A 61746-nucleotide genomic window follows, 5' to 3' on the forward strand; every position below is an offset into this window, starting at 1 on the left:
CAACTTGTATTTGTGTGGTATACACAGATGGCTCCTTACGTGACAAGCACAATGAATTTAGAGAACAATGTTACATTTTTTTCTTTTTTCCATGAAACAAGTCAAACTGTTACAGACATTTCTTGTTTTACATTCAGTGATTTGTCCACAAACAGTTGGAGTATAGAGCCAACATGTCTTTAAGTTAGACACCGTCAGTCCTGCGGATACTCAGCTCCATTATTTTTTTAAAAAGCAGATCGCAGTCCCCCCCTCCCCCCCGTGGTGCGTTTTCCTTAGCAGGATGAGGTATTTGCCAGAAGAGATGCTTTTATTCATCACTCTTCCCCCAGTCTGATGAGACAAGTGATGGTGCAGTTTAGCAGTGCAAGATCTTAATGAATGCCTTTCTGAACTCGACATTGAAGGTGGTGTATATGATGGGATTTACAGCACTATTCACGTAGCCCAGCCAAGTGAAAGCATTATACATCTCAGCAGGAACCTTGCATTTTGTGCAGTGGGTGTTCAAGATATGTGTAATGAAAAACGGCAGCCAACATATGATGAATACACCTGAGGAAATATGAGAGAGAAAAAAAGAGGAAGAAATATTAGAAAAAGACAGGGAAAGAAGGAAAGTGATGAAGAAGGAAGCTATTACAGACACCCAAATCTGGGTGACATGTGGAGGAGTCGGACTCTAAAATACTTAAAGTATCAAAATGATTTCATTTCATTGCATCACATCCCGACTTGTTTTAAAGTTCTGTTTTAGGTTTAAAAAAAATTGAGATGGAAATAAAAATACACCAGGAGACAGTCAAGGACCTGAGATGGCTGGAAGCTTGTGCAAAGGAAAAATGTTTTTCTAAATTGTATAACAGAATTAGCTTGTGGTAAATTGTAATACAGGCGCATATTTGGTCTTAATCAGTTTGAACAGGGTGATGGCTTCATGTGTTGCACACAGCAGCATGCTGTTCTACAAATGCAAAGTTGATAACAAAAATGCAGTTATTTGGTTTGGGAAATGTTTGATTCCACATTGTTAGTTCCACTTTGATGTGTGTACTCACATAAAACAGCATTTAATATAACTTGTCTTCAGCACAAGTGATCAGATAGAAGATGGATTAAAAAAGAAAAAGACTTACCAAGAACAATGGCTAACATCTGAGTGGCCTTCTTCTCCTTCTGCTGGGAGATCTTCCTCTTGCTCATGGTCTTGACAGAGGTCTGAGTCTTGCCATTAGGTAAGGCCTGCGTCTGAAAGGCTTTGGTCACTACAGGTGCTGGATCCCCAAGGGCCTCCTTGGTAGGATCCCCGTTCTTTTCTGCTTTCTGGGCCTCCTCGGGGGGAGTGGGAGGACTGGAGGTGGGGCTAGCGTTAGCCTTGTTGGGCATCAGTAGCTGGTGGCTGGTGGCTGGAGTGTCTCCAAGAGCACACTGTGGCTGCTGCTTCTGTTTCTGGCTGCTGCCGCTGTTGTTCAACTCATCCAGCTCCAGATCTTCCCCCTCATTGACTCCATCTTTGATGAAAATCTGAGCAATTTGATGCAGATGATACTTTTATATTATTGCAACATTGGTGACATTCAAAAATAATATATAGATTAGAAATTATCCCATTTTCAGTCTTTAATTTAGATTAGTCTAGCAGAACGGGGGCCTTCAAGCTATAATATCTCTGAGAAATGGAGGAAAACTCCAAGGTGACACCTTACTAAAACTATAACAAATAAGTTTCCAACAATTAAACTTTATAGAAAATAACAGCTGTACACACACAAAAAAACAAAGAAAAAGAAGCACACACCACTTTCTTCTTGTTGACAGGAAAACTCCCATTAGATTTAACAATCATGGTGCACAACCTCACATCCTCTGGATGAGTGCACTTATCCTGAAAGGAAAGCAGTCGTGTCAGGCAAGGAGAGGGTACAAAGTCAAAGCACAACTGACAAAAGGGCTGTCGAGGCACAGGTCCTACTGCCCACTGGGTAAATGAGGCTACATCAAGCTCTGGTTCAGAAAGGCCATTTAGCAAGAATCTGACCTGCAGCTTCAATAAACCTGACAGCGAAAAAAAATAATGGGCTGAGGTTATTTCAGATGAAAGAAGCACGTTCAGCAATTAAAAGTATATGTGATACTTGTTGACAGACAATATACTGCGGCTGATAATGACTTCACAGATCATTAGTAATGTGAAGATTCTGTAACACATTGACACACATGCACACACACACATACAGTACACACGCCACATACTGTAGTAAAGTCATGCATGAACGTGAGTAATGTAGTGCACTGGATTAAAGGCATTACTTGGCTTCCTGTGCAGAGCCCATTGAGTTTCACTGTGTCAGAAAAATCAATAACCAGAAAAGCATAAGGTCATGTGAGGGCCGCCGTAGGTGGTGTTGCGTTGTGGCTTTTGACACCGAGTACCAGTAAATGTAACATTAAGATGATACATGTTCTCCAGGATGGAACCAGTTGTGGTGCATTTCATTCACATATTAAGGGGATAAATGATTAAAATGCTGTAGGTTTAACTTAGCCTTGCCCTTTTAGCCCCTTGCCTTAAATGTTATCCATTGCTCTTTTTTTTTTTTTTTTTCAGAAAATCAATCCTCGACTCGTCTTGTCTGTGTATGTTGTTACGTAATACAATGCCTGTCCGTAAGTGTGTCGGGGTTGAGCAATTATTGATTCCATTTTCATAAAGAGGAGATTTGCTCTTGTTTTTGAAATTGGTTGAAAAGCACAAATTCATAAAAACACACTGTTCGTAAAAGGAATAATGAGATCTAAAGTTTAATTGAGGTGTAAATCAATTTTTATTGTGGAAGCAATGAAAGCATTGGGTGACATTTTGGTAACAGGGGGCGTTTTCCTAGGGCAGCTCACCTTCAGTGAAGTGGCTACATCAGGGTTGGCAGCCTGACAGACTCGCTGCTTTGGTTTTGTGTTTACACGTTTCCTGCGCTTCCTCAGGACCACGTAGATTTGCACATAAACCAGGAGGGTGATGATGAAGGGAACATAGAAGGACACGATAGAAGAGTAAACCACAAAGGCCGGGTTGGCGATCACACAGAGAGACTCATCACGAGTCGCTGTGGAGATAAGCACAGGGTGAGTTTAGGCTTCAGAGAGGGTGTTATAATGTTCCATCCAAAAATGTATACTGTACGTGTAGAGCAATTTGGATTTGTTTCTGTCACTGTGACCCTCGGGACTTTCAAAATAGGAAGCTTAGTTGGGCTTGAACCTGCAGTTAAAAACTAAGGGTTTGTGCTTTGATTTTAATCTCCTAAAAATTCATCCACAAACATAACCACTCCTAGACTTCCCCCCCCCCTGGAGGTCAATCACACAATTCCTTTTTCCCCTCCTCCCATCCACTTGGACCATTGCAAGCCTTTTTACTCCTGCCTACCTCTCTCTGAGCTTATCTGCTGCCACGGGGCCTCTATCCGGTGCCAAATGTAGAGATCATATCACCCCAATTTTAGACTCTGCACTAGAACGCTTGTTAATTTTAGATTTTACTGATTTACTTTTAAAGCCGGCCAAATTTGCCCAAAGTTACATTAGAGACTTTTTAACTCTCTGCTCTCTCTGGTGTGGTGACAGGTCTCAGAGCTGTCCGGTCTGTCCACTTTCTGGACTCAAAAAAAAAAAAAAAAACGACCAAATAAACTTCGGACCCTGAAGGCAGTTTCTGACCAGACAGCAGCTGTTGCCAAACAGGCTCAGATAACGGCGCTGAATTAGGGTCATCATCACGGTAAATCCACGAGACGTGATGGATTTACTCTAAGTGCCACAGTCATTGTGAAGTTCATGTTAACAACTTTTTTATCTTCACACCTCAGGGTGGCTGCGGCTCAGGAGCTGGGGTGTGGTCCAATAGGGGGCCACCATGACTTTGAAAATCAGTTTACTTGGCAGAAGAAGAACAATTTCTAGTAAATTCTGAATACAAGCCCTGTGTTACAGACTGTATAGGCCCTGATGTGCTTGTGCTCTATGAAAAACATGGATTAAATTATTTAAAACTTGACCCAAACTCGAGCCTAAAAGTCAGCACATCTCAGCCTCTGCTGGTCCATTAGCTCTCAGATCTGTCCCGTTCCCTGTCCTCATGCATTTAGATTAGGCCTAAATTGTTGCACAGATTTAAATTCCTGTCAATATATTGCACTTTCCTCGAACAACACTGTCCTCCTCTAAAACACAACGCCTTAGGTCGTCTCTGCAAACAGCGTTATAGGACTCATAGTTACGTTTTATGGCTAAGTGACCTCTTGCAGCCGTAGATATTATGTCAGGAACAGAAAACAAATATGTGAGGTGCTTTGGTGTAAATTATGGGGTCAGCAAAAAATAGAATATCGATGTGAGAGACAAGTATTTCCGACCAAGCAATCTGATTGTTCAACAAGAAATTTAGAACAATCAGCATAACAGCACTCCCCCACGTCATGTTGCTGTATCCATCTCTATGGTAACCATCCATGGATTTTTATTTTTTAGAAACATTATTTTAGTCATGAAATCAATCTCCTGTGGAGTGTTCCTGTCAGCTGCCAAAGTCACATTTTTGGAACAATTAAATCAACATTTTTTGCTATCAATGCTGTAAACTGCCCCGTTTTCGCCAAAAGGGTGTTCCCTAGGCCTATATGTAAATAGTCGGAAAGACACTAGTTGTGACCACGGTGAAAATGTTTTTAAAAAACAGGGCCTGTAGCTAAATATTTACATAAAAGTCCAGTTGCTTTCGATTTAACCTCCTTTGAAATACTATGACCTGGGCAAATGAGAATATGCACCGGCTTAAAACATAAATGATTACTTCTAGTTTTTCTGTCTCTCTGTTTTGCAACTTTTGGGCTTTTCAATAATCTGGGGTACCTAATCGAAAAGTTTGACTTTCCCCAAAGCACACCCTCTCAGGTAATATTGTTTAATTACAAACTGACAATAGGTTTTCTTTCTTTTGTCTGTGACCATCACATCACAACCATAACCACATCTTTATTAGAACAACCCTGGATACGAAGGTCCTGTAATGTTAACAAGGTCCTTATTTGAACCAAATTAAATGTCTTCCTCTCAACAAACCAAACCGTGACTGTTCCACAACCTGAACAACGTGTTAATTGTTGTAACTATGACGACCAAACTCTGGCCTGACTGCTGGTGGGACATTACTATTGATCACATTAGACTTGTTGTCTTTGACTCATCACTGGACCCGTATTCAGATGGCACACACTCACAGTTGCGTGCACAAAAATCTGTCCTGTAGCTGTGTCTGAAATCCTCCACTCATTTACAACTTCCCACTGACTATCCATGAAGTTAAAGGAAGAGGACTATAAGAGAGCTAAAACACTTTCATACTCTATTCTGGTCATTTGCTCTGCACCATTTGCTGTCTATCACTACGGAGTGCAATGAATTATGATATACTATATATTAGGGGTGGGAGAAAAAATCGATTCACATAAATATGGCAATATCTTTTTTGACGATTTTTAAATCTATTTTTTTTTTCAAAAAAAAATAAATAAAAAAAAAATATATATATATATATTTTTTTTAAAAATCTTTTTAAATATTGTGCAGTGTGCATTTGTTAGCCTTTTTTACATACAGAGAGTACAGGTTTTGAAAAGGGTTTAAGTTCACTTTATAATGGAGTATGTTAATTTATAGGCTCCTACATTAAAGCAGAAGTAAGTGGTCCGGTCGTTTTCGCTAATGCTGCGTTCCAGGCAGGCTTTTGAAATCGTAAATTACAGCTTCAAGTCACAACTTACGGCTTTGTAGCGTTCCAGGCAACCCACTCGTGTTTTTCCGACCTGTTTTACCGGTGAAAGTCACTATAACGGCCACTCGTAACTTCCGACCGGTGAACTCGTACCAGATCGAACTGGTACGACTTCACGGTCGGAAAAATACGAGTTTCCTTGAACGCACCATAACAGTCCTCGTCCCTACGTCGCCACATTCACGGCGTCCCTTGGCTGCACACACAGCCCTGCATGCCGTTCTCTCTCCTCATTGGATAAAAACTGTAGGATACGATAAATGTTTTCTCTTCGGCTCAGAGCAGAGCAGAGGGACTGAGAGACCCGTGTTTCAGTCCAAACACTCTATGTAAGTGATTGCTGTCGGAAGATATAACTATTTAAGACTTATATTAACACAAATATATCACTTACTTCTGCTTTAATTGTGTGCAGATAAATGTTAAAAATGCTAAAGACTAAAAATCAAGAGAATCGGCAATATCGTAGAATCGCAATTTAAATCGAATCGCCATCCCAAAAATCGTAGAAGAATCGAATCGGGAGAAAAGCATATCGTCCCAGCCCGACTATATATTTCTCAATGTTTTTCATATTCCACTGTAGGATACTTTTTGTCCACGTTATGGACAAAAACAATTGTCACTATGATACAGACAGCACAACAATCTCACTATATACAGTAGTGTAGTAAATAAGGAGTAGTGAGTGGTTTTTGTTAGAGAATAATTTCACTTGGACACAGGATATGTGTGTGTAGATGAATAAGAGGCATATTAAATAATGTCTAGAGTAATGGGTATAAGAAGTATACTGCATTTCTTTAATCGCCCAAATCAGTGGTTCTCCTGGTCCGTGCTTGAGACCATCACCAGCATCATCAGCTCTGACAGACCTCACAGTTTCTACACGACAAGCTTTCAATCAACACTTATAATGAGCTGCTGTGGCCTGAAAACAAATCTTAATTGCTCAGCAGCAGCAACCACTGCATATTGGTGACTGCAGTGGTTACCTCTGCTGAGACATCTGCAGTAGCAAAAACAAATTTGAACGACTTGTTGTTGGTCACTGCTGCTGATGTATCTGCTTTCATGCTTCCTGCAGCTTTATACTAGCCGGATCTGCAGCTGCATGAAAGCGGTAGAGGGACACACAAATCCAAACGTCTGCTGAATCCCAGTAGAATTGACATTACATCAAGGCACTCAAAGGGATGACTGGAGCTTCACAGTGCCAGGATGCAAGGCACGGGACGGGAGGTGGTCAGCAGCAAATTGGAGCCTCCAAAAGCTCTTAATCAAACCCCAGTGTAACTGTAATCCTCCATTAAAGCGCCTGCTGCTCATTAAATTTAGATACATGTCAGGGTAAACTGCAAGTCTGTAAAACTGGACAACATGTGGTAGCTTGTATTTCCTTATGTAAAGTAGTGCAACATAAATGTATAAAGAAAGCACCTGTTAAGTATTCTCAGTGTATCTGCAATGTACATCGTGCACTATCCTGTGGATGTACCAATGAATAAATCAATACAACACAAATACCTGCACCACCGATTCAAAGTCACGTACTGTACCATGAAGAGCCATTTCTGTATCAAACACAGAACAGCAGATGTACAGTCTACTATGCTCTCTCTTACCTGTGTTATTTAGGCCAAACAAGAGGGGGCATGATATGGCAAAAGACAGCACCCACACCACAGAGATCATCACCGTGACCCGTCTCCTGGAACTGTAGCGTGTGTTGTACAGCATTGGCATTGCAACCGCTGTGTAACTGTGAGGAGGGAAAGAAAGAAATGGATGCTTTAGTTCAAGGGTATGACAATGTGACAACTTTCCACAAGAACAAATATGTTCGCTATGAATTTCTCTACATTCATCAGTAAACAGGCGTTTTAGCTGAATGGACAATCGAGAAGATGGAGGTTTGTTAAACAAGAAGTGTTACCGGTCACCTTGCATCAGATCCTGTTTGATGTTGGACTGGCCCTTTGGAAACAGCTAATTTGTTTGTCTCACATGAAAGACCTTATTTAACCTTGCTACAGTGGTTGATCTTATTAGCGAGTCACCAGAAAATCCACATCTTATTACAGCGCTGGCAACATCACAGCATCTCGTGGTTCTGAGAAGTTTTGGTTAATTGTTAAGCTGCCAGACCAGACCACAACTTCAACATTTTGGTCCAATTTTACTCTTCACATTTTGAGCATAGTGGCAAACTAAAGAGACACATAGCCTATCTCCCCAGGTGAAGGTGGAGACCAAAAACTGAGCAAGATTATGTATGTATAATGGGTAGCTCCAAATAAAATGAAATTTGATCCATAACTGCTGGATGTGTAAAGTAAGTAAGTTTTTGCTACCAAAGTTGCAGAATCATATTGCCCCAAAGTTGCAAAAAAAAAAAAAAAAAAAAAAAGGTTGTATCTGCTCAGATTTCCAAGTTAAATTGCTAAAAAATTGTCTAGTCCATAATTTCTTGAAGTACAGTAAGGAACAGCAGGGAATAACACAATCATATTTTATGTCAGGACCTGTAGTTTTTGTAATTAGGTATATAACCACAAGTTTATTTCACAGTAGGGAATAGGCCTATAGTATAATATATGGAAATACATTCTACAATACTATGAATAACTGAAGCAACAGAAAAAATGTTGCCTTTTAACCTAAGTTGAAGCAAAACTAGTCTAAACTACTTTTAGTCTTGTAAAAACATTAAATGCACATCATAAATACCTGAGACCATTGTGATAGGGATGTATCTTCCAACTTCACTCTGTAACTGTCTGCCTTTTGGCAACACAAGTTCTATTAAATCAGATTTGGCGTGTATATTCATATCACCTCCCACGTGAATGCAGTTTTGTCTTAGGTCCATTTGTCGATTTGTTCTGCTTCTAATGAAGAAGTGTAGCTGATTTGTTGGAGGGCTCCACCTGTTTCTAATGTAATCATCCTTTGGATAACAGGAAATCTAACTAACTCATTTAGCACGAAATACCAAAAGAAAATTGTCAGCACTGACTGTTGTGTGTATATTCCTTTAGTTCTGTGTTCGGGATTTGCACACAGATTTTACAAAAATAGAGCCTGTTATGTGATCACTTTCCAATTCGCTCCACATTGTTGAATTAGAGCTACTTTAGGCAGAGAAAGAAACCATCCTTTGATGTATAAATTATGATGCTGCCTAGCGCTGCTGGACCTATAAAGGGAAACTAATTTGTTTGTGACTCCATTCTCAACTTTTTGAAATAAACATCAACATGGGTGGAGCAGCCTGATGGACTCAGACCAGATCCTTGATACTGTCACACTCACTGACCACTGACTCAGTAATCAGTAATCAGTACTCAGAAACACAGAGCACGATGGGACAAGCTGTATGAATAACATTCTATACATAAAATTGGATGCCATTTCACATCCACACAGACATGAAAAATGATTTACCACGAAATTATTCAAGACCAATGCCTCACATACGAGAGACATTTGTATCCTAATTCAATCATTTGAATAAGAGCTGCAATTGTATCCATGTGTCATGTATGTGTGAATATTGATTTTGCATTTGGGTTTAAGATGAAAACGCAGCCAAGCAGAAAATCACGTCAAATTTAAAATGACAGAATTCTGTAAGATGAAAATATGAGAAATGTTGTGACTGTGATATTCTTTTAGACCTATCCATATAAGTGCTTCATGCAGAATAAACCGAGCCCTCGCACTCTGAATGCATATTCTGGCTGACAGCCTTACATGATTACTTGTTACAGTTTTAATATTGAATGCTCAGGCTTTACATGCCCTTCAGATGAACAACGTTCCTGTGCAATTCAGATTTTTTTTCAGCTGTTGTGTGCATTGTGTCATTAATCACTGAGTCATAACCAAATAATTGAATTTATTTTTGGTTGACGCATTAATGAACCCAGGAGGCTGACAGCTTGTATCAAGACATAAGGTACTGTCATGCACTGGTATTTTATTTGGGTATTTATTTATAACTTCTTTGAAATATACAAAAAATCTAATGACTATGTGCATGTGCAAGTCACTTGTATTGACAAACCCACAGAGACGTTCAGCTCTTTTTTTCCCCACAGCATTATTGTTGGACTCTATTACTACTCTCATAGGATAAGTGTCAGTTTTTGGCTGAAGTATGCAGCAGTGTCTATCAGCAAATTAGATATTTAAAAAAAAAACCTACTTGATGCTCCAGCAGAAAGGAAAAACATGTCATATTTGAGTTGCTCCAGTCTGATTTTACAGCCATTCATAGCACTGAATCTGGATGTTTAAAAGCTTTTAATTGTATTTTCTTAGCTACTGACTGAGTGCTCTGTTCAGTTTAGTCTTGGTAATAATAAGAGTTGCAAAGGATGCTGGGGGGAAGGCATTGTCAGGTACTCCATACATTTCAAGTGCTGAGGAGATAAAAGAGCACGAAAGAAAATAACACTCCTTCACATCTGGAAAAGAGCAAACATCTATGGATAAAAACATCACTGCCCTTCCATATTAATGCCTCGTTTAGAGCATAGCAGGGAAGAAAAGGTTTTTGCATGTTGGTCAACTATTATTTTCTTTATAAATTAATTTGACTTCACTTCACTTCTGTTATTCAGACGCCAAAGATTTCCATTAAGAATCGATGCAGGAAGCATGACAGACAGGGCTAAACAATCTTGGCGGTGACAAACTCACCGATCGATGCTGATGGCACAGAGGTTGAGGATGCTGGCTGTACACATCATCACATCCAGAGTGACAAAGATGTCGCAGTGGATCTTGCTAAAGCGCCACTCTCCTACTACCTGGAAGATAAAAGAAAAACAAATGGCAGTTTACAGCAACAGTCGACACAAAGCGTCTTGGCACAGAGAAGGCAACAACAGCACCTTGGCAAAAATGTTTTTCTTCTGCAACAGAAAGCAATCCTCGCTTGTCAAGCCCTCTTGTATGTTTTTTTCATATTAGTTCCACACCAATAACAGGGAGAAAGCCGACACAAGGGGCAAAGAAGGTGGGGGGTGATGTTAAAAGGAATCAGCTTGAAAGAAAATCTCAGGCTGCTCAGAGAGGAGGCAAGCAGCAGTTGTAAGAAGGATCTAATAGAAGAAGTATTGAACGGGTCTGGGGTGTAAAACAGATGACACATGTATTTTACAGTATCTTCAAAAAAACAGTTAATCTGTCACTTTCATGTAATCAAAAGAATGTTACACCTGACACGAGACAGATTATCTAAATTGATTGCTTGTCACAGTGGGGATTAAACGCTATAGATTTTTAAAAAAAAACTAAAAAAAAACTAAAAAAACCCTATACACACCCACAGTGTTAGTGAGATCATTATTCTTTTAGCATGCATCCTGATCCACAGCACTGGAAGGCTCTCAATCAAAGACATGATCGAAAACCCATTTGTATTCATACCTCTGTTTCTCTCTGTAACATGGCCAAACCCCATGATGAAACTAACATCATCAGCGATGCTGTCACTGATTTGATGCCACCCATTTCGCCTGACACTACGGCCCACCTGCTTCCTCCCACAGCTCTGAAAAGGGTAAGGGAGATGTATATGTCAAAGGGGCAACTCCTACCTCTCTGTGACTGATTAATCTTTGTCCCTTGGCCGCGTCTTTATAAAATTAAGTGCCTTCCTAAAGAGCCTTCTGTTGTTGCCTGTGTCTACAACACTAGCAGTGATTGCAGGATGATCTGACAGCCTAATGAGCGCCCTTCTTCGTGTTGCAGCCTCCCTTTTCTTCTCTTCTCATTTTATTGTTATTTCTTTTTGCGTTTTTCCAACCTTTTGCTCCTGACATTTGTCTTCTCTGTATCTCTCATTCAAGTCTAATATTTCTCCCCTTCACTACCGTCGCTCAATTTCTTGTTCCTGATATTCATATGTCATTCTATCGGCTTCTACATCTTGCATAGGATGCATAATTCACAAAGTATCAGTGCTCTGATTTCATTTGCACAGGTAGGGCAATGGGAAACTGAAAATGAATTATTAGGGGTTCTGGCAAGAAAGTGCAATTTAAAATCAGGGTGAAATATAATACATGCACCCTGCTCCTCCATCTAAAATGACACTGTCTTCATGGCAAAACAGTGATAAGCACAAAAATCCTATTTAATACCATTCACTGTAAAGTTGCAAAAGAACATGCAAAGAAATAACTTAAAAAGTAATAATAATATAGCACAAGTGCTCTACAGAAACCATATCACATGTCACGACAGCAAGTGGGATGGAGCGGGATTCAAACCTCCTGAGCCACTGTTGCATACACAACTCAAACAGCTATAAAAGCACACATAACAAAATCAATTCGTCCATAAATGTACACAAAATGATAAATACTCAACATTTGTCTCCGACACATTATTGGAAAGACTTTTCTAATGACAGCAGAGAGTAGGTAATCATACCACAATATCCATTTACAAACCTTACATTGCACAGGAAGCATAAACTGTTTACAGGCACTATTTTAATATCATCACCTGTCACCGATGTGTTACTCTATACGCAGGTATACAGCATTTGTGGTTGGTTGATTATAAATGTCCCTTCTGAGCTCTCTCATCATCTGATTAATGCTAATGTACATGTACATTATTTGTGGTATTATTGATGTTCAAATTTTATGAACTACAGCATTTGCTAGTCTTAAAAACCTTTGTTTTCTCAAAGGAGAATGCAGTATGTTTGTAATTTATAGACTGTGTGCTGAAGCTGTTGGACAGGAACAGGAACAGGACTGTCTGTTTAACAAATTTTCTTCCTCTATCTGTAATGAGGGCTTTTATTTCATTCACCTTTATTTTAAAAAAGTCAAGCATCACGTCCCCTCCATAATGCTCTTTGAATGAGTCATGCTTGGAAGAAAGAAAACAAACTGTGGAAATTAATGCTAATTTAGCATTTAATAATAAAGGTCAAGTTGAATGCCCTGCCTGCACTCTGTGACTATGTTCTCACTTTATTTCATGTGGATACATTATTAACACGAGAGACCGAGTCACGACAAGAGTCTGTGAGAACCAAGTAAAAAAAAAAGAGAAATGTCTACACAGAGATAAAGGGGAGGAAAAAGACTTGCTCTGTCTCGTGAAGAAAACACAAACAAAATTGTCACCTAACACAACGATCCGTTCTATTTATTTGAAGGCAAACATATTTTCAGATTGTCTGAAGACGTATGTTTGGACACAGTAAAATGAATACGTGAAAATATCTTTCACAACAGAAATACAGAGATCATTCTAGACTGACTCGTATTTGCTTCAGACTGATGTGAACTGTCTCTTTCTGCAGAATCAGAAATATCAGCATAACCACTTCTAAGCAAATCGTTTCTTATTTGCCTGGATTTATACGACTCTCTACGAGCTAAATCAGATGAGCACCCCATACCAAACACATGCTGGGTAATCCATTCTGACTTTGTCAAACATATTAACTCTGATCATATCAATCTGTGGGGGATTTGACCCAAATTGTTATTTTTAGCCTGCGTAAGGATAAAATGTCTATACTGTAAGTAAGTCAATGGAAACTGCTTGAGCAGCATCATGCTGAATGTAATAACAACCAAGCCAATGAGCTTCTGATCTAGATTAGATAGATCCCAGTGGAATCCCTGCGGAACCGCTTTTTTTGTGATCTAGGTGTTTTCATCTTTGTAATAAGTTAAGTAGATATAAGTCGAAAAAAAACATGTGCTTTATGGCATACACCGTACATACAGATCCGTTTTTTAATCACAAGGAATTCACACTCGACAGCTGTAATGTATTCTACACAAAGCTCTCGAAATTCTGAGAAAATACCCCACCGATGTCACAGGGATGTCACCTAGGTTACCTTGGGCTAAAAATATTCAGCAAATGCAGTAAAGAGGCAGGTAGTAGGGTCAAGTGGAATAGCGTTATTGAGCCCCATTACGGGAAATGTAGGATTGTCAGGGGGGTTGGTGATTTCTCTCTCTCTCTTTCTCTCTGTTTTAAAATCAGACTTCTTGAAGGCCCCAAACTTTTAGACGGTGAAATAAACAGTTTTTGATGCTCCTCGTTGTGTAGACAGGGTTGTTGTGTGACACTAATGGGTTTCTCCGAAGAAAGCAAGTAAAAAACACCTGCACTATTAAAGTACTTTTTGTCAGTCAGGTCCTTTTTTTCTGCTATTCTGCACCACTAAATTTAATGTGTAATTGACAAAGATTTATGCTTTTATTTAGAGCTTTGACAGGTGGCTTATCACGATTCATCTCATACTCCACAATTCTCAGTTGAGGCTCTTTTACCGTGTGCCCAGCTGCCCAACCAATAATGAGAGCAAGTAAACAGCAGTTTGCATAAACTTTAGTCTGATGTTTGCTAGCAATTATCACAAATTAGTTTGTTTTTATACATTTCAACAACTGTGGCATAGTAATTCATATTGTGTTGCTAAAACTGTAAATATTACTGTAAGACTAGCGAGTGACACTTTTCCATTCACCACGGTGTTGTATGTACAAACAAGCAGAGAGAAACAGGCTGACATCATGACATCCTGTGGATTTATAAACTGTAATCTGATAAGCGTGATAATCATCATGACTCACAGAGAAACACAGGAGGATTAGAGCCCCTGTAGTCTTAGATTGCCTTTCTCTACATCAGACAGCGTGACCTAAAGCCTGATGGTCAGAAATAACCCCAGGACCAAGAAGGCTAACAGAAGAAATGAGCAACGAGACACAGTAGAGATATATTTTTTTTCTGAGAGATAGCCCACATCCTGCTTGCTATTGATTTGGTAGACTGAAGATGATTTTATGCTCGACCTGAGTCTCTGTTCTCTGTTCGGCTGCGAGGGTTAACAAGAATCTCTGCTTCATCCCACACAGCGGGTGAATACAAAAATTATGTTTCCCAGAGTTAGGAGGAATTATTCATTAACGTGCCCTTTGACTTAATAGACTTCTTTGACAGCACAACATAATGAAGCTCTGGTATTACCGTACTGGTACTGGTTTTCACTGGATTTCACATAAATATCTGTCATTTGAATAATATGCTTTGCTACTTTTGTACTCTTTGATCTGAATTCTGTCTTTTAAATTGATCATTTTCTTTGCAAAAGTAAAGCAGCAGTGACTGAACCTACGCTCTCATAGTATTTAGTTACAGCTGTTATGGTGCAATGAGTCTGCAATTCACAATTTGTTTCTTGCTACTAGTGCTACTACTACTACAACCACTACTACTGCTACTACTAATAATTATAATCATAATACATTTGATTCATAATCACCTTGCAAAGACAATGAAAATAAAATAAAATAAAATAAAAGCAACATACAACGCTGTAACCACTGTTGTAAACCGCTCCTTACCGTACTAGAGGAACTGAATACAGAAACTAATGAAAAGAAGTTGGGCACAAGTGGAGCTGAAAAAATGTGTCGGGGGAGTAGGGGTCTTAGAGAGAGCATAGGTATAGTGAGCTGCAAAGCTGAAAAAAGACATATGGACAAGACCGTAAAACATAACGCAGAGACTAATTGGGTGTCAGTGCAGTTGCTGAAGAGTGGGCGTGATGTGCTCCAGGGAGAGGATCAAGGGAGAACTCTTGCCGCTGAGTGGTGGACATACGGTTCTCATTTTAGGCTCCGGTCTGGTAAACCATGGAGCAGAGCATGACAGTAATGGAGGAGTGCAGTCTGACGATGTTCTTCAGGTGTAGGAATGCATTTTTTTTTTGTGTGTGGCTCTCAATGTACGCATCAAAACAGCGGGTTGAATCAAAAATGACACTAAAATATTGCAAGAAGGAGGTATGTATATAGGGCATATGACATGTCACTTTAAGTACACTGCAAAAACTCAATATCTTACCAAGAATATTTGTCTTATTTCTAGTCAAAATGTAATTTCTAGTCAAAACAAATCTCATTATACCTAAAATATGTATATTTATACATGTACATACATAGTTATACATAAAAAAGTAGCTTGTTTTTAGACACTTTTGACTTATTTCAAGTCTATTTTCATTTGAAATAAGTAGAAAAATCTGACAGTGGAGCAAGTTTTTCATTCTTATTACGAGCACAAAAAACTTGCTTTCACTGGCAGATTTTTCTACTTATTTCAAGTGAAAATTTGTTTGAAACAAGTGAAAATTATCTAAAAACAAGTTCATTTTTAGGTGATGAGTCTTATTTTAAGTGGAAAGAGTTTAGTTCTGACTAGAAATGAGACATTTTGACAAGAAATAAGACAAATATTCTTGGAAAGATTTTGAGTTTTTGCAGTGTATGTGCAGGGAGTATAGCCTACCTGTATAGTAGTGTGTGTGTGCAAGTGAGAGTATACCTTACCTCCAAGTACACGACCCAGGGCATAACCAGCGTGGCCACCAGGAGGTCAGCAACAGCCAGGCTGACGATCAGGTAGTTGGTGGTGGTCTGCAGAGCCTTCTCTCTGGACACAGCCATGCACACCAGCACGTTGCCAAAGACGATGACGAAGATGAGCAGGGTGAGCAACATGGCATAGTAGTTGTAAGGGTGCTTCTGCTCTTGATCTGTTTGGTTGAAGCCCCATGTTCCATTGTCATAGAAACTGTCATTGTAGGCATACTGGGTAAAGACATCCATTAGCTGTGAGTGACGAAGGCCAAGAATGGGCCCTGCAAAGCAATTTGGACAAAGAGAGAAAACAGCATATGAATATGTAAATGTGTTCACGTGAATGTTTGCAGTTTGTGGTGGAGTAATTCATGCAGGAGCCTTTATTTCTGAAAACCTACTGCACTAATGGCCCCATCTTTATTAGTAAAAAAGAAAAAAGCTTACGCACATCCAAAATCTGAGTCTGAGAGAGTCAAACAAGGCTAAAAGGAGAACTATTCTCCCGAAATAGAAAATATATTTATTCTACATATTAAAAGAGACAAAGTTTCGAGCGACTGGCTCTTTGTCAGGTCAATGATTTGAACAATTACATTCAGGTGCTTCTCATATAGTTGAAACTATCTATAAACTATATGCGAAGCACCTGAATGTAATTGTTCAAATCACTGACCTGACGAAGAGCCAGTCGCTCGAAACGTAGTCTCTTTTAATATGTAGCTCTTGAATAAATATATTTTCTATTTCGGGAGAAGACAGTGTTGCCAGTTCTCTTTTTTGCCTCCATCTTTATTAGGGCCACAGGGAAAATGCACTGAGGCACTATTTATCCAGTGGATTTCTTCTTATTATTGTTTATCTTCCATGTCAAATTTCAGTTTGCTAGCCTACTTTTTCTCCAGCTTTGAGAGGACCCGGGCGAATGATCAAAATGTGCAGCTCAATCAGAATCAGTGTGCTATTTCTTTTCTCTACCAAATATGAAAATTGTGAAAAAACATTTCCTATAGAGAATGAATGGGAGTAGGCAAAGAAAACCGTAAGATTATTGGACTTTTTCAAACATCTACTGCTCCGACATACTATCACCTAGAGACTCAATTTAAACTTTAAAATGTAGACACAAGTGTCTTCTATTGGTGTAGTATTCTACTTTTTAATTGAGAGTTGCCTGAATTGTCTGATTTTTTTCTCTTTACATGCTGCTCCTGGCCACAAATTACACTCTACACACACATTCATTTTTACAGACCCACTTGTCCTCTCTCTCTCACAATATCCTCAAAAAAGCAGAGAGACGTACAGAATATAAACTGTGATCCTCTGACTGTGGCCTGATCCCTTCCTGCTCCCCATTGAGTCCAATTCAAAGATTTTCTGAGAAAGGAGAAGGGACTTCTGTATTTAAAGCAGAAGTAAGCGATCCGGTCATTTTGGCTAACTTCCTGTCAGCCGATGGAGTTAGCAGTCCCCGCCCTCGTCCCTACGTCACCACATTCACGCGCATCCCTTGGCTGCACACACAGAGAGGACCGCCCCTTTATGCCGTTCTCTCTCCTCATTGGATAAAGGTTGTAGGATACAAGGAAAGTTTTCTCCTCGGCTTACAGCAGAGCAGAGTGACTGACAGACCCGTATTTCAGACCAAACACACTATATAAGTGATTGCTGTCGGAAGATATAACTATTTAAGACTTATATTAACACAAACATTCCGCTTACTTCTGCTTTAACTTGCAAGAGTTTCCAAAATATTTTCCCTACAAACACCAAAACCATATCAACGCCTTCAGGAAGTCCTCTGGATACTCACGGTCTGCTTCTTTTTCGGACAGTAGCTACCGTTTTGTCACAGTAAGCCAAAATGTGAGACCAGCGCTGAGGCAGGAAATCGCCAATTTTCCCAAGGTTTCTGTCTGCCTCAGCCTGGCAACCCTCTCAAATTGCCACGGCAACCTCTGAGCCTCAGGCCAGAGCCACAGCTGAGACCAATTCATTAATCAGGAACTCCTCTGATATCTCTGCTGTTAATCTACTTCTCCCATACATTTACCATGTTGACCCAAACATAAGACGGTATTTTATCCTGAGAAAAAAGTCTGAAAAAGTTGGGTCGTCTTATATTCGGGGACTAGACATGTATACATACTGTAGGAAGCCAACGGCTGACACCAAATGACTTCTCCCCAAGAAAGCCAGAGCTTTTCTTCCTCTCACACATACCAGTGACCTGGAGAGAAGCAGACGTGGCCTGCGACGCACATGCTCAACCACACACACGCACACTTTGGAGATCAGATTCATTTTCTACTGCTGTACCTTCTATCTCTTCTCTTACATGTAGATTACAGTGTAGGGCTTCATTAGTATGATCAATTTGGGAATACAAAGAAAAAAAATCCTAGGGTGTACATGACTGCTGCTTATATAATTTGCCACAAGGCACAACACACAAACAAAACAAAGGAGCTTCCTGTTTACAGGTCTCTCCCTTGGGCCATAATCTCTCCATACTGTATGTCTCTGCCTGATGTAAGTGACATGCACCACCTCAGGTAGCTGTCAACAGTCAACCCTGACAGAGGTTCAGATATGGTACAGTCCACCTTAGGGGTGTCTGAAAATTGTATCTCAAGGGGAATACCTACAGTACATTTACAATTACATAACGGTATTATTAATATTTAAACCACTAATGTTTAGCGCATCATCAACAGAGCATCCAGAATCACTGGCTCCCCCTTACCATCACTTGAATCACTTCACCACAAACGGACACTGCGCAGAGCCCGGAAAATTGTCACTGATCCCACTCATCCTGCACACTCTGCCTTCCAGCTGCTCCCCTCTGGGAGGCGCTACAGGACAGTGGCCTCCAAAACAACCCGCTTCAGAAACAGTTTCATCCCCACTGCAATAAATATCTTGAACTCTGTTCACCGTGGAACAAGCATGGCATTATAAGTTGTAATTGTGTGTTTTGTCTATATATGTTATATGTTTGGAACCTGTACCAATGAGCTGTACTGAAAGCAAATTCCACCAGCCTGGCTGTGTGGTCATTAAAAGAATCAATCAATCAATCAATCAATCAATTTACCAGTTGTTATTTTTCTGATATTGAAAACACAATTTTAAAAAGATTCATTTTGTCTTTGATTTAGTCTTAAAGGGTATTTTTCCAGAGTTGGGTCTTGAAAAATAGGGGTAGTCTTATATTCGGGTCAATACGGTATATGAAGTCTCTGTGAAACACAACCACAAACATACAGTATGTGTGCACTCCTTTTTCTCTCAAACCCACGCGCACACACTCATTTCTTTTTGTATGAAAAACAGATTGAGATCTGGAAGAGATCCCAGGGAAAATCTTTGCTGTCATCGGAACGTTATAGATGGTGGTAAATGTAGGGATGTTTACATTTGGTCTTTGTACCCTGGAGGCCTACTGTATGTTACATACATTTCCTTTATTATTTAATTAAACCGTCCAAAAGATTTGAATAGATAAATAAATCATCCTTTTTAATAATCTGCAACCTGCATTTCCTTTCAACGAGTGACTGCATTTCTTGGAACGTAACCACCGCCAGCTGATGTTCAGAGGAATAGTGTAGGACGAACGCCTCCCTTCCCTCTGCAGTTGGCACACATTTATGCCATGTCATCCATGTGCTTCCGAGTGTACACATTCAAGCTGGTAGATCATGAGATGCAAACAAAACAGCGACACACTCACTGAAATTACTCCTCAGGCTACCTAAGAGAAGGCATTTAGAAACTATCATTATCAACAAGTCTTAGCAGAAGCATTGGTAACAGGTAGCCTACAAGGGCTTCAAACACAATGATCGTATTTCGTGATATTATACCTGTAAAACATCAGTGTAGATGTAACCTAATTTTTAATAATCATCTCAACTGACTTAAAGGAATAGTTCACCAGAAGGGATATAGTCCAGAGTTTACTCAATACAATGTAATTTAGGACATTTTTACAGCCTAGTCAGTCAATAATGACTGAATTTCATTTTTTGGTGAACTATTCTTTAAATCACATTTTACGACTTGCATTATCAGACAGGAACAAAATGTCAAAAGAATGTACAACAATGTGTCATTGAAACTGTCACGGTGCATCACAATGCATCATCCCTGTCCATCTTTAAGGAAACCAGTGACAGTCACTCTGGCTGTGCAACACCTGGTATTTGTAGCAATTACTGCAACAAGAACTCCTGATCACATTATGAAGTTTACGAAGATTAAATATATCACCTTCTGCAGAACAGCATTTTTGCTTCAAGCATCATCAGTGCGGGAGTGGGATTGGGATGTGATTATGGTCTGGAATTTGAAGTCTGATTACTTTGACAACAGTGTACTTTGCATCGTTTACAATGGCACTACTGTTCATCTTTATTACCCAGGGGCTTTGACACGCGACACACTACAGATCCTCCATTGTCACACTACCAACCCGGGCTGCAAACTTGATTAAGCTGTCTCTTCATTTCAGAATAATGTCAAAAATAAACAGGCACATGATATTTTGCAAAACCCTTAGTGATACAGTTGCTTCACACCTGTCTAGACTAATGTTTATGTTATCCTCCATATTCCCAGCTGCATTTTCACTCCCTCCTTCCATCTCACTCTAACTGTTGTTTACAGCCTTTCAGACTGCTCTTCCTGCTGACTGGATCTGATCTGTTTAAAATCCCCATCTGCATTTAACTCATTTTTATTTCTACTCCTAATTTCATTTACACAGCCTGACAATTATTTTTTCACCCTTGTAATTGCTCCAGCAGATTGTTTTTTGCCCTGTAATTCTACCTCACAGTAGTCTAGCCAGAGGCACCGCTGCATTAATCTGGTTGAATAAATATTGATAGAATGTATGGATGGCAATTGCACAGTAAAACACCTTAGAGGGAACAGTGCACAGCTGTTCCCTCTAAGGTGTTTTACTGTGCAATTGCACACTGCCCGCCACCTCTTTGCCCAGAAGACAAAAAAAGTTGCACACTCAAATATCCCCGACTAGTTTACTGTTTATATCTCTCTAATGTGCGCTTCGAATTGTGAAATTTATGACCTTAACCGTGGTCTGTAGTGCAACTACGGTTTAAGTTTTTGCTTGAGAATTATTATTACTGTTCATATCAAGAATGCTTCTGTGCCAAGAGTTGATGACACCAACTTGATGTTAGTTATTTTTTTTCATATTGTTCATATGGCAATAAATGCAAAATCTATTTTGCCAAAACAATATTGTCTTTTGTTATCATTAACTGTAACTGACCTAGATATGGAGTAGCCTAGGTAATGTTGTCAAAATAATCTGTTATTAATCATAATAGTAATAGCCAATTGTATTGATATTTGGAGTTGGAGAGGTGAGGCCATAGCACCATTTGGACTAACTATGCTATCTATGCTTGAGCTTTCACTCACAGTCGCTCAAGCAGGTCATCAGAGGAGTTGAATTTCTGCTCAGGAGTTTTGAAAATTAGAGGGAACATTGCCCCTGTGTCTAAAACATGTTTACATGTCTTGCTCTGATTCCAGGAACCTTTGTTCAATTCAAAATCCAACAACCTCCTGAGGGCTGCAGAGGAAACCAAAAAGGACAGTGAGATGCTCAGTGCATCATGAGCCAAGACTTAAGTATAGGCTTACCTTTTTCAATCCTGTCTCAGAACAGTACATGTGCATTGAAACAGAGGGAGGACCAAATCCTTGTTCTCTTTAAGGATGCCTTGATCAGATCAGCTAAAGATGATCTGCAGTGTGAGCAGACTGAGTTCGACATTTGTTGCAAGCCTTTCACTATACAATCTGCTTGTTAATATTTGGCAAGCTGTGAATAACCAAATAAGCTTTAACTGAATTCCGAATACATTTTTGCACAGAAAAAGCAGGCAACTTTTACAATGCATTCCCTTTTTAAAGGGGTCTTTTGACAACAATATGTTGTAGAAGGGTAAACTGGCATATGGACATGTGACTGTTGTATTATTGCCTATGTGAATCCACTATATCCTGTCAGCCCTGGTGTTACTATGCAATGTTTCCATTCTTTAAAACATGACATGGCTTTCGTCTTATCTGTCTAGAGAATAATGTGCCATAGGCAGAATGAGACAAACACCCAGGTTATTCTGAGCACACCTGACATTTGAAGCCATTTTTCATTGCAAGTTTTCAGGTGGTGATTTTCTTCATATCTTCTGGGGTATTTCTTTTTTTTCTTTTACTGCAGATGTCTGAAACTCCAGCCAGTAGCCTTTGGTCACCAGAAGTAACCTAATAAGGAGCTCTTGAACTGAATTTAGCATCAATGGTGTTTATCTGCTGGACTGTCAACTTGTGAGAGCCAGTTCTTTAAATGATTAGATTCTGTTGTGCTCATTGCAGCCTTAACTGAGCAAAACACGTTCTTATTCACAAGACCTTGAGTAACTCTGCTCATCAGGACACGTTTCACTTGTGAAGGACAGACTCTCTTAGCAATTTGTAAATTTTTTAATATGGTCAGTTACATCTAACCTCAAGTGCATCTGAATGTCAGTGCACTGATTAGATTACCTTACACTTTCACAGACATTTGCACAACTAGTCTAGCCTTGACCGTGAATGTTTAAACCTGTTTGCCTGCTGTGAGTCAGTGCAGATTGTCAGGGTGCACAAATCACAGCCATACATGCATAGGTACATAGCTACATAACAGGGGGATCGCCATGAATATGTATTTAGCTGTTACGTTCATACTGTGTGCACATATATTTATTTACAAAAGCAACCCACAGTGTTGTGCAGTGCCACAGACTGAGCAATTAACAGATTTTGAGCCCAGCAGTCAGCTAGATCAATGAGAAGTTAGCAGAGGAGGTCAGAGGGAAGTCTCAGTACAGAGAGTGTGATGAAGGACTTAAGGAAAGCAATGAAAGGAAAAAGAGAGAGGCGGAAAAAAGGAGTGAGTGAGGGAAGAGTGCTCCTGTTAGGATGTGTAAGCGTTGCTCTGAGGCACCGGTCTGTGTGTGTGTGTACCCTGCAGATGCCCTATGCTGTCTAATCTTATTTATTCGCCCGATCCAGTTCTTAACTTGCAGTACGTGAGACTGTTCTCACTGCCGACCTGATAGCTGTACGAGCTTATTATCAAAACCCACTGCTCTACTCTATACTTTCTCCAAGACCTCAGATCCTTCAAATGTTGACCTCTGTGACCTTTATCTAATAAAGCTCTTCTCTGCAGGTAAGTCAGAGGTCAGGGTCAATGACCCAAAACAGATTCGGTGTTTTGCAAGGCTGCTACTGGCCAGTCTACTAAAAGCGAGCTGATCAGTTGTTCTGATACATAGTTTTTCTTGACAACAGCGAGTTAGACAGTCCGTCAAGGACTAGGTCAAGGGTATAAATGTACCCCATGACATGAATAATGCAGCAACTATTTAGGACTCTGCCAATAAATGCCTTGTGCCAGCCTTATGGCAACTATAGGAATACACTTCCTTAAGTAATCTAACACTAACAGTCAATACTCTACAGTCTGGTACAGTAATTAGATGCAGGTGTGTAAGACAGGAAACTCAAATTGTGGTATTATTTTTAGAGGTTAAGGAGGTTATGTGTAAAACCTGAAGGTTGTGATTTAGAACACGTAAATGGCCTAACATTAGCCACTTTACATGGTCTTTACATGTTGCAATTGGTTGCTCTAACACAGAGTTATTAGCTACAGTAGTTGATCCCATCCACACGTTTTTATGCACATTAAAGGGATAGTTCACCCAAAATTGAAATTTCACTCATTATCTACTCACCCTCATGTCGACTAAGGGCTGGGAGAAGTTTCAGAGTCCTCTGTGGCTTCTCTGAGTTACAGGGGGTCTCGGCGTGGCAGTGCATGTCAATATAACGGTTGCAAATGGATACCAACTGTCTTCGTAACAAAAAGACACACCGAAAAACATCTAAATACCTCCATGCTGCTCGTATGTAATGTCCGTCTTGTATTGAAGCCCTGAAATTCCCGGTTCGTCAAATTTGAGTAGATAATGAGTGAAATTTCAATTTTGGGTGAACTATCCCTTTAAAGCTATGGTCTACCATCTGAAAGATGATGAGAAAAATTTGAAAAAACCCCCCCCCCCCCCCACACACACACACACACACACACACACACCCCTCCCCTCCGAGCTCGTATGGCCCTCCCCAGTCCCCTCGGAGCTTCCTCGCGACACGCCCCCCTTCAACAGAACAGAGGCGAGCAACAAGCCTGCCAGCAGAAACCAAACACGGTGCCAGCTTTGAATGCAGAGTAAAATGTCAGATTCAGTCACAACTTCCACAATAAAACCAAAGATTACCTGTTCAACATAAACTCAGCTGTATCAACACCGCCGCTGCAGCCTGAGTGGGGTCACTCTGCACACTGCGGCTCCGCTGTGCTACAGACCCCGGTCTTCCTGCTCCTCTACAGCGCCCTGTGCTCCCCTCCATAGTATCTCATTCGGAATTAGAAATGGCAATTCATGCTTTCATCTCATCTAGACTGGACTATTGTAATTCATTATTCACATGCCTCAATCAGTCATCCATCGACCACCTTCAACTCATTCAAAACGCAGCAGCCAGACTTCTCACTCGGTCACTGGCTACCAATATCTTTCAGAATTCAATTTAAGGTTTTACTGCTCTATACAAAGCTTTCCATGGTCAAGCCCCCAGTTACATCTGTGATCTCATTCATCACCACACCCCCAGTTGTTCCCTCAGATCAGCTGACCAGGGCCTTCTGTCAGTTCCTCGGACCCGTCTGAAAACTAAGGGGGACCGGTCTTTTGGGGCAGTGGCCCCGAAGCTGTGGAATGTGCTCCCACTGGAGCTAAGATTTGCCCAGTCGGCAGACTATTTCAAGGGTCAACTGAAGACACTTTTGTTTAAAAGGGCTTTTGAGTGTTAGGTGTTGTGGGATGTGACTCACCTCTCATTTAACATTGTTTTGGCTTGACCCCCTCGGGTCGGTCAAGTGCCACAAGATGTTCTTCTGTGTTTTTATCTGTGCTGTTCCTATGTAATGCACAGTACTTTCTATATTTTATTGCGTATTGTTATGTACTGTATGGTGGTTTTATCTACGCTGTGAAGCACTCTGTGTATTCGTACTGAGAAGGGTGCTATATAAATAAAGTACTTACTTACTTACTAGTTTCTAAGCGGAAGGGGGTGGGGACGAGGCGGGACGAGGCGGGACAAGTCGGGACGACGAGGAGCAGGGGAGGGGATTGCATGGAGTAGTGCCCTGCACGGGCCTGGAATCTGGGCCTGAGGGGGTGGAGCCCCAGCCAGGCCCGGCCCGAACCCAAATCAAGCCCAACTTTATTTTTTAAAACCTCCCCTCCCATAACAACCTCTAGGCTAATAATGTTGCAGACATTAAAATAGTTTAATTGGACATTTCAGCGTGGCATTAATTATATTTTGATTGAAAGGATTAAGTTAAATATGGATTTACTGAATTATTGAAGTGACTGAACGCGATGCAGCTGCAGCAGCGTCGGCTCGTCTTCAGTGGTTGTGATGAGTTTAAACTATACTGAGCCTTCCCCCTGGTGTTGTCCACTTCGCCGTCTCTAATCTTTTTATTTATGTTGTTTGTCTCGGGACGCGGGAGTGGGATCGGTGTATTGTGATGCGAGACGAGTGACAGTGATAGTGACGTGCAGCGGGGAGGGAGGGGGCAGCGTGGCGTTTAAATTGGTTTAATTATAAAAGAAAAACACACCTTTCATATTGGCAGGTTTAAAAACAAAAAAGCCCGAGCTCGGCCCGTGTCCGTGGTAATGATGTGGTAATTGGCCCGAGCCCGGCCCTCGGGCTGTCGGGCTTTTGGGGCCTTCAGGCTTCGGGCTGCAGTGGGCTCTAGGATGGAGGGTACGAGCCAAAGGCAGCCTTCCGTGACGAATGGATAGTATTGGTCAATTTCTATGCAGACAGAGGCTGATAGACTGAATGGATTTTTTTGCTATTCATATTGCGTAGATCGCACTATAAAGATCGCTGTATAAACGATGTTAATAATAATCAATCTTCCAAATGGTAGACCATAGCTTTAAGTTAAGTTATGTTGAACAAAAAAATGCCTTATGGAAACAGTAAAATTCGAATAAAAGTGATGAATATCCACAAAACGTTTGTGTTGTCGATCTTATCAGATATTCTCTTGATCGATAAAAGGCTTACTGTACAGTATGTGACAAATGCTGATGAAAACAGTTCTTTGCTGGATAAACGTGAGTTGCAAACACATTTTACGTCAATTCTACTACGTATTTCTGGCTTTCAAAGACATAGCGGGAGTAGACAAAGAAAGATGCAAGTGGACGGATGCACAGACAGACTTTCCCTGAAATGTCTTTCAACTACAATCTCCCAGAACAGTTTGGACCAAACCACAGGTCCTGTAGCATTTAGCTAACACCAGGTGCATCTTCATCCTCATCAGAATGATTTCAACCCAGCGCTTTCTTAGTTGGCACATAAGCAATATTATAACTTGTGCAATGTTTGTTGATAGATGCGATCCATGGCTGTCATCCGTATCACTCAGTAGTTTACAGGCAACAACTCCAGCCGCTCGTCACACGTGGCTTGTGTGCATTTGGTTTTGCGTTTCAGTGCAAAAATGAATAGAAACACCTTAGAATGTAAATTCACATTAATATTTATAGTGATCTTCAGATAATTCGATTGACAAGTGGATGGAAACATAGCTATTGATGCTTTGTCATTAACCGGCAGCTTGCTGCTTATGGAAGGGTGACAGACAGTGTCATATATAATATTGTTTCTCAGCCATAATCACCCAGGGAGGTCTCTGCAGACAAAGTGTCATGCACAACGAATCTACAGATTGGATACTTGCTGAATGCTAAATACATGATCCAGTGCTCCCTATTTAGATGCAGTATCAGTGTGGAAATATTCCAGTAACCAGTGAGTGTGTGTGATGTACTGTACTGAAAGTGTTAGGCATTACTGGGGAGTTGAAAGCAATCTTTTATTGTCTCATTCTGGCCACAGTTAGGCTTGTATGATGTGACTGTCACAAGCACCTCTGAGGATTTTTCATAATTTTAGCACACACTTACAGGGACTCACACTATTGTAATCCAGAACCCTCCCACCTGTGACTCCAGCAAAAGCTGCCAATAATAATACCTCACCGGCTTCCCAGCAACAAGCCAAGCTCTGCTCTGATGGACTGAACATACGTAGGTCTCTACTTGGTCACCCCCAGAATGACTTGTTTATCTTCCAATAATCTTAGATTTGCAAACAGACCACCCACCACCCCAGGGGCTGCACTGTATTTATTTACAGTGCTTATGTAAATGTATCAATTATTTCTAAACCAGCGTGTGTTTGTTTGTCAGGCAGTGACAGGGGGGTTGAGGCTGGTTGGCTTTTTTGTTGTCTAATGACATGACATTTGCTTATACTAATTATTTGATTTGTGACTTCTTACACATTTATGATACAGGAAGTACTATTTAATGAGTGAGGTAAATAGACCTGATAATTCAGAACAGGCTTCTGCTTTACTGGTTCACGGCCTCACTGGCAGCATCTCAAACCTTGAACTTGAAGCTTTATTCAAAGGTTTCATGTTGTTTTCATGAACATGGCTGTTTCCTTGGTTTTAGAAACAGCTAATCAGCTTCTTTGTGAATGAAAAGGTGGCAATCTGCAAGTACTGTACCAAGGCTGCAGTTAATTGTCTGACTCAACAGCTTTTAAACCATTATATTGTATGAAACAGCTGAGTGCACTTTTTTTTTTCAAAATGAAAAATGTTTTTTTTCTTGCTGTCCCCATAGATTCTGGGAAATGTTTAATTTATCAAGTGGGCCCTGTGGTACTTAAGGAAATAGTTTGAGAGGTTTCTGTGCTTATGTTAAGTTGTTTCTCCTTTGATTGCCTTGATGAAGGAGTTAGGGGGAAAAAGCCAAAGAAGCTTAGCTTAACAAGTACACATCTTAGAGAGCATGATGAACTGAAATGTAAGATTATTAAGTGGATGTTTGACTTTTCACTCAATACTCATACCTATATTAAAACTGTTCAGAAAAGAAAATTGAATTTGAGCCCACTGTGGGTCTTAACATTAGTGTAATAACTCATCTATCAGACGATGTAGCCCAAACTTTGTGCAAAATTCTATTTTCGAGTAAATCCAGGATTATTTTCGCATTTGATAATGCAGGCACACAAATTATACGTCACCCTGCTCACGATTCATCAGCCACTGATATTGTTTCCACCATCCATCAATCAAACATCAGACAACACACACACACCGAGCTCGGTCTCGCCCCAAGCAAATTAATTTTCCTTACTCGGGTAAACTTGTACGGCAACTCATGGAAACTCGGTGCAACAAAAAGGACAAACGGCCATTTCTGAACACCTTTAAAAAAAAAAGTCAGCTCAACGTATATGACAAACACTGAGCTAACTCCAAAACTCAACATAAGTGATGCACTAACAACTGAACTGAACTGAACAACTGAACTGAACAACTGAATTGCTCTTAACTGTCTCCTTTTCTTTTTTTTTCTAACTATATGTTTTAACTGTGATTTTAACGGCATTCTTAACTGCTGTATGTTTTTAATTAAATGTTGTATCTTTACGGTGAGCCTAAGGCAAATTTCCACCATGGTGGATAATAAAGATTTATTTTATTGTATTGTATTGTATTGTATTGTATTGTAAGAAACGCTGGTCGGCTCGACCAGCATTTCCGCCACCACTAATAATAACAAAATAACGATAGAGACAAAACGATATATTTATCGAAAATGGGCCCATTAACAAGTGTGGGTAGCGGAGATTCATCCACATTAACGTGAGACTTTCTTATAACCAAATAGAAACTCCTCGTTGTCCCTTTAAATTATCCTAATGTCTTGATCACAGAGGTCAGGTTAAAGGGATAGTTCAGCTTTTTTGAAGTGGGGTTGTATGAGCTAAAAATGCCCATTAAGTAGCTACACTAGATGCAGTAGAAAGGTCTCTGCTCTCCTCCACTGAGAAACACCGGTGCATCGCACTGCACTGAGACACAGGCAATACACTGTTATCAATGAGGGATGATTAATCAGCGTATTTTCTCCGTATTCCTCCACAAGGCTCCGCGACGTGCTGTATCGCTTCTTCCACACACCACTGATCCAAACAGCTGAACAGTGATATAGCTCGTTGCGGAGCCTGTGCGTGTGCGTGTGGAGGAATGGGCTCTACGCACAGCTCCACTACTTCCTGAATTTAAGACAATTAAATTAAGGTTTCCTGTCTTACATTATTGGACAAACTGATTTATCCAGGTGTGTCTGACCATTGTGACTACTCAGACACACCTGGGTTAATCAGTTTGTCCAATAATGTAAAACAGGAAATAAAGTAGTGGAGCTGTGCATAGAGCCCATACTGAGGAGTACTGAGTAAGTTGGGTAGTTCCAGATAAACAAACTTTTGTCCGACCAGCTGATGCATTGTACATTTTTACTTTATATCGTACTCTGGAACTGGTGAATTATTTTGAGACGGGACTTCTCGTAGGCGGCGAAAATACGCGAATTAATCGTCCCTCATTGAGTGTGCTTCATCAGTGTATTGAGCTCGCCAGATTACGTCGTCAACACACAATGCATTCTGTAATAAGATCAAGAGAAAATCCAATGACATTGACCGTATTAGCTTTTTATCGATATTCATGAAATGGCTCATATAAACTGTAGCTACAGCAGTGAAATCACTGTGGTATTATTGTGACTGTAAAACAAGTCAAGTCAAGTGCTTTTTATTTGTCGTAGGCCACAACCCGTAGTGAGATGTTTCTTCACAGACTGTTCAAAGAAGATAAGAGAAAGTGTTTTGATAAATGGCTTGTGCTGTTTCTCTTCCAAGCTGGAAAACGATAGCAGCCCATTCCCTTGTTCTTTTTCCCATGGGAATTGTAAAATCAACTGTTACAGTTCCCAACGCAGCAGCTCCTCGCCATCTCTTTATTCACCGCAATCAAACAAGGCTAAACAACAATAACTTCCAGCCGCCCACGAACGAAGTTGCTATCACTACCCATGCACGGATTCGTCACATTGGCAAGCTCAACTGCCTGTGTCTCGGTGCAGTGGATGCGCCAGTGTTTCTCAGTGGGGGAGAGATACCTTTCTACTGCATCTAGTGTAGCTACTTACTGGGCATTTGTAGCTCACTCAACCCCACTTCAAAAAAGCGGAACTATCCCTTTAAGTACTTTGGTCTGGGCATTAAAATCCGAGGGAACTAATTTACATCCAAAACATTTTTACCACTTACACGCTAAATTAATAATGATTGTATCTCACATTATTTTGTATTTCATATTCAATTTACTTTGTTATCCATATATTATATTATGGCTACCCTGGTTGTCCAATTGAGTTCCAATTCCTATCATGCCCACCCACCACCTCCCATTATTGCTCGTTGCTATACAGATTTGATACACAAATTTTATTAAATAATAATTAAGGATATAACATATTACATTTACCTTATAATAATGTCAGCAAATAGAATATTTACTCTCCCAGAGCACAAATCGGACTTTCCATATCAAAGGTTTAACTGTGCTGCGGATCAATACAAGTTTCTCTGTAATTATTGTGCTGGCTGCTGCAATTTCCTGCGTTGCAAACACATCTTTCTCTTTGAGCGGATATATGCACTTTGTGATTATCAAACAAAGATGAAGGTTGAAATAAACAAGGGAAGTGTCATTCAACAACATAGATTGTTTTTGTACTCCATCTTTTCAAGCCCTCCAGTAATTAGCCATCCTTTCCGCAGTTTTTGTGAAAACATGACTCTTAAATTTGTGTCTTTTTTTTTATCACATCTATTCCAGGCCACAGTGAGCGGTGCCAGCCACCTGTCAGTGGCGTAGCAATCCTCTGTACTATCACCCTCTAAGCTCAGAAGAGTCTGTCAGGGTGAGTGTAAATAACAACAGTGGTCAAAAAGCTGCAGAGAAAGAAAACTCTCACACTCACATTCAAAGACATATAATGACCATGGTGCCACTTGGAGCTTTAACTTCAAAGTGGAGTTTATAATCACAGATAGAAGCTGAAGTTGGCCAGTGGGTGTTCTGCATCTCCTATTACACAAACCTGGCAGCAAGCAAAGTAAACAAAGTGTGAAAGCACGACTAAAAAAGTATCGAATGGACTATTATGGTTGAAATTATGCGAAACATATTGCACCCATTGCATCAGTTATGTGATGTGTAATAGAAGTGTTAGTGCGTGCTTTCATGATTTTGGCTTCAAGTGATGAATCTTTTTTGGGGAATTGTGTGTTTGTGTGTTGGAGATCAGTGCTGCCACTAAACTGGAGAAGAGAGGCAGGAGACATCCATCACAGACTTTCCAACTTAAATAACGGTTTCACTTCAAATACATGTACATGCGCTGGTTGTCTTGAGCCTAATTGACAGACTGGTGGAAAGGCTGGTGGTGTGGCTTCTTCACGCACTCAGAAAAACAAAGACCGCAGCCCAGACTCTTAAACAATACGACAAAGTTCATGCCTGGGTTATAAGCATTCAGCACGTGTGCGGATAAGCCATCTGAAACAGAAACAGGAAATTACTGTAATAGTTCCAATACTAGTGTGTTATGCACTTTAGCTTGGAAAGTACTCAGTGTGCAGATAATAAAAACTAATGCCTTTGTACGACAGGGTGCATACAACACAAAGTGTTCTAAGTGCTTTGTAGGCTGTCAATAGAAGCGCTTGGATGGTTTTAGAAAGAAAGAAAAAGAAAAACTAGCTGTCTTACCCAGTTGGAAATAACAGAGGTGGCAATAATACTCTACCAGAGGGAGGTGCAAATGTCTACTGCAAAAGACATCAAGAAGAAGCTGTGTTTTACAGCAGCAATAATGTTTCTATTGTGTCTACAGATTGCTCTTCTTCACTTTATTCCTGTTATGCTGTGTTATAATTGTTATGCTGTGTTATAATTGTAAGTGCTGTGGCATTTACAAGCTTGACTTTGCAATACAAGAACAAAGCAGCCTCTTTAGCTACACTGAAAACGTTCATGTCTGCCTGATTTTCAAGAGTTCTTGTTCGTTTGTCACAAAGTAAAGCTTACTTTTTTACTTTCTTTTTTACCTTTACACATTTGTCAGAAGCATCACCAGGTGTCATGCGGTGGCGTGTCTTTATCAGCCGTCAAAACATGTAAAGGTAAAAAAGAAACCTTACTTTGTCTGTTAAGAGCTGTTTTAACCTCAGGCGTTTGGCTATGTTTGTCTTGTACCATACAGTATCTAGTCATCAAGTGCATATTAGGATCAAATTTGAATGTTTTTTTGTTTTAAAACCAGACAAATATATATAAAGGTCAGCTGGAGACAGAGCCTTCAACCTGTCACCATCCTAGGCCAGCTTTAAATATCTGCTAATAATTGTCAACTACCTAATTTGGAAGGCTCCGGCTAGAAAATGAAACGTTACACTCAACTGAACTGGACTGAATGATTGTCATATGTTCCCTGCAGGAAAGGAAAGCCCAACAGGCGTACTTGCGACAGTAACTAAGGGCAGCGGGGCTTAGCAAATGGTAAATTTGCTAAAACACCAAAAAATACTAAGACAAAGCCCCTGTAACATGGAGCTAAGAAAATGTCACTTTCTTGGTCTCACACACATAATACAACCACCAAGAATGAATATTACAAGCACACAGAGCTATTGTTGGATTGTGGTGTATACCAGCCATGGTGAACATCCACTTGTCATCACTAAACAGTTAAATAGTGTCGTAGCCAGCCTGGTGACCTGTGAATGGTGAGCAGTTGACCTGTCCCCAGTATAATCCTTAAATAGCCTGACCTGACTTTCTACCCACAATCCCCCAGTCTTACATCTAACCAAACACTCTTATTCCCAGGTGACCCCAGCAGTGATCTATGAAAGCAGGAGGCATTATCTGACTATCCTGGATTTCCGCAGCAGTGACAAGGCTTTTCTTTGCAGACTGGTGAGCCCCCTGGCCTCAACAAAAACAGATAAGGAGCACAAGAGAGGGGGTTTGTCTTATACACAGTAAGTACACGTCTGCCATGTAGGGTTTGGCTTGCCTTCTGTCCTCCATTAGATAATGTTAAGACTTGTTATTCCAATAGGAAATAGTCGATATTATCAATAACTTACACAAGCATTGCCTGGTTGTAATACTTGACTATAGACTGAATCATCTGATTTGTAAACAACAGTCTGACTTTACTCTATGCAGTTTGTTAGGCTGTAGCTATGTTATCTTTTAATGTTACAGCCTGAGCCCACAAAGTATGGTGTAATAATTTTGTATTAATGGAAAACTTGGAAAATAAGTGAGAGAAGATAATACAAGGTGGACAAATAAGGTGGACTTTATCCAGTAATTATGAACATCAGTTAATTAAAATGGTTCAACCATACAGTAATTAGCTTATAATTCCCTCACAACAACATAAAATGCCCTTGTTTTGCGCTCTTGTTTTAATCAGTAAAACCGTATTGATATAGGCTGTAATCTTGTTAAATGCTCTCACTAAACAATATCAATGATATTCTAACATTAACAGCTTTGATACTGGTTTATAGAGTATGCAGGGTTTTTTTTAATTACTGTTCAATCTCCTGTTACATTTTCAGTGGTGTGTGAGCTGACATCAGGCAGAAGAAAAACGCATAATGTTGCTCGCTGCTGTCAAATAATAATCTCATACAATCACAGAGCTGGGATGCAGTCATCAGTTTAGTAAACCATGCATTAAACTGCACTGTTAATCTTAACATAAACTCCATTAAGGAAACAATTTGCTTGTGTTGAGTCATTGCTTCTCCTTGTCCATTGTTGAAATCACTCAAACACACAGAAATACACCCAAATGCACAGATACACACAGAACATGCTTTCATATTGCACACATATAGAACAACAGACAGGTATCTGTTGTTTCTCTATTTCCTCTGTGTCCCCTTTATATAGGAGTTAGGCCATTGTGAGAAATGTGTTGCAAAAATCCATTTCAAAAAGCAATTGTCCAACTGAAAGTGCTTATTACATTCATATACCAAATCCAAGCTTATAGTACTGTATGTTCTCCAAATTGATAAGTCACACCTAATTTTCAAACAGGCCTATGCAGCTCTAATGGCACATATGGGATATCTGCTACAGTACTTTCAGTCTTTTCCCAATTTCCAGTATCAGCGTATGCAAAGCGGAAGCAAAACCTCACGCTGATACTGCTTTGTCAATACTGTCAAAGTGTTTGATTCTACCCTGTGATACCCTTCATCCTAATTAGTTTTCTAACAGCCACAAGCCTCTTAGTTGCCAGGTCAAAAGCATTGATGCTGGCAAAGTCAATGACTATCTTGTGACTTCCCCCGTCCCAGAAAATAGCTCCCTTTTGTTGCTGTATGAGTGAAGAAGCAAGCCATCACAACTGCGAAGCCACTTTCTGTGGATTGTCTGTGTAGGTGGTAGCTGCTATGACTTTTACTGTGCTGAAAATAACCCTGCTCATTCAGAGTAGCAATTACTGTGTCATCATCTTTCTGTTGTAATTATGCCCCCTTTCTCTCTGCAATTACCGTTACAGAAGATTTTCTCGCAACCACCATAAAAAGGTGCATTCGGTCTTGTTTGGCACCCTTCTGAGATGAGTGCAATAAAAATTAACATTAAAAAAAGTGTAAATATGAAGGCTGCTTAATGAAGGTAAACTGTGTATTGAATTTTCCTGTTTGCCTCCTTGTATAGAAGCAAGTCTCACAGGTCTGTGAATATTTGCAGCTGAAGTGTTTATATAATTGCTACATTTTCAACCAGTATGCATCTGATTTGTTTCAGGATGAACTAGCCTTGCGTGACAGAAAGGAAGAACAGAGACCATCATTTTAACTCTGACAGGGGACTTCTCAATGTGGAGATGCTGTCAGGAGGAGATGAAAACAAACTGAAAGAACTGGACACCAACCAGGAAGCTTCAAGACAAGTCACATTGAGAGAGAGAGAGGAAGAGTGGGACATAAAAAGGCTAAATATAAAAGGCACTGATGCATCATGCTAAAAGACGGAGGCCCTCAGGGCACAAATTCTACCTATGCATCAATGTTATTGATACAGTAAGACATAAAGGTTATTGTGGTGGTGATTTCAGCTATTACCGACTCAATTCAAGCCATGGGGGTACAAATGGTGTAGCATCCAGCCACTGGAAACAGCGGAGAGGGAGGTTGGTAACAAGCCTCCATCGACCTCATTAGATTGTAGGGAGGCTTCAACCTAACAACGGGTCTTGTCTCTAGTGAGGCCACATACTGCATGCACGCACGCACACACACACTCACACTCACACCTCAGGATGCTTTTCCATTGCTTGCATACATACATGCACACACGGACGGATGCAGACGTGTGCACACACTACATCCGTGCTCCTGCTTTTTCCAGACACACCTTGCTTGTTGAACGGAGGCTTGAAAGCCCCAGGTAAATCAAGTATAACTATACTGTAGCCCCACTGAACCCGTCTGTAACTGTGTTGTTTATAAAATAGGTGAGGGAAGTAAGGTTGTTTTTTCCCCCGTAACTGAGCCCGGCCTCAGTTGTACTGCACAGTCATCTAAGACAGTTCATAATCCTGCATATCCCCACACTACTACAGTACTGGGTGGTGCTTTTGGTGGGATCACAGTGCAGCGAAGCAGGCAAAGGCTTTAGCGATAAGCAGATGAACACTGTGGGTCGCTACCTATGTTTTTGTATAATTGATTTCCACACTGCCATAAGCTGAACATAAACAATACATTAATCTCTCCGCTGTGTCCTTTTGCACAGCGATATGATCTAATAAAATGTGTTTGCTGATAAACTGACACACCACACCACAGCGTTATCATAACCCACTGTCATGGAAGAGATTATCTGTCATATGACCGCACTTCCCAATCCTTGCAATTGGAAAAAAAAAGTTTTCATCAATGAAAAGTTTTGGTATCTCGTCAGTATCACCACTTTACACATGTAAATGCAGGGGCCTGTGATAACAAGCAAGAAATTGGTAAGACATAATGAAATATGTCAGCACTCTTCTGAGGTGAAAATGGGACATTGAAGAATAAAATGTGCGCTCACACACTGTGAGTCAGCTCCAGCAGTTCTGCTGCGTCAAAGTCAACGGATCGCAGCGGGCCTTGAGATGCAACAAGTGTGTGAATATGAAAAAAAAAAAAAAAAGAACCTTCATGGCCAGATGGATTTGCAATGACAGCACAAACCACAAGAATGTCTCAAGGTTGTCACTTTAGCGTCTATGTGAAAGAGATGTAAGCTGCTCTGTGGTCAGTGCCAGAAAGAAAGAAAGAAAGGACAACCTGTTCACTTTTTCAAAGCCAAGGAAGTGATGATTTTTAAAGGTCTGACAGAATATAACAGGATATAATCAATCACTGCTCTCGGTAAAATACCCAGGTACTTTGGAAAGGTGGTGGTTTCACAGAGTCTCTAAATCAGCCTGACGTGATGACATTAAATTAATGATTGGTATTGACTCTAAAGGCCTAATTAGGAATCCCTATAACCCTGCCAGTACACTTATTTCTATTAAAAAAAAACAAGTTACATGATTTTTATACTCTCTTCATCTGTCCATTGAATCACGTAATGCTCACATTGAGCTACGTTGCTATAAACAACACAGCAGCTTAGCTAATTTGAGTATAACCAACCAAAATCCCCACATTGTTAGAAAACAATTCCCTGTTGCAGGTGTAGAGCAACATGATCATCCCACTAATGTCATGCATCTCACCTGACAAACTTAAATCTAGTATTTGCACCTGCCTGACATAAAAAAATATTGAGGAACATTACTGTTCTTGTTACTGTTGTTTCTCTACCATCCCTAGTGTTCACTTGTCTGATCATATCTTGGCTGCAGGAAGTGGCTGTGGATGGTTTTGTGTTGGTGGTTGCTGATGAGAGCCATTGGCAAGCAATCAGACAGTCTGAACTCAATCAGAGCTGAAACAATGAGTTGAAAGTAGCTCCACGCATAATGTTACCACGGGGTTGGTTGTAGATTCTCACTGGGTTCAGCACTATAATTAACTACATTATTTACATAACCAGGACTCTTCAATCTGTCAAAGAGGACATAGGCCTACAGTATTATGTTTTCCTCTTCTTAAAGTATGTCATGTTTTCCTTATAGTATGTTATGTAACTTTATCTTTTACAAAGTCACAAGTACCTCGTTGAGGGTCCAGACCTTGCTTCCTGGACAAATAAACTTTAATACTTTAATTGATGCTGCCCTTCTGCAAGCTGGACACCCGCTGACATGCAAACAAGGAACTGATTGGGGATAGGAACCGATACTCGGTACCATAATGGAACCGGTGCTGACGTAAACAGTAGTAACCACACCAAAAAGCAACGCAGATTTTAGTGCTTCATTCTTCATTCATTAGACCTACCGCCCCTTAAGCTCTATTACTGTGCCGGCGCTACACATGTTGTCACGTCAGTTTTTGTTGTTTGAGAGAGTTTTTTTTTCTAATCCATGGAGAGCGATCCAAACGGATCACGGATCAACAACGTTTTGTTGCACCACTACTGTACCTTCTTCTTCCTGCTCTCAACAAAGGCGGACACATCTCTCCCTCTCTCCCCTTTCCCGTGTCTTACTTGCTTTGCTTCTCATGTCTCGTCCTGTCTTGTCTCAAACTTTGGAGTCTCTCCGCATTACTCTCCAAATTTAAAATCATGGAATTGGTCAACTGGTCTCTCAACGCAATTGACAGAATTTTCTCAACGTGAAGCTCGGGTTCGGGGGAACCTGTCTGCCCTGACGGAAAGCTCATCGCTGGTTACATGATGGACTCATGGGAGAAGTGGAGGGTCGTGTTCCTGGTGTTTCTATCCGTTGAGGACATCAAGGATATCTACACATTCTGAACCATGATAACAGGTTATCTGCTGATTGGATTAGTTATTGCCCTGGTGTATCAAAAAATTCAGAAGACGGCAACAGCAGTCCAAAGCCCCATGAAGCTGCCCGACATGATGGGGTGGGCAGAGCTGGTTAGCACTGTAGGTATATAGCAGTTTGAAAAAGAGCATTGTTGCTCGAAACGTCACGCTATTAAATCTTCTGAAGGGAGCTCCTATGGTGTGCGGATTTTTTCTTTATTTCATAAACTTTATAAACCGCAACAGGGAAAACATCTTGGAGAAGCTTTCGGCTTTGCAAAGGCGAACGGATCAATTGGGAGACCAGAATGGACAAACAGAGTAAGTCGAGTCTATTGGAATGCGACTACTCGCCCTAACCTAATCTAATCTGCATTTCGGCCTCCTCGGCCAAGGCCGCTGCTGGAACAACTCCCCCAGGAGATCGCTGCAGCGACACGCTCTGTATTCCCAACCGGTTCTTGGTTCCGAAAACTGGTTCCAGACCAGCACCAACTCCTTGTTCCTCCAGGGGCTAGTGGCGGGGTTACCTGAGCAACAGGACCAGCACGAAGATATACAGAGACGTTATCAATACTGTATTAAGTTTGCTGTGTAATCGATGTAAACACAGTTGAAGCTAAGTGGACGAGCTACAGTGGCTAACAACAGCTAACGCTCATATCAAAACATAATGCGGTCAAAACGTAGTTGCCAGTCGCGGCAATTATGAAGAAGACAGCCTCCTTTTTTCTTTTCTTTTTTCAGCCAGGTTTAAGGAGAGAATTATTGCTAATTAGACGAACCACATCGTTCGGTTTTCAACACCCGCGTATCGGACTGGGTTTTAATTTTCAGGTCCGTATATACAGTAACTGTAGCAGGCAGCAAAGACAGGAGCAGCTCCTGTATGGGGAGTATGGCTCTGACTTAGCTACTTATCAATGGAAAAGCAAACTGGTTCTTTGGAGGCACCAGAGTTGAACCCAGGGATGCAAACGGGTCAGGACCAAAAAAGAGAGGAATTTCCCGGGGGGGGGGGGGCTCACCATTAACAAATAAGTACATTACAATATCACGGAAAAGTCAATTTCCAGTAGTTCAGCCCCAACCAAGTAGTGCATATAGATGGACATAGTTTTCAGAAGGCCAACATATCTATATTAAAAATGCTTAAAAAAAAATAAATTCCTTTGCAATATTTCCATTTTGGAGATACTGATTTTTAGGTCTTCACTGAATTATTACTATTAAAATAAACTGAATAAATAAAGACATGGGATGTGTCATTCAGTGTGTAATGGACATATAGCTAGGCCTATATAATGTGTTAGTTTCACTTTAATTGAACACATTCTACATCGCGGAGGCGACGTCTTTCCACGTAGGGCTTCCTTCACCTCTGAAACGGGGCAGAGCTCCGTGGAAACACCTGCCTGACACAGCAACGTAGGGAACCGTGCATGTCCACGGCGCACAGCTCCACATGCACGGGGGGAAAAACGGCGTCGCCGTCGCACCGACTGCACGCGGATACGCGCCGCTTTAATGAGCGCGCACGTCGCGCGTCAACATTGGAGGTCGGCTGTTATCAGTATAATCAGAGGCAACCATGAATGAGTTCGCCTCAGTTTCACGTGATTCACGAGACAGTCACTGTCTCAGCCTGTTAGAAAAACATTTTACTGACCCCAGCTTAGACCCCCCCCCCTCTCAAAAACAAAAACTCTTCGGATCTGAACGATTCACACAAGTCACCTAATTGGTCATGAAAAAAGCGAGTTTCGCTTTTCGGCGCGCTGTTTGCATCCATGTGAACCAGTGGGAGCGTGCCTATGTTCCCTCAGCCCTATGTTCCCACTGGACTCTCTCTACCTATCTGGACTCTCTCTATCTGGCCTGTCTAGCCTCTACCTGGTCTTTTTACTGAACTTAACCAACTCCTTTCTTCATTGCCTAAACCCAACCAATGGTGGGACCAAAGGGCTGTGGGAACATAGGGCCTAATTTTCAGTGACAACTAAAGTTAGAAATGTGCGAACATAGGGCTGTGGGAACATAGGAATGACCCCGAACCGGTTAAGCACCGAACTAGCACTGGAACCAGCTCGGTGGAAAAGGGGTATGTGTGAAGAGCCAGGTGAAGCTACACAGCCACAGGTATATGTTGGGCTCTGATTGGTCAGCTTCAGAGAGGGGAGCAAGGCCTCAATGAACCCTGAGCTCTACCATGGTATCTCAAACAGAGGGTGAACATAGCACAATATGAGATGTCCAAAAGAAGAAAAATAATGTCATTTTGAGACACTGAGGCCGGCGTGACTATCACTAAATTGGCCTTAATAGGGCCTCTTTAAGCACTGCACACCTTGTGACTTGTCTGTTTGTTCGTTTTACAAATTCCTGCTGCAGATGGTTGTAACCGTGGTTTTTCAGAGATGAGCAGTTGCTACAAAGGTATTTTATCGAACATTAATTTATCAAAGCTTAGACAAAAAGGTCATAGAGACAGGAGGATGTATGCTTGCTTTGTTCACCAAACAAAAAACACTCAGACTCTTGAGGTAAATGTCAAGGAAGCTGCCGCTGAAAACAACCCCAGCTTTTATTTGGCACTTGACACTAAGGGTTGAAAAAAGATTGTTCAAAGTGATGCATGAGTCATGTCATGCCAAGTTTGACATCTGACTCTGACTCATCGTCCCTCTTCATCTCACTTTCACCCTTTAATTTTTGGCCTTTTTAAGGCTGAGATACAAAGCCAGAAGACTGCAGCTTGTGAGTGAGTAAATATTTTTTTCTTTCCACACCTTTAGGGTCTGTGTGTGTCAGACACCATCTGCTTGAGCTGGAATGATGTGGAAACAGAGCTACTCATTTGAAGTCTGAGGGGAGACGGTCTTGAATGGACCACACCGTCCTGTTTCAGGGTATTCAGACCAATAACACTTCCGAAATTACCTTTTCTTTTCTTTTTTATTGTTTGCACCTCATTCCTCTCCCTCTGTCAGCCTGTTAATCGCTGACAGATGGAGTACAGTGTCTTGTCTGTCACACCACTGGTGAAGATTGTTCGCCTGAACAGTCAAGACATTTTATTCTGATATTTTATTAGCTAAAGCCAATTTTACCATTCCTTGCTCAGTCACTTTGACTGTGCGTGTATGTCTCTATGTACTGCCATGTGCACCACTGTACAAAGTAGTGCCACGATACCAAACATGGTACCAACATGTTTTTCGATACTTTTCGGTACTTTTCCAAATAAAAAGAGAACACAAAAAATGTCGTTATTGGCTTTATTTTAATAGAAAATCTTAGAACTATAACATATGCATCAGTAAATAATCAGTATATCAGTAAACAATCACTGTTGCTGCAGGATTAAATTTCCATCTATATTAATCTGAACTCTTCCTAAATTAAAACATTAGTGGTCTGTTTAAAAATGAATATCAACTTGTTTTCTTTGCATTACTATTTGAGGTCTGAAAACACTGCATCTTTTTTGGTTATTTTGACCATAATTTTGGGAGAAATTGTTATCAGTAGTTTATAGAATGAAACACAAACGTTCATTTTGCTCAAACACACACCTATTGTTTCCCATACGTAGACCAAATTGATTCTAGTACAAAGGAGTGCCTGGTTTCCTCAGAGTGTGTAGCTTAAAGCAGAAGTGAGTGATATATTTGTGTTAATATAAGTCTTAAATAGTTATATCTTCCGACAGCAATCACTTACATAGAGTGTTTGGTCTGAAACACGGGTCTCTCAGTCCCTCTGCTCTGCTCTGAGCCGAAGAGAAAACATTTATCGTATCCTACAGTTTTTATCCAATGAGGAGAGAGAACGGCATGCAGGGCTGTGTGTGCAGCCAAGGAACGCCGTGAATGTGGTGACGTAGCGACGAGGACTGTTATGGTGCGTTCAAGGAAACTCGTATTTTTCCGACCGTGAAGTGGTACCAGTTCGATCTGGTACGAGTTCACCGGTCGGAAGTTACGAGTGGCCGTTAAAGTGACTTTCACCGGTAAAACAGGTCGGAAAAACACGAGTGGGTTGCCTGGAACGCTACAAAGTCGTAAGTTGTGACTTGAAGCTGTAATTTACGATTTCAAAAGCCTGCCTGGAACGCAGCATTAGCGAAAACGACCGGATCACTCACTTCTGCTTTAAGCACTTTTACACCATTTAGAGGAATATTTTGAGTGTGTGTGGGTCTAGGTTCAGGGAGACAGTCACGGAAAAGCTTCACTGTTCTTTCTGTGCACACAGATGTTTTTGACTGCCTGTTGCTCAGGCTTCAAAAGACCCACAGCAATGTGCTGTTTTATATTCCAGCAATGTGTGGGGATGCATTTCCAACCAGCCCAAGCAGCAGGTGTATACATGTTATTTTGGTCTCTTTTTGGTGGCAAACCAGCCACTTTTTGCAAATCTGTATATTTGCAAGACACTTCACAAGACTTTGTGACAGTGTTAGTGATATTAACAATGTAACAAGTTGCACGATAAAGGCAACACCATGTAACAACTGGAGAGACTCAAAAATAAAATGTGTGGGAGCAAATATAATTAGTTTTAAAAAGAAGAGAAAAAAAACAGCCAGTGAAACACAACATAGAGAACACGTTCACTGCAACAAAATACCAAAACCACACACTGATTTAGGGTTACACTTGTTACTAATAATACATCAGACTCTTCATGTACACCACATGGATCAATAACATGTAACACACACACACCACTAATGTACAGACGGAGCAGAGAGCTGACATAACTTTCTCAGCATGTGACTGTAACGTGCTGCATAACTACATCATGGTGAATCTCCTATTGGCTTTTGGACCTAATTGGCTCCTCCATCCTTTCAGTGATGGTGCTGCTCCCCCGGGTGTTGACGCATTTGACTTACTGAGGAATGGGTTTCAGGGGAGAGAGAATGTGGGCCACTCAGATACATTCACAGAGATCCAATACAATTAAATGATTTTCTTGTCAAAACACAATCGGGCTGCTGAGCCAGGTGACCACCGTACGTATAAATGTAAATATATACGCGAGGAGCCACGCTGAGGGTTCTGGAGTTGCTGGAGCTGTCACATGAGCCTGGCGCGTTTATTACTCAGACATGAAATAATTCCACTGCGAGTTAGAGGGGCTGACGTTTACACTGTTTGTAAATTGGAAGCCATTTTGAGCCTCCGGTTGTGCTGTAAAGTTAAACTATTTATATTTCATCTTAGCTCGCCTACGTTTCAGACAGACCCACATGCAAAGGTTACCAAAGCTCCCCTGGCCACTCCTTTGTTTTGTGTATTCTGGTCTGACCTGAGCCTCTTTTTTTTTCCTGCGTACACTGACACAACTAAGAGAAACATCCACTTTTTTTTTTTTTCATTTTCTTCATCTGGTGTAGGAGCAGTTTGTAATTCACAGTTAAAAGGTGTCTGTGGGCCTCCACAACTATGTGATTTTACTGTTCAGAGAGCGAAACCATCATAAATAATCATATCAGTATCAAAGTATACACAAGAAAGTGATTAACCTGTTTTTGAGGCAAACCAGAGTTTACTCCTCTCCCTAGAGAGCAACGCTCCACTGCTCTTTTATAGAGAATGAAATGAAAGGATTTGGGCTTTGTGTATCTTTTTTGAAGAATTTTATAAAATTTGCAGCAGGCCTTTAATGAAAAGAAAGATACTGTATGCATTATGGTTTCCTGTTTTTTTTGTTTTGTTTTTTTTAAGCTTGCTCCTCTGCACTTCAGTGAATGTGAGATTTCTCTGGTGAATAACTGTCAGATGTGTCTTTTTCAGAAATAAGTTTTTAATTTTACATATTGGATGAAATTGTGGGAGCACCAGAACCCTGTACACAAATAACTTTTGTTTGGATTTGTAATTGGATTTCATGAGCACAGACTGCGCCACTGCATTGTTTTTGTTGAATGCATGTCACCTCTCTTGGGAGCACTGTGTTGAATTGAAATGTCAGTATTGACTGGCCAGCTGCATCAAGTGATTTTGCGTTAAACCTCTTAAATAATGTGCTAATGCTCTGCCTTATCCTCTTAAACACTGTTTACCACCTTTATATGAGTATCCTGATGTAAGCCAATCTCCCACAGTGGGAAGTCCTTTTGTCCCCTGATATTAGGTCAAATAATTCATGCTGAGATAAATATCTCCTTTTAAATGGACAATCGCCTGGAAGCAATCAGGAGATTTGATTCAGTGCCGCTGTCTGTTTCAAGCAGCTGGGCTTGCCAGTCCTGTGTTAGACAGCTCTGATGAGCCTGCTTTCCACACAACACTGTCTGACAGATTAGAGACAGGGAAGTGTAGGATCCATATGGATGAACAATGTGTCTGAAGACTGTCAGTGGATAGACAGCAGACAGGCACAACATCAAGTCTGAGCAGATTATCTTGGTATTTAACTAAAGATGCTTTCACTTTGGATTAGCCGGTGACTTTTTTTCTCCTATAAGCGAGTATTCAAATCATTAATCCTGCCAAAGTGGAGTTGACATAACCAATTTTCCTTGTCAAATGAAGCCTGGCGATATGTCATTTTTAGTGGCAGCACTAATTTGGCAGTCAGGTGTTTTGACCAGGTCTGAGCTAGTGACAGATCCATAGCTGCTGTCTTACAGAGCAGCTGCTGACCAAATGTCAAAGTCTTTTTTTTTCTTCTTTTTTTTTTCTACCTGAGTCATCAGCTTTTTGTATGGAGATGTTCTGCAGTAGCCAATTTTCTTTGATCTTCTCCCTTTTAGGTATTACTAGGTCAGGCATCATGATCATCATAATCACCATCATCATTGGCTGTCATGTAGTATTTTTTACAACGTTGCATAAGGGAAAACAGCACTGCAATACTGCAAATCTATTCAAAAGTTTTGAGGATATAAAAAACAGTAACACCAGGCTACAAATACAAGCCTTTAAAATAGCTGAACCATGACAAGGTCCCTATAAATTCTGCTTACTGACGACCACGGACACGCTGCAAGTCCACGCAGGTCTATCAAGGGCGCCGTGTCTCATTTATTCTGCCTGATGCTGCTGCTGCTGTCAACTTGGGAAAGCCGCTCAGCGGGTGTTGGTAGCGCACAGGAGCGGCTGTGTAGCCGAGCAGCATGCAGTCACCTGCCCGGCACCAAGCTCCGAGTCTGAGCCGCGCTCCCTCAGAGAGCCCAGCGCTGATTACAAACCGGTACAAGGTACAAACAGATCCCAAATCCGTGAGTAGGAGGAGAGGACAGTCTGACACAGGCACACTGCCACGCTCAAGAATTAAACCACAGCTCAGAGAGTAAATGTTTGCTCTCAGACTTCTTCTTTTTCTTTTTTTTACATTAAAAGCCAACATGGATCAATACAGTAAACAACCGACGTACTGTATACAAACAAATCCTTCTCTCTATATAAACAGCTGTGTATGTGGCACATACACCGACTGTGCGCTGAGGCGCGCGCACCCGGTCATTCACACACAGCAGTGTCCGTGTGGAAATGGGAAAATGGGCTTTGGAGGGAAGCGACAAATAGTGCAGGCTATACCAACAGCAAGTGGCACATTCACCTTGAAAGTTAATATCCAAGAGATCACAGCCAATAAATCACTTTGTATCACCCCCGAATGTTAAATGAGACATGGGCTGAATGAGACCACCGATCCCTGCTGGATAGAAAACACACTCATCTAAACAATATTTAGATCCACGGACTGACTCGAACTGTATATGATCTTGTTTTTGTTAAGTTTGGCAAATCACATTAAAGACAAATGCGTAAATAAATGAATAAAATAACTGTCTTACCTTCACGCCATAAGTTTGATTGAATCTTTGTTTTTACAGGCACCGGCTGTTAAATCCAAGCATCCACAATTAGCTCCCACGGTATCCTTCCTTTGCTTTGCACATTGTTTACTCTTTGTAAATCAACAGAGTCTGTGCAGCGACTCGGGTGCGAGGCATCAGTGTGGGCTGGTAGAAGAAAAAAAACAACAACAAAAAACTGCGATACTCAGCGCCAAAAACACATGCACGTGAAAAAAGGAACAAAAATAAAAACCCACTTCAGATCATGTAGTAGTTCATTTGCAGTTTTTTTTTTCTTCCGCTCGTTTAGTGAAAACCTCGGGGAATGATTCTCTGCAGTTTTCCGTTCAGAGAAATGAAGCGAGGACGAGGGAGGAACTGTGCGGTGTCCGCGTCTGGTGACCAAGAGCTTTACGCGCCGGAGTGGAGTTACCTTCAGTTCTGACGGAGGCAGGGGAAGCGGTGACTGTAAAGAACTGTGGAAAATCGAGGCGGGGTTACATCTGTTTAAGACCTGACAGGGATGTATGCATCCCTTATTGTCACTGGTGAAACCTTATATACACTTTTATATACGTACTTATACCTGTGTTTTCCCCACTGCACTCTCCACTTTGCCACTGACTCAGCCTTTTGAATATATTTTTTTAATTAAGTATTTTAGTTTTTGATGCAAGCATGTATGCAAATTATAAAATAAACAATTGGTAGCCTGAACAGAATCCACGTTATGCCTTGTAATGGACCAGTATGCAACATGTAAAATAGTAATGTAGTGAGAATAGGTGGAAATGTGGTGAACATTACTACTCTCTCTCTCTTTTCTCTCTCTTAAGCAATAGGTTAATTATATTTTTCTAATGCTTTTCTTTCCCTCAATCAACACATCATACTTCTCATTTGTGCCATGTCGTCAAGGGTCACACATGATGAGATGCTCGGTTATTAATGCAATGAGCTGCACAGAAAACCACCAGTGTCCTGCGCCCTGAGGAGGGGCGCTGAGAAACACTTTAGCCTATACACAAATTCATCACAAGATTTATTTTGACCTGAAGGCACACTCTTCTTCACACAGATCACCTGCTGCAGCCTGCGCCTACACAAACCAGCAGAAGAGCAGTTACATTGTAGATCACTGAGTGTAAGAACAATTGTGTCTGCATCCTTCTGCAGTGATGGTTCTCAATACAAATCTCATCACTTTGGAGATGGACACATGTGAGTTTCACTTTTGAGTTAACTTTTGTAAAAAATGTCCAGTTGTTTTACATACTGTATGTCACCTTGATGTCTAATCCTCCATACAGGTGGGATTTAAATAAAGATTTTTGTTAAAGCACAACCTGGTAAAAAAAATAAATAAAAAAAGGATCATGATAAAGCAAAGATTGTTTTCATAATACTACAAGATAAAAGAGGATCGTACCAAAATTTGGTCACTGATAGGCCACTGGTGGTAAAAGGTCAGCTACCCCCTCGGAGGTTAATCCAAAAAGTTCTGCAAACTATTACATTACCCTGGTGACTCATATGTAACTGTGGCCCTAACACAGGCACTTAAAATTAAATCATATTCAGATGATATTGTTTGGAATCTTTCCAGTATAATTGTATACTGTCTTACATAATATTACCTAGTATTAATTATTGCTGTTGTCAGGGTTATTTGAAATCCAGCTGAAATCAGCACATCTGCAGATGTTCTCTAGGCTTGCCAAAAGGCATTCTGGGACATGTAGGCTACAAATAAAAGCATAAGAATTGAGAAGCAGGGAAGGGATAAAGAGGGGGGGAAAATCTAAATTACAACATGCAAAATGTTTGCAGTGTATGAAATAACACAGATTAGTGCCATAACATAAGCGTGGAAGTTCTGCACCCCCGCTGATCGCCTAGCCACAGTTTTGGCCTTCTCCCACATCCACATGTGCATACACACGTACACATATACGCCTGTAAACATGTCCTGTCCCCGGGCTTGTTGTGGGAGGCACAAACACATCTAACTGCTGACTGCTGTGAGGCAACACCGCAGCCTGGTGCTGCCTGATATGGCCTCTATTAACTTGTGTTGATGAGTGGATGATGGCAGAATGCTAAATAAATCATAGCAATTTTGATGATGGTGCTTAGTTCATGTTATGTTACACACACCAACTTGAACTTCATGTCACGCTAATGAAGCGTTTCGTAATCCACCGAGGATTTCTTCCAGATGACGGAGCCACAATATGATGTATGATCTTAATGTCATGGGGGTAACGGGATATAAGTTCACTTAAAGCAGAAGTAAGTGATATATTTGTGTTAAAGGGATAGTTCAACATTTTGGCAAATTGGCCCATTGCCATAATTGCTATAGTCATAGCAGTAGGTTCGTTACCTTTAATTGTAGGTGTAAGCTATTTTTAGTACAGCGGAGCGCAGCAGCAGGCTGCTCAGAGCTACGCTACGGAGGCTAAGGGAATTTCTTGGTTTCCCTCATCAAACTCATCAAATTCAACATCCCAAAACTCCACAGCGCTTTTGTAGACAAGTTGTGAGCTGCACAATCACCACGCTATGAGATAATGACGGAACGATACGAAACGGAGCCGTTTTCGAGGTAAATTCATACAAAACCGCTGATGCGCGTTGCGTTCAGGGACAGTTTTTCAGCAAGCAGTCTCCGTATTTACCCTGTATTTACCTCGAAAACGGCTCCGTTTCGTATCGTTCCGTCATTATCTCATAGCGTGGTGGTTGTGCAGGTCACAACTTGTCTACAAAAGCGCTGTGGAGTTTTGGGATGTTGAATTTGATGAGTTTAATGAGGGAAACCAAGAAATTCCATTAGCCTCCATAGCGTAGCTCTGAGCAGCCAGCTGCTGCGCTCCGCCATACTGAAAATAGCTTACACCTACAATTAAAGGTAATGAACCTACTGCTATGACTATAGCGATTATGGCAATGGGCCAATTTGCCAAAATGTTGAACTATCCCTTTAATATAAGTCTTAAATAGTTATATCTTCCGACAGCAATCACTTACATAGAGTGTTTGGTCTGAAACACGGGTCTGTCAGTCACTCTGCTCTGCTCTGAGCCGAGGAGAAAACATTTATCGTATCCTACAGTTTTTATCCAATGAGGAGAGAGAACGGCATGCAGGGCTGTGTGTGCAGCCAAGGGACGCCGTGAATGTGGCGACGTAGGGACGAGGACTGTTATGGTGCGTTCAAGGAAACTCGTAGACTCGTGTTTTTCCGTCCTGTGAAGTTGTATCAGTTTGATCTGGTACGAGTTCACGGGTCGGAAGTTACGAGTGGCCGTTATAGTGACTTTCACCGGTAAAACAGGTCGGAAAAACACGAGTGGGTTGCCTGGAACGCTACAAAGTCGTAAGTTGTGACTTGAAGCTGTAATTTACGATTTCAAAAGCCTGCCTCGAACGCAGCATTAGCGAAAACGACCGGACCACTCACTTCTGCTTTAAGGAAGTGGCATTCATTTTTAGCCTCATGTTGAACAGGACTTGTGAAGGCAGATGCAGATTCCAGATACACAGACGTGCTCCTCTGAGCCTGGCCAAAGCACAGAGCCACACAGAGCCACAGAGCCGCCACTGAGGTGAGCTGGGAAAAGGCGCAGACCTGGCAGCAGCAGCAGGAGGAGGAGGAGGAGGGGCAGCACTGTGACATTAAAGACTCTCACTTCCTCTTTGACACACATGAGCAACGTGCAGCGCGCGCACACCACACAGACCCTGACCAGTGAGCAAGGTGCTGGAAGTGGATCATGTTTTATGCACAAGCAGTCGCTGGCTCTAAGTTCACCTTATGCAATAAAGAATTTATGATATTAGCACTGGTTACCACGAAATGAGCTTGTGTGACATCTCAGGCTTGAGGCTTGACACAGAGACCTGTTCACTGGCTCGTACCGGCGCTATAACTTGACACACTGTGTGCCGAGTGAGAGTGTCGGCACGACTGCCTGCTTGAGAGATGTGGGTGACAGCAGAGGCATCACAGGAGGGAGTTAAAGGGAGATTAGGAAGAGATACCTGGATATGACAGACGTAGCTGCAGCTCTTTTTTACTCCGGGGAACAGTGAGATGTTTGAAGGGTGAAGCAGCCAACATTGTGTACGTTTCTTGTTGACAAAATAAAAAAATAAAAAAGCACTACTAACAATAACAGATTGATCCTACAGAGCGTTATTGGCTTTGCGGTCAAAGCTTGATATTGCTTTTAGTGTCCACTCTGGCCCCATGGTGCATCAGTAAAACACATCATTGACCAAAACAGTCGTCGTTTGTTTTGAGTCGATTCTACCAACCACTGAACCAAAGGTGTTACTCCACGGTTGAAAATAGTCCCTAATATAACCACTATTCAAGACCGAGCAGCGTTTGTTAAAGGCTCAGCTGTGTCAGGAAATGATTTTGCCTCTTTAATCCACAACGGTGGGATGGTTTAGGCGTTGGTTTAAAATAGCCGGTCCAAGAGCTTTGTGTATTTCTCATGGTTTTCATTGTTTGTTTTGCACTTTTTTTTATTAAATGTACAATGTCCTTGAGTGCTAGGCACATAAAAATAAAATGTATTGTTATTATTATTAAGTCCACACTGAAACATGTTTGTCTGGATTGCCATGAAGTGTGGCTGAGTCCTCCTTGGGTTGTGATAGGATGAGGACAGGCAATGATGATTTTGCATTTAACATCACAAGCAGCATGTGTTTAATGGATTAGCACTATAATTTGCTGGAGTTCTTGCCCTTCAATGTTGTTACGTTCAAGGGTAAATGTTTAGACCATTTAAAAATAATAATAAATTGCCATTAGATTTGGTGCAAACACTCATGATCCTCAAAGGATTCATTGTAATAATTAATTAGAACCAGCATCAACTTTGAAGTCACTGCTTTTACTTATTATGTTGTGTCATGCTGCAACTGAAGAACCTTTTATACCACTCTATCTTCTTCAAATAGCAGAGGCTGCTGTGCCTAGGAAAAAAAAAGATATTTCAAGAGAAAATCACAAAGAGGGAGTGAACAGAGAATGGCAGAAAATAAAATTACAATAAGTAAGACTTAGTTTAAGGGAAGTTTAAATTATAAAATATAAATGCATCATAAGAGAAGTAATGAGAAAGAAAAGAAAGAAAATGAGTGCAAAGCTGCTTAATAACTTAAAACCCTGATATACAGTATGTATGGTGTAAGAGCTTTTAAAAAAAAAAAAAAAAAAGCAGAGAGGGTTAAAGAGGAAAATTAGACTTAATTATAAAATGGTGATGGCAAAGTGAATTTGGATAAGAAAAAAATCTAAATTAATTAGAATGCAAAGCACTGCTCACCCCAGAGATTGACCAGCGAGCGGTTCAACTTTTTCTTCCTTTAACAGATACTGATTTAGTTTGTTCGCTCAAGCAGGGTAATTATCCATTTTAGAGATTATGGGGGAAAGATGTATCCGTTGTGAACACCAGGAAAAAGCTGCTTTCAACAAGCAGGATTTATGATTATTTTATAACCCGTTTTAATTGAATTTAAATGAAGTTTGCTGTTGACAGTTTATTGCAGCATTCATGCCAACTTTCCCATCCTGTTTTCATTGTTACATTTTATCAGATGGCACAGCACAGCAGGTAGAGGGAAGCAGGAGGAGGGGAGAGAGAGAGAGAGAGAGAGAAACGTCCTGACTAAAATATAAGAGTAGAGAGAAGTGGAGCTGTAAGGTAAATAATTGATGATGGAATTTTTTTGGATCCCAGTTTCGTCGCTTAATGACGGCCAGACACTGAATCTCTGTCCTTTACGAGAATCCGTTACAAACTGATTTGTCGAATCAAAGTGACTAAGGAGGGTTCAGGCACAGAGAGCAGAAAACAGTGGAGCAACGGTGGAGCTCAAGGTCACTCGTTTCTGAAGCTGCCAAGCTGAGCAGCATGTGGACAGCGTGATGGGGCACAGCAGAGTTGTGCCTTTTGCAGTCACAAACATGCTTGTTAGTCTCATGGTCACCGAACAGAGTACAAAAAGTGTTTGCCTGAGATGATGTTGGTGGGATGCTTTTATGTATCCTGTTCCCTCTGCTTGGAACCAATTGCGGACTGATTTAACACTCAAAATGCTTTTTCCTTTGGGAGAAATTACACACAAATCCAGTGGGCAAACAAGGAGAAACCATTCACATCTTGATTGAATTCAAAATCAGTCTATTGTTGGGTTTTAAATACACCCTTGCTCATACTAAAATGTTCCATATGGTCTTTATTTCCCACCCTGTTATTTCCTTTTACTACCTAATGACAGAAAAATAGGTAGATATGTACTGTATTATCTGTGCAGTAGTCCAGTATACTTGCCACATTAATGAGGCAAACTGTGAAGAAAACAGGACATACATGCCCACGTCCTTGCTGACAGAGGAGAAGGTTTATTCATAGCTGAACCTCAGCACAGAGCATGGTATAGTTAAAAAGAAAATCATGAAAACATCAACTTTCCCACCTCGTGCACCATTTGCTGCTAATGGCGGTAGACCTGTGGCATGTGACTGACTTCATTAGCTACATGGCGCTGCAGATTAAAGCGATGGCGCCCATTCTGAGGCTTCACTGATGTTTTAATCAGCTCCATATGAGCTCAATGCCACAGAGGGACACGTGTCATGTTATATTAAAAGACTTATAGTTATCATCCCTGCCTCATCTCTGTCATTATTGGCTCATTCTACATAAGTGGATAAAAGGGTCAGATGAACGTTGGGTAATCAGTGTGCATTTTTTAAAACATCACATCCAAATAAAAGCATTATCTTGGTGCCAGCTGCAACCATTAGTGAGTGAAAAGAAAACAAAAATACCACAGTGGGGTCCAGGGTAGGTTATATTTGAACGCTAAATTCAAGAAGTTATAGTTATATATGGAGCTTAAAGGGATAGTAGCATTTTTTTTTAAAGTGGGGTTGTATGATCTACAAATAGCCCATAAGTACTTTAATTGCAGTAGAAGACTCTCTGCACTCCTCCCGTTAGCAACGCCAGCCCATAACCCTGCCCAGAGATTTACAACATACAGTGTTGTGAACAGACCCAAAGAAACGGCCTATTTCCGCGGCCTAAAAGAGGTTTTACATGAAAAAAAAATACACAGTTCCATTGTTCGCTATAATATAATTTTTCCCAGCCCCTCAAAGTGCAGGAAAAACGTAGTTTTCATTTGGACCTAACCAACTGCTGATCGGCGGGCGCTAACCCTGGGCGGAGGGATACGTGAGTTGGTTAGGTCCAAATAAAAACTGCGTTTTTCCTGCATTTTGAGGGGCTGGAAAAATTATATTATAGCGAACAATGGAACTGTGTATTTTCTTTCACGTAAAACCTCTTTTAGGCCGCGAAAATAGGCCGTTTCTTTGGGTCCATTCACAACAATGTATGTTGTAAATCTCTGGGCAGGGTTATGGGCTGGCGTTGCTAACGGGAGGAGTGCAGAGAGTCTTCTACTGCAATTAAAGTACTTAGGGGCTATTTGTAGATCATACAACCCCACTTTAAAAAAAATGCTACTATCCCTTTAAGTAGAGGTAAATGGACAGAAATAAACTGTACTATCTGTTGTTTAAAAAAAAAGGATTTTTCAGATTGGCTGCACACATGGTTCATTAAGGCAGGATCAGACTACACGAATTCAGGCCGATTTATTTTGTCATGGCCGACAAATCTCCTGCGTCAGGCCCGATTACGAACGTCGGGAACGACGAATGGACATGTATTTTAAAATAACTTAAGATCAATGATTTTGCCTCTAGGACGCTCTATGATGCCCTACGACAACCCGATGGAAAGTCTAGCTAGCATGTTAGTTGTTTTTAATTTAATGTCTCTGCCTAGTCTGCCATTTCCTACACTACGACCTGCAATTGACCAATAGGATGACAGAGCGCTCTGATGCATTGTTTACACACAGTGAAGGTACATTAGCTCGCTTCACATGCACAATATAAGTTCATCGTTTTGAGGTTTACACATTCGTTCTCTCTGAAGGACAGACAGTCCATTCTGTCCGTTAAGCTAATGTCTCTTAGCTCCAGCTCATATTTATCGGTGACAAAGTTTTCTCATGAAACAAATGTCTTTTCCCTTGTTCACATGTTAAAAATGTCACGTGTTGGTGGACAGCGTGATCATCAGAAAAGCATGTTTTAACACAAATACAAGCTTGTCCACTATGACTGGTAATAATCAGTGTAAGCCTATCTTTTCTCTTCAAAATACAGCATTTACTACAGCTGTTGATGCTTTTGTTACCACCCACACACGGAGAGGGCCACGTTCACAAGCATCTATAGTCTCACCTTCCCAGCAAGACTTTGTTGTAAACACCGACCCTCATCTGTTGAGATGAGAGAACAACTAACAGTTTTGTTTTCCAAGAGTCACAGAGACTGCCCCCTGATCTTTAACCACACAGACACACACACACACACACACACACACACACACACAAAACAACCCACAAACACGTCTATGACCTACTGTGCAGCGTGTGGGAGGTAGGAGAAACCAACTGAATGGATATGAGTGAAAGGAAAAGACATACAAAAAGTTAAGACTGGGTACATTTCTCAAAATTCAGTGTTTGTCTTTCATTGCATCATTGTGGCTGCAAACACATGGTTTCTGTATTCTGCTTTCACAAATGTCAAGTGAAAGCTACTTTAGAACACAAAGAGAGGACATGTGCGCCACGTTTCAAATCTCAAATGTACCATTGCTCCTGCTGAGGACTCTCAGAGGATAATGCACAGAGGGACAATGGCTGAGTTAAAGTGAGCATCATCCATAATGCACTCATCTATGTGTCTTCATTTGTCTGTTTCTGTGAGTTCTGTCATGTTGTAGAAAAATGCGAACGCATAGGCCATTTATCCTGAATATTTAATCAGAGCGTTTTAGCCTCAGTATTGCAACTGCCATCTATCTCTATTCTAATGCCCAAACTTACTCATTATTTTCAACCTCTGCTTGAAATACCCTCATTTTGTTCTACAGCTGAAGAAGCTGAGGGAAATACTTAGGACCCTTTGCAGTCAGTGCTACACGATGCACTTCAATGTACAGCCCTGACAACGGCGCTTTATCCATGGAGCTGCAAACTAAAAAGCTTGTAAATCCTTTTGAATTTCTCAGCTTTAAAATTGTGCAAACCATTTCAACAGATCACATCTATAAATGCTGTCCCATTTGATCAATTTTAGCTGTTAAGGACGACAGCTACATTCCTCCTACTCAGTATGTGGAATTATTTCTTTTACATCTGACTACTTCAACAAAAGTCAGGCTGGGCGCTTCCTACACTTGGCAAGACTTGCTGAAGAAGGTCTAGATAGCCTAGATCAAGACTGTTCTTGCTTGCATTAAATTTGATCCAATATACGGTTGAGCAATTATTCGATAATGATATTTACAAGACACGTGATGATCAATATGAAAAATAAGTTGATAAAAAGCTTGATACAAAGAGACCTGTGAACAAACATTTCCCTTCCTGTTTCATAAACCTATTATGTGAACAGTCCCAAACCAACAGCGTATTTTCGCTACTTACAAGAAGTCCCATCTCAAAATAATACACCAGTTTAAGTGTACACTTATCTGGTTGGAAAAAAGCAGTTTATCTGGAACTAAGCAACTCACTCAGTATGTTCCTGTGTGCAGGCAGGCTGTGTAACGCATTGCATCGCTCTGGCCTTATGGGGCCATCCACTGCCATTTCTCTCCTGTATCTTTTTCCAGCACTATGCACTAGTATGGCTAACTGGTGGAGAACACAGAGTTGTCTACTGCAGATATTATACTGTAGGGGTCATCTGTACCTGATACAGCCCCACTTCAAAAAAACTGAACTATCCCTTTAAAGCCGCCACAAAGAACTTTTAACTGGATATGTAAAAGTCTCTCGTTTCTGCTGATGTGTCTATACAACCTACTAGGGTTGCACGGTATACCGGTACTAGATTGGTACCGGGGTACTAACGCATTTAAAACGGTACCATACTGCGCTTAGATGGGACCGGTACTTTCATTCTGCGCCGCCAGCAGCGGTGACGTCGCCGCGTGAAGTCGCCGCATTGTAATTTGAGCCGCGAGGAGCGAGAGAGCGAGAGAGCGAGTCACAAACGAAGCAAGGTGCTTTTTATCATTACCGTTACAGCGCCACCTGTCCATGTGCCTGTGTTTGTGTGTGTGTGCCGCGCGCGAGAGAGAGACGGCCGCCACAGCCTCGTTAATAAGTTTTGTTTTTACCGCGGATCACCACTGGCTGCATGCTCTCTCTGTCTCTCTCTCTCTGTCTCTCTCTCTCTCTCTCTCTCTCTCTCTCTCTCTGTGAGTGAGTGAGCACGGCGAAGCAGCGCTACGCAGAGATGAATTAACGGAACGATATTGCGTTGATGGGGGTGGGGGGAACAGAATCAATTTGGTCTACATATGGGAAACAATAGGTGTATGTTTGAGTAACATGAACATTTGTGTTTCATTCTATAAACTACTGATAACAATTTCTCCCAAAAATTACAACTGGTCAAAATAACAAAAAAAGATGCAGTGTTTTCAGACCTCAAATAATGCAAAGAAAACAAGTTGATGTTCATTTTTAAACAGACATTTTTTAATTTAGGAAGAGTTCAGATTAATATAGATGGAATGTTAATCCTGCAGCAGCAGTAACTGTTTACTGATTTCCTGTTTTATGGTCCAAAATTTTTCTATTAAAATAAAGCCAATAATGACATTTTTTGTGTTCTCTTTTTATGTGGAAAAGTACCGAAAAGTATCGAAAACATGTTGGTACCGATACCGGTACCAAAATGTTGGTATCGTGACAACACTACCAACAGCAAATGAGGCCATCAATGGGAAGATAAGCTATTTCTAAATAATGTAACTCTTTACCTTCGGGAGGCAGTGGTTGGTCGGTCCACAGGATGAAACGATTTACGTTACTCAGAGCAGAGATGGCATGTGCAAGCCAGATAAGCGTCTTTACAGCAACACGCGCTAGAGCTCTAGAGCGCTAGAGCTCATGGGAATTGCAGTCTTCATTACGGCAAAACACTGCCGCTTTTGTCCACAGGGGTAGCCAAAATCAACACAAAATGAAATTTCTTTTTAGATGCTTTAAAGCTCCAGTGTGTAAAATGGGGGTGCAACCGTGTGTGTGTTTTATAACGGCAAAAAACACATCGTCGATCGTCCTCCAACAGAAGACCGGGTTGCTGAAGTCTAGTCACAGACACTCAGTAGAGCGTTTGAATACAGTAGCTGAAAGGGGACAAACTTGGTTCAAAGATGGCGATGCAACATGGAAGCCTCGGTTGGGTGCACCGGCCACCTATGTATTTGTAAACAACTCATTCTCAGCTATGAAAAGCTTTCATTTGTATGTGATAGTGATTAGACTTCGGTAAATACGTATTTATGGAAGCAATATTTGATTTTTGCTAATAAAAAACCAAATAAGTTACACACTGTCCCTTTAAGCATAAAATGCCCCACAAATATTTGCAAGAAAATGGTCGGTAATTATCATTATTGATCAATATGAATTTTTAAATTTCTTTTTGATATACCGTATATTTGTCCATTACACAAAGAAAGAAACAGCAAAGCACTGAAAGAAGAGGCGATGCCATGTGGCTGATGGGCAGGAAGGGGCGGCAGATGGACAGACACACAGAGAACCTTGAGTAATGAGAGCAGCAGGAGCTGAAGTGCCCTCAACAGCACTAGGACAGGGATCTTTATTCTAAAGAAGCCAACTCTTGAGTTTAATTGGGAGCCAGTGAGTGCAGAGATGTGAGTCTATGATGTGATCATTATCCCAAGTTTTGAGGTTTTCTCTTGAGTGAGAGAGGGGGAAGAGTAGGAGTGAGGACAATGAGCAGAGATGGTAAGACAAGTTAGGCCAAGAGGGGAAAGATGAATTTTTTTTTTTAGACCAGCTTAAAGGTACTAAAGTGCAAATTCACAAGTGTTTGGATGGAGAGATAAAGGAAGAAAGAAGATAGCAGTCAGACCTGACAGAAGTAGAAAAGACCTAAGAATAATCTGATTCATCCAGGACCCCCCCCCCCCCCCCCTTACCCCGGGACCGGACAGCAACAATTCATCTATGTCAGAAAGAGGTGTGGTGGGAATGTGCTGCTGTTCATTCTGGACCTCATGGCAACATGAGAAACGGGGCCACCGGTGCTCTGTTGCTACACCTATAGCCCCAGTTTGGTGAAGGCAGGAGCTGGTTACTGTTTGAGAGACGGATGCCTGAGTGCAGATCAAAGGGATGTGCTTTCATAGTGTGCCAACTTCATTTGTTGGATGAGTGGTGTCGGCTTTAACACCACAACAAAAGACCGAAACCACTGCCAATCACATTACAGTAAATGTCTCATTATCGCTTGTTGCATTAAGTGCTTCTTTCTCCTCGGGAATCGGCATGCAGCGCTGCACATTTGGGCAGACATTTGAAACAGAGTGATTACTGGCTGAAATTGTGCATATTATATGTTGGCCTTGGGTCCTGACCGCACAGTGGTAGGCCCGGCAGTGTGCTGTAGCTGCTACTGTGTATTTTACACCGAGAATCAGTTGATATGTTGTGATCTCTTCTTTCTAAGTGATACTACGACACAATATGATAAGGGAAATCCTAATTATTCTTATCTGAAAGTTGCTACTGCTACTATGGTTTGTTTCTGTGTGTTTCCGACTTGTCAGAACAAAATGAGCAGCTGGACGAAGTTCAGCTTCCACAGGCTTCCTCTCTGCAGCCTGGACTAAAGCTGCGGCTAGTTGCGGTAAAAATGGACCTGAATGCCGAAGCGGAATAATTATTATCAGAATGAGCCGCGCGGCGCTCAGTGATGATATCATCCAGGTCAGAGGTTAGTAGGTCAACCTACAGACCCCGGATGTTGATAACAGATAACCACAGACTCAGAGGGGAAAAGCACTAGTTTATCATAACAAAATATTGGTGAAATGAACAAGTTTCGCAGCAGATAACGTGTTATTTACGACTTGTAATGACACCACAGTTATCTGGGTGAGTAAATAATCGTATTTTAAGATAGAAATAAGGTCCAGATTGTAAAATAACGGCAATTCCTCTTTAATCCAGCTCCCACATGAGGAGCGTGTGCCCTTTACCAACTGGCCAAGGTAAAGATTGTTAGATCTTTCCACCTATCCACTGTGCCCTTCTCTAATTGTAAACAAGGCTCTTTCACTCCAGCTAAATATTTTATTTGGTAGTGAAGGTCACATCGGAGCTGTGTAGGATGCTGGTTGAGGGAAGTGTTTTAATTTATGCCAGGAATTACCAAAGCCAGTCACTGTGACAGAAACAGGTCTCATTCTATATTGCTCAAAGAATAGAAATGAAGAGGGAGGCCTGGGAGCAAAGACCTGTGCAGACGTGTCAGCAAACAACAAACGCATGAAGGATGGGGAAATGAACCATGTCTAAAACACGGTCCCGCAGAGACAGTTCACCCGGCGTATTCCACCTACATCACAGGGGGAGTGTAACTGAAGCATGCACAGTCCGAGTCAAAGGCCAGGCATTGATTTTCATGACAGTGTAATGGCTGCACACGCCGGTTTAGACTTACCTGCTTACATTACAACATTGCTCTTTTCAGCCCTCACTCCTCACTAGCTGTGCTGCGACTGTGCTTATTCACTGCCTCACAGCGGGGAGAATTTACTGCGCAAACACTCTCCTCATCTGAATTTTTCAGGATTATTCATCACCCCAAAACACCGAGAAACTGTGATCCGTATTTACATAAGGAGTCTGGACCAGGCAAGAGGTCTCCTTGCCCAGGGTGCGTTAGTGTTCCCTGGGTGTGTGTTGTGCTGTCTCCTCTGACTCGAGACGTACGTCCTTAGGCAACCTATGTACTGCTTGTATTTGTCCATGGAGCCTGTCAACTTCAAAACTGTCATGCCGTCTCTCTCTTTCTCACCCTCCATCTATTCCTTTTCTCTCTCTCTCACTTTCTCATGTGGTACCTCAACCGTCACTGTCATCTTCACGCAGAAAGTCATCATTCTGTGCCTCGCCATTTCCCCTTTCTCTCTCTGTCCACCCTCCTCTTCCCACCTCCTTTATTAGGTTTCTACAGCCCTATTCTATCTCATTAGATTGAGTGTATTATGTCTTCTCACACATCAGCATTTTTTCTTCATAAGGTTAATGTTGCATTGATGTCAGTGGGTCCATTGATGCAGAACAGAAGTCTATCAAGAAGCATTGTACTTATCATTTCCTTTTGTCAGAAAATTCCTTTTCACTGTAAACCTGGCTGTGTCTGCGTGTGCGCGTGCACGTGTATGTGTGTATGTGCATGTGACTTGTATGTTAATGAGTCTTTAGTGTCCTTTTTAGATTGGAGTGAAATAGCAATCCACATCCAGAGCTCTGCCGCTGCCACATGAATGCCGTGAGGCAGGAGAGGATGTGGAAAGGATGCAGAAAGTGGATTCAAAGTGATAGGAGAAGTAGAGAAAGGGGTGAGATAAGAAGATGGGATGGGCATGGGGCCAAGGGAGGAATGCAGAAGAGACAAATATGGAAGCTGGGGGGAGGCCATGAATAATATGAAATGACACCACAAAGGAAAGATCTGAAGTACCGTGCTGTCTCCAAAGCTACAAGGAATACTGGGTTTTAAAAAAAATGCTTTGGCTTTGTAAATGGCTTTGGCTTTTTATTCCGGCATTAATTCAGTGGTTATCAAGTATAGTGCCGTGACGCTCCACAGGGATTTCATAACATGAGCCAGAAAAAAAAAAACACATGTGCTTATGTGTGTAAACAAACTTTGCATTTTATAGTTTTGCAGCAGGTACAACGGGTTGATGTGAGTAATTTGCCTTTGAAATATTCATTGATGCAGTGTTAAAGGGAGATGTACAGTACAGAGCGCTGCGGCATCACAGGTCTGCAGGGCACAACAGAGTGGTTGTGGCATTGCCTGGTCGCTCTGTGCCTCTGTGATAGTACCAGTTGATTGGCATGTGTGTGTGTGTGTGTTTGTAACCTCATTTATATGTTTGTGTGTCGTGTTTGTGCTGTACATGTGTGTAGACTGGTCTGTATCTGGTGGAATGACTGGTGACACAAGTCCTTAATGTGTTATTGACTGTCACTCAGTGGGACCTTCACAACCATCACAATCAATTAATGTCTTATCATATGGCCAAGAAGTGAGCAGAAGTGTCTCTGTGCGCGTTGATTCCAAGGGCAACCTAGATATGAGCTGGGTAATCCACTGACTCAGTTTATGGAGGTGACTGATGGAAATAAGAGAAACCTCCAGGTGGAACAAAATAAATATTGCAGGAGAGATAACCACTGTGCAATCATATCATCAAATGTATTCAACATGGGGAAAGCAAATCTCTCACAGAGAGAAACAAAAACGACAACTTGCGAATTATTTCACGACATCATGGAATCAGCACTCCACTGTAGGTATCTGCCTTACATAATCCCTGCTCATTATTACTGTGTGCTACTC

The 61746-nt window shown here is 41.1% G+C and overlaps 1 protein-coding gene across 1 annotated transcript; it reads right to left on the bottom strand.

The window, feature by feature from the left end:
• Positions 1-358: 358 nt before the first annotated feature.
• drd2a (dopamine receptor D2a) lies at positions 359-16512 on the bottom strand (the record flags this gene model as incomplete). The annotated part of the gene is made up of 7 exons (XM_083984427.1): positions 16219-16512; positions 10538-10647; positions 7456-7592; positions 2896-3104; positions 1799-1885; positions 1137-1524; positions 359-555 (listed from the first exon to the last, which is right to left on the bottom strand). Exons 1-7 carry the CDS (start codon positions 16495-16497, stop codon positions 359-361), a joined length of 1407 nt encoding a protein of 468 aa, XP_083840553.1. The 5' UTR covers positions 16498-16512.
• Between the last annotated feature and the right edge of the window lie 45234 nt (positions 16513-61746).

This window comes from Trachurus trachurus, assembly GCF_905171665.1.
Source record: "Trachurus trachurus genome assembly, chromosome: 13".
In the NCBI taxonomy this organism is placed as follows: domain Eukaryota; kingdom Metazoa; phylum Chordata; class Actinopteri; order Carangiformes; family Carangidae; genus Trachurus; species Trachurus trachurus.